The sequence below is a fragment of the Psittacula echo genome, assembly GCF_963264785.1.
Source record: "Psittacula echo genome assembly, chromosome: 12".
NCBI classification, from domain to species: Eukaryota; Metazoa; Chordata; class Aves; order Psittaciformes; family Psittacidae; genus Psittacula; species Psittacula echo.
The window spans coordinates 5,939,500-6,008,917 of NC_137747.1; the positions used below are offsets into that span (position 1 = coordinate 5,939,500).

The 69,418-nt window shown below is 53.3% G+C and overlaps 2 protein-coding genes across 3 annotated transcripts; both read left to right on the plus strand.

Annotated features, from left to right (window-relative positions):
- Positions 1-12,059: 12,059 nt before the first annotated feature.
- EPB41L1 (erythrocyte membrane protein band 4.1 like 1) lies at positions 12,060-39,434 on the plus strand (the record flags this gene model as incomplete). Its single annotated transcript, XM_080628133.1, has 24 exons — positions 12,060-12,218; positions 12,962-13,126; positions 15,268-15,372; positions 15,451-15,493; positions 16,118-16,193; positions 16,478-16,696; positions 16,780-16,867; positions 17,180-17,332; positions 18,092-18,189; positions 18,299-18,474; positions 18,836-18,984; positions 21,584-21,775; positions 27,925-27,993; positions 28,555-28,662; positions 29,813-30,211; positions 31,529-31,639; positions 32,063-32,128; positions 32,300-32,362; positions 33,063-33,158; positions 33,834-33,914; positions 34,588-34,704; positions 37,735-37,839; positions 38,887-39,138; positions 39,279-39,434. The coding sequence occupies 24 exons, from the start codon at positions 12,060-12,062 to the stop codon at positions 39,432-39,434; spliced, it is 3,246 nt and encodes a 1,081-aa protein (XP_080484259.1).
- Positions 39,309-44,600, plus strand: AAR2 (AAR2 splicing factor). Of its 2 annotated transcripts, none has more exons than XM_080628064.1 (3): positions 39,309-40,208; positions 41,601-41,830; positions 43,746-44,600. In XM_080628064.1, the coding sequence occupies exons 1-3, from the start codon at positions 39,455-39,457 to the stop codon at positions 43,773-43,775; spliced, it is 1,014 nt and encodes a 337-aa protein (XP_080484190.1). In that variant the 5' UTR covers positions 39,309-39,454; the 3' UTR covers positions 43,776-44,600. The 2 variants fall into 2 exon arrangements, with proteins under 2 accessions (XP_080484190.1, XP_080484189.1); XM_080628063.1 differs by having other exon boundaries at positions 39,312-40,208; positions 43,524-44,600.
- The last annotated feature ends 24,818 nt before the right edge of the window (positions 44,601-69,418 follow it).

Consider the following 69,418-nt stretch of genomic DNA (forward strand, 5'->3'; position numbering starts at 1 on the left):
AGGCTGCAGTCTGCACCAGCTCTTTCATCTCACTGATGGGTGCTGTCTGGGCTGTACTTTCATCTGGAGAAGCACAGGGTGTTTTTGCAAGGGCTGAATCACCGCTCTCCTGACCCCGCTGGTTGAGAGGAGATCACCATTTGCACATTAATGCCATTCTGGGGAAGGTGTTTCTTGGCTTCCCAAGCTGTTTGCTGTGAGGGGTCACAGCAATTTACTCCTGAACTTATTTATTTATCTGGGAGGTGTCACTCAAAAGGGTGGCAGTGAAGCCCTGTTTAAAATGGCCCGAAATTGCTCAGGCCTTGCATAACAACCGTGTGTGTGGTGGGAGCAGGGAGGAGAATGTGCTGCTTCTGCATCCTGGAGGACGAGGCACCTTGGCCCCATTCCCACTGGGTTTGCAGCAGAGGTCATGCTCCTCTTCCCTGGGTTTTCTTAGTGCCAAAATGACTGGGGCCAAAGCATGGATGGAGCAAGCAGAAGGAGGGTTTGGTCTCTGGAGACAGACTCTGACCTGGCTGCTCTCAATGCTGGCAGCTAAGCTGGAGGGGGTGGTGACTTGCCATTGCTGCCTAACTCAAAGCTGACTTAGCGGACAGCCCTGCCCTCTCCCAGTGAACTCGGTGGCTTCTTAACTTTGCTTTGTTTTGTTTTCTCCCTAACTTTCTCATGATTCATTTTTGATGTATAACATGATGCCGCAGGGGAGCTGAGCCCGCCTTACAGAGCGCGGTTTGCTGAAGTACTCAGGCTGCTTTATTAACCCTGGAGTAGGGGGATGCCGCCCCAGGCAGCAGGTCACTGCCCATCTCCCGAAGGTGATACCAGCAGAGGACAGTGAGGTTTGTGGCAGAGGAGGCCCTTTCCTGCCTGTCATTTGTGTTTGCACAAGGCCAGCATCCTGCTCCGGGATCAGATGCCTCTGCGCTGCCTGGCTCGCACATGATGAGTGAGCAGATGTCTGGGCTCTTGGCAACTGCTGACATAATATAAATGCATAATTGCCCAAACACAGATTCAACATGTGTCAATTAGGGCTGCGCTTGCTGCAGAAGAGCAGCTTTGCCAGCCCCAGTCAGAGAGGTGGGAGAGCCCCATGCTCTTTCTGTGTGGTGGATCCCAAAGCTTGTGGAGGTGTTGCACAGGATCACTGCCCTCCCATGAGCTTGTTGCCATGGGATTATCTCATCCTTGCTGTCCTTACTCTAATAGTTTCCCTCACTCAGTTCATTGCTTGGCAGCTCCAGCCTGGCCATTGGGCACCCTGTTGATGAAGAGCCACCATCCACTTCTCATCATGGTGCTGGGTGGCTGCTTCAGCCCTGGGTTTGACTTCTTTTCCCCAGCTCACTGTCCCTCAGGAGCTCCAGGTCAGATCAGTGGTTACAGAGCATGCCAGCTCAACTGCCCAAACTTGCCAGGCTGGCTTGGGGCTGGAAAGTAACCACCTCTCCTGACAAAGGTGTCTGTAGTGGCCATCAAAGCTCTACACTGGTTTTAGGGGCATTGATAGAGCAGGCTTGGGCCTGTCTTCAGGAAGGGACTGGTCCAGACAGCCTTGATGAGCCCTTCCTGCCCTCGGTGGCCAGGCAGGCTCTGAGGTAGATCTGTCCTCTCTGCTGGAAGAGCTGACGTGTCCCTGCAGTTTCACTGGAGCAGCCTCCTGTGGTTACTTGGTGGTGATCTTCATCACCAGGTGAAACCTCTTTGCCCTTCCCTACCTGAATCATAGAATCCTGAAGGCAGGAGCTGTGGCATGGCTGGGTCCTCCTGATGATGTGCTGTTGTGTGGTGGGTCAGCCTTGGTCTGGTTAACAGGACAAGGCAGCAGAGCTCAGCTGGACCAGTGTGAAGTCTGCTCACGGTCCAGAGAGAGGCATCTGAGGTGAAGAGGGAATGCTCATGCTATCCTTCATGTTCTGGTTTGACCTGCATGAACTCATAGCATCCTGCCAGGCAGGAGAACATTGTGCTATGTTGGTCTGACATCTTCCTTCTAAATGCTCCTGGCTATTGGGTGGGAGGGAGGCTTGGAGGTGATGGGAAAAGGGTGCTTGATGGGCGGTGTGGCTGTGAGACCACAAGTGATTGCAGTGATTTGGATGGGTGCATGGTGCAGCGCTTGTGGGTGGATGGAGGGACGATGCCTGAAAGCACCTCATGGCTGCGGGGAAGGATGGATGAAGGGGATGGTAGTGGCAGGAGATGGAGGAGCAATAAAACTTCCCCCAGCACCCCAGTGTCCTGCTGCTTCTGCAGTAATTGAGTCCGGCCATGCAGGGTGCCTGTGGGATGCGGTGCCCGTGCTCTTGTGCTTTTGTCCTGCCTTTGTGTGCATATTGAAGTGCTGGCTGGGCAGAGGAGCCAGGTCATTGGGAATTAGAGGACACCTTTGGTGTGAGGCAGAGGTGGAACTACTTTACTGTAAATGGAGAACATCAGAAGAGATGTGATTGTCTGGAAAAGGACTTGGATGCTAAAACATCCATCTGTGTGACTGATCTGAGGGACAGAGAGAAAATAATGGCACATGAAGAGGGAACATAGAGACAGGGCTTGACACAAGTGAGTGGGCATGAGGAGTCCTTGAGAGCTGTGGTTACACACCAGACTGCTAATCTCAGTGCTGTGATTGCAAAGCTTTGCTGTCCTGGCTAATGGGGATCTGCAGGAGCAGAGGTGAGAAGTGAACTCCAAGGTCCATCCAGCTACAGACAGCAAAGGCATGTGGACCCTTATGGCACAGCCAAGATGGCAGGAGGAGAAACCAAATGCTTTCAGTTTGGACACAGCAGTGCTCGGTGCCAACCCACCCGTGCCTCTGCTGGCTCTTTCCTAAGGATAGAGCAGAGGGGAGCTCCAGGGGCTGGTGCTGCAGGGACCTCCCTGGGCTGTCTTTGCCTTGGCTCAGTGGCTCTGTAGACCTGCTGCCCTCTGAGGGTCTACAGAACCTCTGGGAAGGATCAAGGCTGGAACCTTGTGGAGCTGAGAAGGTGCTTTCCCAGGTCCTACTGATTCAATGGTGGCTGCAGAAGGATGCTGTCCCTGCCTGAGTGAGCTACCATGGGTGTTGCCTTCTTCTGTGCAGGGCTGGGCTGATGTCGGCACCAGCTCTGTGTGAGGCTGCTCCCATGAAGGGGTCACAGTGGCCTGGGGATGGTGGCAAGCTGCGCAGCTTGAAACAGTGGAAAGGCAGGAGCTGTGCCCTGGCTCATTGGGACAGTGACAACCACAGCCTTAGAACTACAGAGAAGGAGGTTGGATGGAATGACAGAGAATACATCTCTAATGTGCGCAGGATAAAGCCCTGGTGCAGATGTGGTGCAGGGAGAGGAGTTTCCACCACTGGAGACTGTTAAAGGCTCATAAGGGTCAGTCTGGATGGAGCTGCTCCCTGCGTTGAGCCGAGTGGGATTAAATGACTTCCTGAAGCATCATCTCCCTGCTGCGGTGGAGGCTGCTGCAGCCTCCCTGGGGCTTGCAGAGGCGGGCTGGGGGCCTGGAGGAGAGGGTTGTTGGGAGCGAGCACGCAGGAGGCTGCGGGGACCGGGGCTCCCGCGTCAGCCGCATCCGGAGCCTCACCTCTGAGTCAGCGTTTCGCTGGCGATGAATCACAGCGGTGCTGCAAGACACGGCTGCTGCAGGGCTGGAATTAATTGTCTGGAAGGAGGGCAGCGCCACAGGAGGGAGAGAAGTTGTTTTCCCTCATCTTATCAGCGTTTCCTAAGCCTGGCTGGGAGGTTCACCGCTGGAGAGGGATGTGCTCTGCCTGCAAAGGGAGCTCTACCTTTTGGTCCCCTCCCTGGCAGTGCCTGGGGCACAGGGTTTGGTGAGCTGATAGCATCCAACCATGCTTGTCCTGACCCTCTGCCTGGCTGGAGCTGCTTTGATCACAGGCAGCCTCTCTGCCCTCCGTGGCCCAGCAGGGAGGATGTGATGACCTCCCTTCTCCCCATGTGTGAGTAGGGAAGTATCTCTGGGTCCTGCAAACCACACTGCAGGGCTCCTTGAATCCATAATTCAGCTTGAAAGTGGGGGTCGCCTGCTTCCCTTTTCCTGGTGGGGAGCAGGTGACCCCCAGCACATGTGGCACAACTGTGAATCCATTGAGTTATTCTGAGCCAGCTCGAGGATGAGGGACAAGCTCCATTGTCACATTTCAAAAACGTTATGAATGTCCTTTCTGGACTCGGATACCCTCAACCTCAGATGTGAATTGTCAGAACTGCCCGCAGGTGTAATCCTCCTCTTCAGAGGCTTGGCCCTGTCCTTGATGCTTTTGCTCACAGCTGGGTCGGAGGCTGAGTACTGCATCCTCAGTGCACACATGTCCAGGTCGGTGCTTTCCAGCCTCTGCTTTTCCTTGTGAAGGATTTTTGCAGACCAGGCACCCTGCAGCAAGCTGAGAGCCTGATGATGGGTTTATTTTAGTTCCATTTTCCAAGTCATAGAGGAGTTTTCTGTTTGTCCCTGCTCTGTGTGTCCGGAGCGTCCGGGCACTCAGATACCAAAGGACGGATTCTCCCCAGCTCTGCAGGGAGACAAATGCTGCTGCTGCAGATATGTCTTGAAGTGAGACTAGTGAAGTATTTTCTTAGCGAGGCAGGTAACAAAGGTTGTTCAAGGCCATGAACCTCTTGCCATCTGTCTCCACCAAGCAACCGTTGGAAGGCTGTTTTCTGTGATGAGCAGCCTGATGGGGTCCTTCCCAGCACGTGTAACCCAGGCTCCTTGTTGCTATTTCTAGCTCCTGCTCAGCCCTGTGACTTGTTCAGGCTCCTTTGACACCTCCTTGGTCCTTTTGCATATCTGTAAAATGCCTCAGAGCATGGAAATTTCCAGGTTATGGTTTTCCCTATGGCAGCTGGGATCCAGCTATGCTGCACTTATGGTTTAGGGACTCGGGTGCAGGAGCAGGCACTGCAGTGCTGGTTGCTCTGGGCACAGCTGGGGACCAGCAGCACGGTGACTTTGGGGCTTGGACCTTCTGAAGTAATGGTGCATGGTGTGTTTGCACAGTGAAGATGCTGCATTAATGTGTATAATACGTGCATTATATATGAATGCTGAATGTAAAGCAGGCAGGGGAAGCAGCCTGGGCAGAGCTAACTGCTCCTGAATGACAAGCAATGCAGGGATAAAGGATGTAAGGCAGGAGGGCATCGGAGTAAATCTGTTCCTGAGAACTGGTTGTCTGGTGCGTGGGGTGAAGCTGGGGCAGCGCTGGAGGGAGATGGCATCCCAGCTCCTGGGGGATGTGATGGGGAGCTGATGGCAGAGGAGAGGGGGCCCAGGAGCATGTGGAGCTGATCAAGGTGGACATAGAGCAGCGTAGGGGCTCGGTCAGCTCTGCTTCTGCTCCTTCAGGCTTGGTAGCATGGCTTGACCCTTCCCTGTCCCCTCCATGGGGCGTGGGGAGGGCTGGGGGTCCCTTTCCTCCTTGCCCTAGAGGCTTACCCTATGCAACCGAGTCCTGGTCTGGTGAAGTGGGGTGCTTCCCGCAGTGGGTGCCTGCCAGAGCCCTGGAGGTGCAGTGTGCCCAGTGCTCTGGGGTGGCAGGACCCTGGTGCAGGCAGCGCTAGTGGGGGTCCTGGGGCAGGACTGAGGTGCCTTCTCCTCGGCACTATTTCTCCCCGCAGTAGCCCCAGATCTGCCCGCGTGGCCTCAAGTTCCTGCTGTGTCTCACAGTGTCCCATGGTGTCCTCTACATGGAAGGTCAGTGCTGGTAAGGGAAATGAGGGAAGCCCGTGTGCTGCGTCCTGCCCCACTGCGCCTAGACTTGCCTTTTCTTCTCCCACCCTCTTATGCCTCTTCTGTCCCTTTCAGCCTTTAACACATTTATCTTTGATAATTGCCTGTGAGCCTTGAACATCTCCAAGGCCTCAGAGTGCCCTTGCCCTGGAAGATGCTGAAAAGCTCTTTTCTCCTGTTCCTGGGCACCCGCAGGGGGTGTGTGTCCTATTCTGCAGGAGCCTGGAAGCTGCTGCATTGTGGGGTCCAGGGGTGGATATTCCTGTGCATTGGAGAGGGTTCCTTCTCTTCTGCTCTCCTGCTCCTTGTTGGAGCTGTGGGTCTTCACTGTCAGACAGGCTGCTCCCAGGTGTGCTCCTGCCCCTGCTGTCTCAGCAGAACTGGCTTCATCACTAGGATGTTGACCCCGAGATGGGCAGGTATGGGCTGCATGTGCTGTTGTTATTTAGTCCGATTCAGTGATGCTCTGGGGTTTCTTGGGGTCCTGATCCTGCTTCAGTCTGTTGTCACTGGTGGGAATGTGATTCATGGCTGCACAGCCACAGGGGTGCCGTTGCTCCCCATTCCCGGATATACATTCCTTGTGGTTGGAGGTGCCGTGGTGTCCTTGATGGGGTGCCATGCAAGCACTAATACCACAGGGACCAGCAGGACCCCATTTGAAACCTATTGCTGTTCAGGTCTCCCCACTGCATCACATCTCACCAGTGGCAGTTTTTGGAGGCAGGAAGAAGAGCGTTTCCACAGGCTCCTGCTGCCTCCCTCCTGCTTTGGGCAGTGCTCCTCAGGGTCAGGGAGCTTGGCTGAGGCACAGGGGCTGTGCACAAGGTGATGAATGAGGTTTTTCCCGTCGCACGTCAGGTCCAACCTGAGGCACGGCTGGGGTCTTGGGGTCTTTGTCTGCCACAATCTCTTTTCCGCCCTCCTTTTCCTGTCTGTTTTGTCTCCTCTCTCAGCTCTGGGCTGACTCTTCTCTCTGCTTGCTGACACTTCCCTCCTCCTCCTTATTCATACAGCTGCTCCAGACAAGGAGGTTTTGCAGTTGTGGGTGCTCGCAGATGGGTGATACCAGCCCTGACTACAGTGGGTGAGGTGCAAAGCAGCAGAGAACTGGTGGCCCCCAACCCCACACCTCCCGGGATGAGGAGGGGGTTCAAGCTGAGGATGCCATTGAGAATGCTGAGGCTGCCCAGGCTGAGACCCCCCTGCCAGTGGGGTTTTCTCCCTCTGAATCCAGCACAGTCAGGCTCAGTGTGGCTGGACCATGCAGTGGGTACCTCCTGATGGCAGGAGCCTGCCAGGAGTCTGCCAGCAATCACCAGACTTTGCCTGGCTTGTGACTCTTCTCCTGGGGCTCCCGATGGCTTGATGTGCTCTGGAGCATGTGTCCAAGCCAGTGGGTGCTCCCTGCTACAAGGCACCTCTGCGGTGTGTTACTTAGCCGCGGTGTGTTACTTAGCCCCAGTGTTGTCCCTCCCAAGGGACAAGGAGCATCGTGCCCTGGAGGTAGGGATGTGCTGGGTGTCACGCTCTGCACTTTGCTGTGGACAAGGGTGATGAAAGAGCTTCTGTTCAGCTCTTGCTGCTGGTACATCTCCATGCTGAGGAGTGCAAGTGGGGTGCTTGGAGATGTGTTTTGGAGGCAATGTAGTGTTTGTTGTCCTTGAACCCCATGTCAGAGATGGGGCCAGGGGGTGATGCAAGAAAGTGCCAGATTAACTTGGGATGAAGATGTACAGTGGGTCCAGCTCCTTGCTGAGCAGCCAGTGCAGAACCTGAGCCCTCGCTTCCTTGACAGTCATGCAAAGGGAAGGATCCTGGCAGGATCACAGCCTGTGATGGCTCTTTGGTGCCTTGCCCTTAATGAGTCGGCTGTTTGCGGGCAAGGGGTGCAAATGGGGCAGGCACCAGCATCCATGTGGGACCTTCCTGCCATGCCACGGGGCTGCGCTGCGGGCACGGAGCTCTTGGCGAGGGGGGAGCCCGGCAGTGGGATGGGAAAGGAGCCTGGTTCCCAGCTCTGCTGTGGCTGCGGTGCACATCAATCACTGCACGGGGGTGTTGGGGCTGGGAAGAGGCGGCTCTGCAGAAGGCGCTGCCTCGGACGCGGCGGCAGCCTGGCCGCGATGAGCTCTGCTGGAGCCATGGGGAGCTGGCACCAAGGTAGGGCTGGCCCCTCGCAGCGGCGGCGGCTCCGCGGGATGCTCTGGATTCAGCGGGCAGCGGGGCCCAGTGCAGGGAGCACCAGCCTGGGTGGGATGCAGGTCCTGGAGCCTGGGTGGGGGCCGGGGCTCTGTTCCAGCTGGGAACAGTTTGGGGCAGTGCAGATCTCTGCTGGCCTGTCCTGCATGAGGAGGAGCGCTGTGCAGGCGCCGGGAGCTGCGGACGCGCTGCGTTTCTCTTCTCTCCCCGTCACCACAAAGAGGGTGGCTCATAGGGATTTTGGCCCTGCTGCAGAGCAGCACAGGAGAGCTCTCCGGGCTGCCTGATGCACTGCAGAGCAGTCTGGGGACTTGCATGTCCCCCAGTGCCAGGTACTGTGTGACAGAGGGGCTCAGGGGGCTGCATGGTGCCGGGGCTTTGGGGACTGTTTTCCTTGTTCACTTTTTATATGTCCTTGGGGGATGCCCAGGTTTCTCCACTGGGACTCCTCTCGTGGTTCCAGGATGGCTGCAAGCTGCTGCCTGTGCTCTCGTCCTACCTGTCCCCTGCTATGCTTGCTCAGCCTCTGCCCCACAGCACGGGTGCTGGGTGCCAGCATGGGGCTTTGCACAGAGGCTTATGCCTGCCTCTGTCTGTGATGCTTCATAAGTGAAGTGTCGTGGATGGGCAGCATCTTTGACAGGGAGCAAGGGAGGGAAAGCAGAGCCTAGGAGCAAAGGGCTCAGCCCATCAACAGGGAGTGAATGGGGAAGGGGAGAGCAGGCACAGGCAAAACCCTGTTTGGAGGTGGAAAGGAGGAAAAGGCTCTGTGGGGGGAGTGCTGCGGAGGCTGGAGCCAGGATATGCTGGGGAAGTGTGGAGGCAGAGCGTCTGGGAAAGCCGTGAATCCACACTCTAGCTTGAAGGGAGGAAAGAGGAAAACACCAAGGGAAGGAGGAGCAGGCAGAGAGATGATGGGAGGAGATTATAGGCATGACAAGCAGGTCTACTTCTGATCCTGCTAAGGCTTTCTTTGCAGTCAACCATTCCCATGTGCCTGTTTCGCTAACCCGGAACCCCAAATGGCTCCGGCCATTTCTTGCCCTAAACCTCCCTCATTTTGGACCCATTTTGGGTCCAGCTGTAGCAGAAGCGAGCTGGCCCTTGCCAGCTCCAGGGCTGTGATTGTGGAGGAGTCCTTCCGCCAGCACCCGGCACAGAGGAAGGGTCTGGGGGATGGTTCCTGCTGCCTGGACAGATGGAGCTGCTCCGGCCCTGGCTGCAGTTCCAAGGGAGCAAGCATGAGCAAGGCTAAGGGTTGGGATGCCCGGCCAGGCTGCCAGGATTGGGTGCTGCTCCTGCCATGGGTGATATTTAGAAGCAAAAGATTTGGGACAGCGTTTCCACTGGTCTCAATCAGGGTTGCTGCAGCTGTGCTCAAAAACTCTTCTAAAGGTTTGCGATGGCGAATCCGTCAGTTGAGATGTCCCTTTGGCAGCATGCTGGGACCCATGTCCTTTCTCAGCCCATGGTCCCCCACACTGGGGTCTCCTGGGGGGGCTGCACTGCAGGATGGGCCAGCAGGAGCAGACACAAGCAGTGCTGGGGTCAGTGGCAGTGCTGCAGGCAGCTCCATGCTCCCGTCCTCTCTGCTCAGCTCCACCGTGGGCAGAGGACCGCAGGCAGCAGCGCTGCTCACATGGACCTGGCACCAGCTCCTGAATGCAGCCGTTGTGGCTGTGACCGGCAGTGCCAGTGTGACCCCCCCTGCCTGTACTGGGACCGTGCGCATCTGCAGGGCTCAGCTGCAGCTGTGCTGTGCCCCTGAGGTCGCTGGTTTCCCTGCCATCCCCGTCTTCCTCGGGACACTTCCTGGACCCTTCTACCCCAGCAATGAGTTTGCAGCCCCATGCAGGGGAGAGTCAGGGGCTTCCTGCTCTCCCTTGAGCCCATCCTGCCCTGGGAGCATGGGGGGGCTCATTCCTCCCTCCTCCCATGTTCCACACTGCTGGGGCAGGAGCAGTGCCATAGGGCTGGGTTCAATGGGAGCCACTGCTGCACTCATCGATGCTTAGATTTCCTCTGAGCCTGGTCTCCCTTCCAAGGTGCAGGAATGGGGTCCCCATTGGGCTGAGTTGTGCTGGAACCTGGGAAAGGTGTCAGTGGTCGGGATCCCAAAGAACAGTGGCAGGAGAAGCCAGTCCATGATGGGAGCAGGAGATGGTACCCAGGGGCTTGCTAGACAGACCTCTTTGATGGGGCTCCTTCACCCTGGCACCCTGTGTGGTGCGCTCATTTGGTCCCTGGATCAGGTTCCTTGCCTGTTGTCAGAAGGGTTGAGCTGGAACTTCATAGGCAAAGGGTAGGAATGGCTGGGAGAGATGGGATAAATTCCCAGTTTGCCACCCTTAAACATCCCCCATCATTTCCCCAGGGATCAGTGCTTCCCAGTGCAGGCACAGACCAATCTGGAAGAAAGTTTAGAAACCTCCAGTGTGAAAGCTTTTGGCCCAAAGTGCTGGTTGGCATTTTAAAGATGAAAAACTTCACATGCCGGGATCCAAATGGAAGCAGTTAGGAATGATCCGCACAGGAACTGGAGCTGGGAGCACGCAACTGCTTCAGTTCACAGCAGCCCTGTTTCCTCTGTGGCAAAAATAAACCACTGGTGACCTTTGGAATCTTCTCGTGCCCTCAGCCGAGCCCTGGGCTCTGTAGGAGAAGCGGAGCTGATGTTTCTCAGGGGCCGGTGGCAGCTTGTCCTGTCAGCGTGGGTGAGGTCCTGGCTCTTGGTGTGAACCAGGTCCCTCTGCGGTGTCACTGCCGATGGGCTGTGGGGCAAGGCTGCTTCTGGGCAGGGTGCCTTGCTCCTTCCCTTCCCTTGCCTCCTGTCTGAGCCAGTTTTAGCAGCTTTTCCGGGTAAGGTCTCACATCTCCCCATTGTGCTGAGGACGCAGAGGTGGGACAGGAGCTGCGGTGTGAGGTGTACAGGAAAGCCAGCAGCTTTGTGAAGGACACCGAGCTGAGTGGTGCAGCTGATGCAGTACAGGGATGGGATGTCACCCAGAGGGACCTTGGCAGGCTGGAGACGTGGCCCCGGGTGAACATCCTAAGGTTCAACCAGGCCAAGTGCAAGGTCATGCACACGGATCAGGGCAATCCCCAGCAGCAGCACAGACTCAGGCTGGGTAGGAGGAAAGCAGCCTTGAGGAGAAGGACTTAGGGATGCTGGTGGGTGACCGGCTGGCTGGGGCCTGGGCAGCTCGAAGAGCAGATGGGTGACAGTCACAAAGGGTGCTCGATGTCCTGTGCGTGTGTGGATCGTCCCAGGAGCGCTTGCCAGCCCCGTGCTGTATTTTCATAAAGGTTTAAAAACCATAAAGGTTGCGACACCCCGTTACTGAGCACCCAGCCTGGGAAGTGCTTCCACCGCTCCTGTTCCTGGCCCGGGGTTTGGTTTTGCATCTTGCATGGGACAGGCAAGTCTTGTCCCACCGCTGTGCAGGGTCTGGCCATGCCAGTCGTGGGAACCCAGCATGCTGTTGCTGCTGGGAGCTCCAGAGGGGGAAAACAACAGCCATCCCGGATGCAGCGTATGGAGATGTCCATGTTTGCCATTTCCTGTGTGAGTGCAGCCTTTAACCTGACTCAGCTTGGTTTTTCCTCCCAGAATAAACCCTTCTGCTCATAAAGCATACCAGTGAAGGCTCTGAAGGCCCCAGGGCTGCGGGGAGCAGGGGGTTATGGCCAGCCCCACTCCCATCTGTGACTGAGGCATGGGGCATGAGCCCTGTGCCCTGACCACGGTGGATGTCCATCCCCACACTGCTGGCTCATCTCTTCCAGCTCGTTCATGAATGATCATGGATCATTCCCAACCGCTTCCATTTGGTTCTCAGGATGCTGGATTCACAGTGAGTCCTGTGAAATCCTGCTGCCACCACCCTTTGCAGAGCCACCTCCTGGCAGGGACTGGGAGCTGGGTGTCCGGCAGCAGATCTGTGCGTGCAGACAGTGGGGCAGAGACAGGCAGGTCCCATTACATGTGAGGTATCCCAAGCTGCTGGCTGCCCGGCAGCATCCTCCATCCCCATGCACCCAGGTGACATCTCCTGTCTTCCATTGTGGTTGGTGGCAGTGGCAGAGCAGGGTGACCATCGGCCATGACGACGGAGACGGGTCCTGGTTCGGATGTGAGGAACGCACAGGAGGAGGCTCCGCAGCAGCAGCTGGAAGCAGCCGCAGCAACCAACCCCACCGGCCGGGACAGCGAGGTCAATGAGAAGCCTGGAGCACAGTCTGATGCCCGAAGTACAGAGCTGGTGAGTGAATGAATGGGTGCTGTTGGATGCAGCAGAGAGGAAGGCACAGCAGAGGAGTGGACTCTTCATCAGGGACTGTAGCGATAGGACAAGGGGTGATGGGTTAAAACTTACACAGGGGAAGTTCAGGTTAGATATAAGGAAGAAGTTCTTTACTGTGAGGGTGGTGAGGTGCTGGAACAGGTTACCCAAAAAAGTTGTGAGTGCTCCATCCCTGGCAGTGCTCATGGCCAGGTTGGACAGAGCCCTGGTGACATGGTTTAGTGTGAGGTGTCCCTGCCCATGGCAGGGGTTGGAACTGGATGATCTTAAGGTCCTTTCCAACCCAGACCATTCTATGCCTATGCCACCACTCTCTGCTACCCATCACCGTGTCCTTGCTGCAGTGCAGGGGCTGCGGGGAGCCCAGTGAGGTGGGCACCTGCCCTGTACTGCTGGTCCCAGGGGGACATTCTGGAGGGGCTCAGGGCAATGGATGGGCTCTGCCTGCACAGGTCCTCGTGAATAGGCAGAAGGAGCAGTGCGGCAGCACAGAGTGCTGACTGTGCTGGAAGTGGCCAGCGCAGGAAGGGAGAAAGTGGGTGTCCCTTGTCCCAGGACTGAGCTGCCCCTGATGGCAGCCTCGGATCCCCCAGGGAGCTGTGCTGTTCCTCTGCTGCCTGCTGTTAGAGGGCTTTCCCCATCTGTCTGTCTGTCCATCCTGGCCGCGGTGCCAAGTAACCCTGTGTATCTCCCCGCTCCAGGGCACAGACATGGAGGAGAAGGACTACAGCGAGACGGATGGTCTCTCTGACAAAACAACCCCCAGCAAGACCCAGAAGTCACCCCAGAAAACCAGCAAGAAAGTGAAGAGTGCCCTCTGCAGAGTGACCCTGCTTGATGCCTCCGAGTATGAGTGTGAGGTGGAGGTGAGTCCCAGCTTCAGGTGCTGCACTGGCACTAAGGGGAGGACACACCTCATCCCAGACAAGCGAGACCCCTGTGTCAGGCCTCTTCCAAGGACAGCTCTGTAGCACGTGTCTCCTAGAGAAAAAGATCCACAGAAATAGCCATTTAAGTTGAAATGTTGAAATAAGTGAAAAATCTGGAAAGGCAGACCCTAGCAGGGAATTTCAGCCCAGTGAATCTGAATTTGGCAGCTACTCACAATAGAAAACAGTGTCTAAAAAGCAGAAGCTTAATAGATAGGGGATAGAGCTCCGCCTGGCAATATGTGCACGACACATCCATGTGCCAGCCTGTCTGCTGACACCCCGAGCGCACGGCGCGTTGGCTGTCCCATGAGCTGAGGCAAAGGATGTGTGTGCACGTGTTCATGCGAAGAGGCTGACAGGCATGGGCCCTCCTGGCTGTGTGCATCAGGTGGGTTTGTGTCCGTGCTCTGTGGTCATCTTCTCATCCCTCCACATAAAGCCAGCAGGACAGGGGTTGTGTATGGAGGTGCTATGTGTGTGTGTTTATGTATGTAAGGGTGATAGACGTGCACATCCTTGTAGCTGCATCCTTGTGTGTGCAGGCAGGGTCCAGCACCCTGCTCCAGCCACCCACTATGTGTGCAGTGTCACAAGTGTGTGGCGTGGGCTTGCACAAGTGCACATGGGTGCACATTTCCCTGGTAGTGGCTGTCACTACAGGAGAAGAAGAGGAGCTGCCTTGGCACTGAAGGATGCTGCAGGGCTGCTTCACCTGCTGCCAGCACAGGGACCTCTCCCTTCCAGGACAGACTGAGGACACTGAGGGTTAAATCAGGAGTTGAGGCTGGGTTTTGTGGAAGGGTCCTATCCTGCAGGGCTAAAGGCAGCTGGGAGGAGCAGTACTTACCAGGAGTGCATCTTTCTGTCCCCAGCACTCGCTGCTGTCTCCTGCCATGGGTTGGGGAAGGTGGCGCTGGTCTGATTTGTGGCATCGTCCTGGTGGGACGGGCATCTTTAGGGACTGGTAACTTTGCTTAAGAATGTAAAAACTGAGTTGTTGAGGAGCAGAGCTGCTGGTGCCTTTGCCAGGAAGAGCTTTGCATTTGCTGCTGGCGAGCGGGCAGACGGGTGTTTGTTGGCAGCAGCTCGGAGCTGACTGCACAGAGTGGACCAGCATCTGTATGTGGGTCCTGCCTCCCCCAGGTCTTGGCTGCACAGGATTGATGAATGCGAGGAGCGTGGCTGCTGGGACAGCCAGTGATGGGGGGGTCTGGCCCCCTGCCTGTGGCACAGGCAGCAGAGCCTTTGATCTCAGCAGCACTGACTGTCCTTTAGCAGTAAAATTTGTCACAAAGCTGTGGAAAGATGGGTTGTCACAGAGATGAAAGCCCTCCTGAAGAAGAAAAGGAGTGGAGAGCACCCCAAGGACTGCAGGAGGCTCATGGGGCACATGAGCAGCTGCTGTGAATCGTCCATCCCCTGGCTCTCATGTAGCACTGGCCAAACCAAACAGGCATGCAAGCACAAACCTGGTTCCAGGCTCACTGGCAGCTTCATGAGCAGAGCAATACCCCACACTAGGCATGGGCAAGGATGAGCTCGCTGCTGCTGTAGTGCAGAGGATGGGGTCAACTTTGAGAGCTGCTGCTTTCTAAAGAAGCCACCTGGGGTATAGAGAGAGGGTTTAGTGTAGAAAGGCTGGTGCTGCTTTTCTTCTTCCTTTCTTGCAGGCCGCATGGGAATAGCTGTGCCTTGCCTGCATGCTTAATGGAGGCTTAATTCAGTTAAAAGTCGAAAAAGGGAGTCCAACTTCAGTGTGGCACCCTCTCTAGTTTGGCATCACTGAATCCTGGTGTGATGGGGGATGAGCTGTGTAGGCACTGGGTCTTCCTGGCCAGTGGGGCCTGCTTCCTCTATACCACCCTGCATGGGCTTGAGCATGCCCTGGGACCACCTGAGTGTCCCCGGAGCGGTGCTGCTGGGTGAGAGGCAGCTCTCAAAGGCAGCCCAGCACCTTCTGGTGGTCACCCGGAGGGGCTGCCCTGTCCCTCCCCAGTGCTCCCTGCCTGCATACACCGAGTCTCCAGGAGCACAAGGGAGCTGGTTCACCATCAGCCTCTCTGTGTCTCCAACAGAAGCATGCCCGAGGCCAGATCCTCTTTGACATGGTGTGTGAGCACCTCAACCTCCTGGAGAAGGACTACTTTGGCCTCACCTTCTGCGACTCGGACAGCCAGAAGGTGAGGATGGGGGAACCCCCTATGGCTGCCCTCTCTGTGGGTGGAGGACACCCCTGACCTGCTGTCTCCTCCTTGCAGAACTGGCTGGACCCTTCCAAGGAGATCAAGAAGCAGATCCGCAGTAAGTGCTCAGTGTCCATCCTCCCCAGCCCTGGAGCATCCCGAGGGGGTCCCAGATGTCCTCTGCCCAGTCCCCTTCCCACCTCTGTCCTGGGTGGGACCTTTGGCAGCTGGCCTGGGGACAGCGATCCTGTTGCTGCCTGTTACCTACCTCTCTTGTTACTCATGACAGGCATGGGGGTCAAAGGACCCTGTCGATGCCACTGGAGAGCTGGCTGAGACCTGGTCCCTCTCTGGGTGCCATTCCCACCTGCCCTGAGCAGTGAGGACAGGGATGGGGGCCTTGTTTGGCACAGGTCATGGGGTGCCTTTGCCCATGATGTTGTTGCCTTGGTGGGGCAGCAGAAGGGCTGTTGCCCAAGGTGTCACCTTCTGGGACATGTGAGGCTTTTGCTGTGACATTGGTAGTCATGCTCAGCTGATGGCTCCTGAAGTTGTGATGCCTTTCTCTCCCCAGCCCTTTGGGGACGATTAACCAAGTCGTGCTGGTGTCCCAAGGGCTGTTCTGGCAGCTTCTGGAGCCCCCTTGTGCCTGCCCAGTGCCAGGCTTGGGGAAAGCAGTGGGACCAAGAGTGGATGCTTGGATGCTCCTGTCCTTACTGCTCTCTCCCCTCCTCTCCCCTAGGCGGGCCCTGGAACTTTGCCTTCACTGTGAAGTTTTACCCTCCAGACCCTGCCCAGCTCACAGAGGACATCACAAGGTGAGGAGCATCCCTCCATGGGCACAGCTGCCAGGGCTGGGACCGGCTGGGAGTGCATGGAAAGGAAGGGCTTAGGCAGGATGTGGACAACCAGAGGATGTCTGGGGGTTTGTTGCCCATGTAGCATGTCTGAATCAGGCAGAACAGGACCAGGAAGGTGGCCATGGGAGGTAGCAGTCCCCGTGGAGAGCAGAGCAGTGCACAGTGGGGTGCATTAGGGAACCCCAGCCTGCTCCGGAGGGCAAGTGCCTCTGCCCTGCTCTCACCCTCTGCCCCTCCTGCAGATACTACCTGTGCCTGCAGCTCCGTGCAGACATCATCACGGGGCGCCTGCCCTGCTCCTTTGTCACACACGCTCTGCTGGGCTCCTACGCCGTGCAGGCTGAGCTGGGCGACTACGATGCTGAGGAGCACGTGGGCAATTATGTCAGTGAGCTCCGCTTTGCCCCCAACCAGACGCGGGAGCTGGAGGAGCGCATCATGGAGCTGCACAAGACCTACCGGTGAGCCCCGGCAGAGGACAGGCTGGTGGCCTCATGCCTGGTGGGGCACCCGAACACGTGTCCCCCTCTCTGTCTCCCTGCAGGGGAATGACCCCCGGGGAAGCGGAGATCCACTTCCTGGAGAACGCCAAGAAGCTCTCCATGTACGGGGTGGATCTACACCACGCCAAGGTACAGGGCTGTGGGGCTGCCAGAGCAATGGCCAGTGCCACCCCATCCTGCCCTGCTGTTTGCACACCCCTCCCTGCCCAAGCTCTCTTCACACAATGAAGGTTCAACAAGGACATGGCTCTGGGTGGCTCTGTGTTGGAGCAGAGGAGCTACAGAGATCCAACCTCAACCATTCTATGTGATGCAGTGACCTCTCTGTCAGCCGGTCCCCCGTAGCAGAGCACCAAGCAGGAGGGAGTGTGGCACTGCTGGCTGGACTGGTTCTTACTGGGCAGCTGAGTAGTCCCCTCCTGTCCCTTTTGCTTCCTGCAGGACTCCGAAGGCATCGATATCATGCTGGGTGTCTGTGCCAACGGCCTCCTCATCTACAGGGACCGACTGAGGATCAACCGCTTCGCCTGGCCCAAGATCCTCAAGATTTCCTACAAGAGGAGCAACTTCTACATCAAGATCCGCCCGGGTGAGGTGGGTGCCATGTGCCGGTGCAGCCCCGGGCACGGCAGGGTGCCTGCTGTGCTGGCCTGTGGCTGCCTGGTGGGGACGCCTCGCCTGGCTTCAGCCTCTGCCCCAAGGGTCCCACGCTGATGTTCAGCTGGCCAGGAGAGCACATCTCCTGGGGTGGATGGAGGCTTTCAGCGAGCGCTTTCTTATTCGTGCTCTTGTTTTCTCACTGGCAAAGTGACTTCAGCAGGCTGAGGGCACCCCAGGCTCCTCCCCCCACCAGGCATGTGCTGTGAGGCCAATGGTGTAGGGAGGTCACCCAGCAAGGGAGGCTGAGGCCTATTTTTGATGAGTCTTCCACGTTTCACATGCTTTTTAGTTTGTTTTCTGACTTTATTTTCACTCTTTTCCCTTTGATGTGCACTGATGGGAGAGTGCATTTCCACCCACCTTCTCCAGCAGGCAGGAGGGCAAGGAGAGTGCATCTAAAATGGAGAGTAATGCCTTCTCACCAAGTTGAGCTGTTAAAAAGGTTTTGTCTCTTGAGGGAATTTGTCTTGTGCTAGAAGCCATTTACAGTTGAGGGAAGTGCTTAGGCCAGAAGTGTTGGGATGTAATCTCACCACCGAGTGGAGCTGGGCATGGACCTTCCCAGCACTGCTTTGAAGAAGACTAATTTTGCATGGTCATGGCTCCTGCCAGGGGAACCTGAGTGCCTTGGCATCCCATCATGTGCTTTAGGGCAGGATCTGCCTATAACAGCATGTCTCTGTCTCCCCCAAGTACGAACAGTTTGAGAGCACCATTGGCTTCAAGCTGCCCAACCACCGCTCTGCCAAGCGTCTCTGGAAGGTCTGCATAGAGCATCACACCTTCTTCAGGTGAGGAAGGCCTTCTCCAGGCCTCCCTTCTTGGAGGCAGACACGCAGTGGGTACATGTGGGGGGCACGGCTGGGGTTGCTGATGCCATTCCCCCTCTGTCACACTTAGGCTGGTGTCCCCGGAGCCGCCTCCCAAGGGATTCCTGGTGATGGGCTCCAAGTTTCGGTACAGCGGGCGCACGCAGGCGCAGACCCGGCAGGCCAGCGCCCTCATCGACCGCCCAGCTCCCTTCTTTGAGCGCTCCTCCAGCAAACGGTACACCATGTCTCGCAGCCTTGACGGAGGTATGCCCCAAATTGGGGAGGGGGAGGGAGATTGGTTGCTAGCGGGAGTGAGGGGGATGCTGTCCGCTTCATCTGGCAGGGTTATAGCATCCAGCGGGCTTCCTTCTGGAGGCTGTCCCCAGCCGCATCCCCATGGCACCCCAACTGATAGCTTAGGTTACCCTCACAGGGGGACGGGGATGGGCAGCTTAGGGATGGGCCCCCCGCAAGCTCCCTGTGCCCTGGGACCCCCTGCTGTGGGGCATTGAAGGCTCCTGAGCCTCCAGGTGTGAGCTGGCAGGGCTGGGGACAGGGGCTGTGGGGCTGGGGAGGGTTTGGGGCTGGCAGGGCTGGGGTGAGCTGGGCTCTCCTCCACGGGCAGAGTTCTCGCGCCCGGCTTCCGTCAGCGAGAACCACGATGCCGGGGCGGAGGGCGAGAAGCGGGACGAGGACGGTGAGTTTGGCAGCAGGAGACGGTCCGAGACAGAGGACGAGGAGGTGACCACCCCGACGAAGATCAAGGAGCTGAAGGTACAGATGGGACGGGCAGAGGGGGGTGGATGGAGGGAGCAGGCTGGCTCACATCTGGAGAGGGCTGGTGGGATTCTTGGGACATGGCACTTGGCCTCAGCAGTGGAAATGGGGCTGTCACACGTGCTCGGCTCAACTCTGATTCCCCACGTGTCCAGGAAGTCTCAAGGTTCATCCCGAGGCAGGGCTGGATCTGGGAGCAGCCCCACTCTGGGACAGGGGTAGGGATGGGGACAGGCCAAGCACACCAGGCACCCACTCCCCGCCCCGTCCCCCAGGCTGGCCCAGGGACACCCCAGCCTGTTTTAGCTCCATGCTGCAATGGGAGGGGGGATCTGGTCCTTCTGCACCCCACCAGCCCATCGACTTAACTGTGATGTTTGTGACAAGTTCCCTCGACTGACCCTGCTGGTTACTTTTAACCCTCTCTTTGCTGCCAGCCGGAGCACGAAACAACCCCCAGGCACAAGCAGGAGGTATTCTCTCTCTGGAGTATCTTAGTCCTCATTGGTGCATCGTATTGTCCATCCTTCCAAAGCAACACTGTGTGTCACCCTATTTACTGGAATACAAGATGCACTGGGGCAGGGGGTTGGATGCCAGAGGAGCCCGATGAGCAGGCAGCTGGGGGTCTGCCCCAGCGCACACACGGCATCTTCTATCCCACTAAGTAAGGTAGTCCTAATCGTACGTGTGAGCAAGAGCCCTCCCAAGGTGCAACGGCGCCGAGTCCTTGGCCTGTTGGGAAGACCTGGCTTCTGCTCCTGTTCCTGACTGCGCCATGTCCTCGCCTCGTGTCTCCTCTCCGCCCAGCCCTACAGCCATAGCTCCTCGTGCAGGCTGGTCCCATCGCTCCCACTGACACCCTGACCCGTGCTCTGCTTTTGCCTGACCCAAACCACCACCGTCACCCACCCTGCACTCCTGCAGCCTGGCTCTGCTCTGCAGGGAGCCAGCTGGAGCTCCTCAGGGCACTGCGGCTGCCAGCCCACCCCTCCGGGGGCAAGCGAACGGCCTCAAGCTGCACCAGGGGAGGTTTAGATGGAGCTGAGGAGCAATTCCTTCCTCAAAGGGTGCTCAGGCATTGGAACAGGCTGCCCAGGGCAGGGCTGGAGTCACCGTCCCTGCAAGTGTTCACACACTGTGTAGGTGAGGCCCTCAGTGCCATGGGTTAGGGCTGGTCTTGGCAGTGCTGGGGATGGTTGGACTTAAAGGTCTTTCCAACCTGATTGATTCTGTGAGCCTCTGAGCTGCCTTCAGCACCAGCAGCAGCGCCCATCCCCATGCGAGAGGGCAGCTGCCTGGCTCTGCCTGGCCGGAGTGCCGGCTGTCGCAGGGAAGAAGGATGCTGTGCCCTCCCCTGCACAAAGTCCTATGTCCGTGATGGGCCCCCGTCAGGAATGATTCATCCCAGCCTAGGATCCACAGCTGCTCCCGGGGGGTTCCCTCTCCACTCACAGTGGAACATGGATTTTCACTGGGCATATCCATAGGGGCAAACACAGCCGGGTGATGGGGTTTGCGCCACACAGCCCTCAGCATCCCGCTCGGCACCGCAGGCAGACCCTGCCGGGGTAGTGGGCACCGGTCCCAGTCCCTCCCCTGGCCACCTCATTGCTTCCCCCGCTGCATGTGCATGTGCTGCTCCCCCAGCGCGCCCCGAGCCCAGAGGTGGGCAAACCATGAAGTGCTTCTCTGCGGCTCCATGGGCAAGTCTTTTCCATGAGTTGTGCTGAGCCTTCAGGGTCTGTGAAATTTGGTAGGGCTTTTCATGGGCTCTCTTGGGTCTCCGGCCTGTTGCCGAGGAGAAATACTGGGGAAGTATTTCAGGTGACTCCATTCGAACCTCAGAAGAGGTTTGAGTTTGAAGCAGAAGCCAGGGTCCTTGCTCTTGCTGGTTCTTGCTCTGAGCCGGTTTGCCCACCTCTGCGGCAGGACCAAGGGAGCCACCCTGGTGCCTGTGCCGTCACCAAACGATGCTCTGATGCCTAAACCCCACCTCGCACTCGAGCGCTCTGAGCTGTCCTCTCTCCACAGCAGCCTTAACCCCGCCTCAGGCTGCTGTTGGGCCCAGGCTGATCCATGGTGATCCAGGCTTGGATCCATGCTGGACATCTCTGACCTCCTGCCCTTCAGGAGAAGCCCAATTCAAATGAGCTCCATTGGAAATGCTGATTTCCTGCCCTGCCGGGACAAAGGCTCGGGCTTCCTTTGTGCCTGGCACAACAGAGCAGCAGAGGAGGCTGCTGGTATTGCCAATAGGGCCCGATCCCTTGCTGATCCCAAGGGAGAGCCAGCTCTTCCTCCAAGTGGCTTAGCTTGCTCTCAGCAGGCCGTGCTGGAGATGCCACAGGGGCATGCTGTGGCTGTCACGGAGGGGAGCCTGCCATGCACATTCGGCCACGTGCTGCCTTTGCTGCTCCCTGCAATGGTCTTAGTGAGAGCTGCAGACCAGGGTGCTCTGACGCGCTGTTCATTTGGCTCTCGAGACCCTAAATTCAAGCCGAACGTGAAGCAAACCCTCCCAGTGCCCTTGTTTATCTCTTTTGCCTTGGCTGGTGCTTTAATCATCGTTTATCTTCCTCTCTGCTCCCCCAAGTTTTTAGACAAGCCAGAAGATGTTTTGCTGAAGCATCAGGCCAGCATCAATGAGCTGAAACGGACCCTGAAGGAGCCCAACAGCAAGCTGGTTCACAGGGACCGGGACAGGAGGCTGCCTTCCTCCCCAGCCTCTTCCTCACCCAAGCACGAGGATGAAACACCAAAGGGAACCCCAGAAAAGGCCAGCGAGGTTTGTTCCACTGCTTCTCTCATGGAGGGGATGAGGCTGTCTGCAGGGAGGTGTTCCTTAGCTGTTGGCCTCCTGTGCTATGCTGGTGGTGGAGATTATATGACGGGGACACGGGGTGGAGGGAGGGGGTCTCTGTCCAGGCTGTTGTCTCCAGGTTTTGTAAGGATTTAATCATTTTCACACTGCTGGTAGCGATCTCCCCCTGTGCCCAGGCACTTCAGGGTGTTGAGCTTCTCATCCTTCCCCTGTTTTGGGGTGCCTGAGAGTTGGGCTGTGGCTTTGTTACCCCATGAGACGGGGCTTTCCTCACCCCTCCTACCAGCAGGGCTACCTCGGGGCTGTTCTCAGCAGAGCAGGACCCGGCGCTGCACAGAGGTGCCCATGGTGCTCCCACCAGCTGGGACCTGGTGGAGGGGTGGGTGGTGTCACACCAACATCCTGCACACACATCCTCCCTGCTGGCTTTGTGGTGGGACCACGAGTGTGAAAGGAAGAGAGCTGGAATTGGGGGTGCTGGGACACACAGCGCCCCCAGTTCTGTGTGAGGCGTGTGGATGGGGCACAGATGGATGCTCTGTGGTGCTGGGTTCCTGGTTGCCTTGGGACAGGCATTGTGTGGCAAGGCCATCCCCCCTGGCAGCCTGGGTGCCCTCTCCCTGCTTGCTCTCCACTCTGTGGTGTTCTCTCCCCCAGGGTGGCTCTGGAGCCAGTCCTGTTCCCGCTCCACTGGGGATGGCTCCAGGCAGGGGGGATCCACACACAGGAACCCCTCTTGAGGGCGTGGGGCTGGGCTGCAAGGAGGGTGTGGGGTGGCTGGGTAGGGGCTGTCTGCAGGGGATTCGTGGTGTGCGCGTGTACCTGCTGGTCCCCAGCACTGACCGGGGACCCAGGCAGAGGTGAGCTCGTGGCCCTTCATCAAAGCACTGAGCTGGGAAGAAGGACTTCGCCCCACATCTCTTTTACAAGCAAATATATAAAGCGCAGGGATGTAAATGGAGCATCTCGAGCTGGTATAGCTCTGACCTCTGTTCATCCATCTATCTATCCATCCATGCATCCATCCCCCCATTTATTCCTTCATTCCTTCTCATACTCTCTCTCTGTCTCTCTCTGTCTCTCTCTTTCTCTCTCTTTTTCTCTGTGGGTGCTGGGGTTTCCATGCTGGCACAGACGATAGAAGAGGACACCCTAGACGATTTTGCATCTGACCACGGAGCTTCCCTAAGCATGGAGTCTTTCACGCAGAAAAGCCTTGTCTCTTCTCCTGAGGTTGTCACCATCCTTTCACTCTCCCCCTGCCCTGCCCTCACAGTTTTACCCCTCCATGGGGCCCTCCAGCCTGCCTAGGTGGCTCCTTGCCCTCTAAGCAGGACTCGAGCCATTTGCTGCCCTCCCTGGGTGGGTCCCCTCCAGCAGTGGGCAGGAGCCCTCACCAGGTGAAATCTCTTCCCCTGACTCTTTATTCTGGGCTGTGAGACAGGGTCCTGAGGAGAGACCTTTCAGGGGATCCCTGGTGTCACCCCCAGGCTGGCTGTGCTCTGGGTGCAGGGGCCATGGTGGAGACCTGGGATTCCCGAGGCAGTGCTGACCCAATGGCACAGGCAGGTGTTTGCTCCATGTGTAAGCAGGCAGCTACAAGCCACCTTTAGCAGCCCCTTGTGCTTTCCTCTCACTTTGGCTTCAGTTACACTTCCCCAGGCCCCCTGAAGTAGCGTATGTCTGAAGGCACCAAAACTGTTGGACTTAAGTCATGCTGCCTTCGCTGCCTTCAGTGTCACCCGGGAGCCCAGGGGTGAGGAATGTGGGCTCTCAGCCCTGCTTGCAGGCAAGGTTTATCTCATGCAACGGTGGTTGCTTCCCAGGATAGACAAGAGAAGAAGAAAACTGGTCTTTGAGACTTGGTTCTAGACCAGCCTGGGCTTCCCAGCAGGCCCAACACAGCAGCCAAGTTAGTGATAACGTTGCTCTCATGGGTAAAACCCATCTGTGAAAGACCTCGGTGCACCCAGTGCTCCTGGCAGTCACTTGGCTGCCCCTGTCGTGATTTCCAGGGATTAGGAAGCACGAAAACCTGCATTGGAGGCAGGTGTGGAGGAAGGGACCTAGAAAGCAGGCAGTGATTTGTATCAAAGAGCCATGTGCAAGCGATGCTGCAGAGAGCAAGGTCCAAACCAGCCTGTGATTCTGTGATTCTTTGACTATTTCCGATTCCTTTCCTTGTGGAAGCCCTTCCACTAGTAATTGGTTTTCCTCCTTTCTCACTCTCCTCTAATCTCATCTTCCTTTCCCTTCCCTCTTGTTCTGCTTCCCTCTGCCCCCCCTCTTTCCCCTTATTCAATATCAGTTATTAGGTTTCCAGTTTGGGTGTGACTGCTCCAAACACTCACCCTGCACCCCTGTGTGGGCCATCACTCCCTTTTTAATGGATTCCTTATCCCAGTTAGAGCAGGCAGCCAGCCCCCCCTCGCTGGGGCTGGAGAGCATCCTGGTGCCACAGCCTGCAGAAGTGATGATTCCATCATGGGCAGAGCCAGCCCCACGGTGAACGCTGCAGAACCATGTCCCAGCATTGCCCTTTGTGGGTGTGCTGCCCAGGGTAGGGTGGCTGGGGAGGCGCTGGGCTTCTGCATGGATGCGAATCTGCCTTCTCATGGATTGTTTTCTGTCTTCTGCCCCAGAAGGGGTTGAATTTTAGCAGTGCTTTGTTCTTGCTCTTGTGAAGTCTTTAGCTGTCCTTCGGGACAAATGCAAACGTACAAAGTGTACAGTACTCTGGTTTCCTCCCCTGCGAAGCAGCACACATGCACTGTGTGGTATAGCACATACCCACTGTGTCCTTGCTGCAGGATGCTCCACAACCTTTGCTTGGTCCTTGCCTGGTCCATGGCTGTCTCAGCTGCCAAGCTTGTGGTCGTCTTTTACATTTCACAAGTAACCTTTTACAGGTTACATTTTCTGAACCATTTGGTTTCAGCATTGCCTGAAACCTCAGCTAAATAGTTGCCTTTGATGAGATTTCCCTGGAGAGCTGGAAAGGAAGGATGGACTTTGGAGTCAATCTGAGCTGCAGCATCTGGTAGGAAAGGGAAAGGGCCTTTCTGATGCTTAAAAGTGGTGTTTTCTCTTGCTGATGCTTTTGGCAGCTGGAATAGTTTTAGGGCACGTGGGTGAAGCTGAGAGTGAAGCTACTCGAAACACAGACCTTTGCTTACAGTGAAATCTCACCCTTTGCTCATGGAGATTGCCAGAGCCAGCTGAAAACAGGAGTCAGATGGGGAGTCCCAGTTGGGAGATGCCCTGGTGGCTGTTAATGTGCCTGCAGGAGCATTGCTCCCACTCCTGTGTTTCCAGCAAAGCTGCAGATATGTCAGTGAGCCACCCCCCAGAGCAAAACATGGTCCCTGGAGAGAATAGAGGGGCTCAGTCCCTGTCACAGCATCAGCCCCTTTATTTTCAGTCCCTTCTCTCCATCAACAAGTTGCCAAGCTCTTTGTATAGACCCTGCCTCAACTCTTGCATGAACAGTAATACTTTAGTCATCCCTGTCTGAGGCAGATCAGCTTCCTGTTACTCATGACAGCAGTCACCAGCAGTTAGGTAAAGTATGTTTGATGCTAACTCTTCTTGCTCCAATTGCAATGCAGGGCTCGGAGCATTGGGTATTTATAGAGAGAGAAACTCCTAGAGTGGAAGCAGTAGCTCTAAGGAAAGCTCTGGGAGTCAAGAAAGAAGCACGTGCAGGTACCTCAGAGGTGAAAATGAGCACAAGCGTATCCAAGGTGGAGATGGCAGTAGGGAAAGCCAAGGAAGTGGCAGGCCAGGAAGAGCCAGCAGATGCAGCCCTGGATACCCGGACGAGAGCAAAGATGATCGCTAGTCCTGAGGATTTTGAGTCTGTCTGGGAGGATGAGGTCTATGGGAAGGAAACCAGGGAGGAGCCCAGCCTGAAGGCAGAGAGCCTGCCAGCTGAGAGCAAAGAGGAGCCCCGAGAGCAGGGCAAGGAAGTAACCACCGGTGAGCCAGGTCTGCCCAAGCCACATCAGCAGCCTGAAGAGAAGCAAAGAGCCAAGACTGGGGGGCCAGAGCTTCCCCAGGGGGAAAGCGAGCTGTTCTCCAAGGAACGTGCCTCTGCAGCCTGCAGGAAGCAGGAGGCCAGAGTGCCGGCCACAGAGCTCATTAAAATCAAAGTGAAGGCTAATGACGAGAGCTCGGAGAGCTCCGCAACCCAGAGGATCATCTACTTGGGAGATCCAGAGGAAGAGGAGAAGGACAGTAAAAACCTGTTCTCGGAGACTGGAGCATGGCTTGGCTTGGAGGAAAGAGCAGAAGCTGCTGCGAATGCACCCAGGGAGGGATCTGGGCACATGGTATCTGCAGAAGATGGGTTCCTACCCCTGTCCTCAGCAAGTCAGCAACACAGGGCAGTGTCTGGAAAACCTGCTGAAGCACTGGAGCAGCCCTGGGCAGGCTGGGATGGGACTGGGCAGGAGGAAGGGCTGCCCTTACAGCAAGGGAAAGCGTCTGCTGTGCTGACAGGCTGCAGAGCACCCGAGAGAGGGGAAGCCCTACTGAGTTCCCAACAGGTGGGACCAGAGGATAAGGATCAAAGTCCGGTGGGAGGCTCGAAGCCGTGTGCCCTGGCAGGGGATGGCCATGGGGTTGAGGAGCACAAAGGGAGCCCAGTACAGAGCCCGGATATCTGCATGGCAGTGGAGGGGCTCTCAGGAACAATTGTTGACAAGGAAGAAAGTGCCAGGGTGATTCTTCAGATGGAAGAGATAGAGACCCAGTCACCTCCGTCAGCTGTGCCTGAGCAGGACCACCCTCACACCACTGCAGGGTCAGAGGGGGATAAACCCAGCTCTCCTGCCCCTATGTCCTGTCCTCATCAGTCCACCCCTGTCCCTGCAGAGCCAGCCCCAGGCACTGAGACTGAGGCCAGAGCTGTGTCCCAGGGCACCAGCCCTGTGAGAGGTGTGGGCATAGCCAAGGATGTGAACCCCGTGGCAGAGGTGGCATGCAAAGAAGCAAGCCCTGTGGTAGGCAGAGGAGCACCCAAGGATGTGAGCCCTGTATCAGAGGTGGCAATACCCTGGGGCACCAATCCTGAATCTGAAGAACAACCCCAAGACGTTGCATGGAAACCATGCCAAGATGCAAGTCCTGTAGCAAGAGGACTACCCCAAAGCACAGATGCTGCAGCAGAGCCCATCCAGGTCAGAGACCCAGCCACAGGGGAAGTGGCCCAGGACATTGATCCTGTCACAGCAAGGGCAACCCAGAGCAAAGTCCCTGCCACAGAAGAGCCTCTCCAGGAGGAGAAGCCCATGATAAAAGAGCTCTCATCAGGGAAGTTGACCAGAGATGAAGGCTGTGGGATGGAAGAATTGTCCCATGACAAAAGCCCTTGCATAGAAGAGCTGCCTCCCAAGGCAGAAAAACCAGAACAACAGACCATAATAAGAGACCTGCCTCAAGAGGGTCCCATGGCTGAAGGGCTGCTCTACACTGCAGATCCCAAAGTGCAGGAGCCACCCTGGGACTTGGAGTTTAATGTAGGACAAGATCTGCAGTGCAAGAGCCCTACAGGAGGAGAAACTGCCAGGGACAGTGACCTTACCTTGGGGCAGCCAACACAGGATAAGTCCTCTCCCAAAGAAGATGCTGATGTCCTGCACTCCAACGCCCCTGTAGCAGGATTGTGTCAAGGAAGCAAGACGTACCGGCTCTCTACCTTGACCTTTGAAGGCGGGGAAGAGCTGCAAGTGAGCACTGGGACACATCCCATAGAGTCTGGGTCGCTGATGTGCGTGGCTGGCAGGACAGGAGCTGTGTCCCAGGAGCATGGAGATGTGGCCTCAGGTAGCTGCCAGGACAGCGAGAGCTACAGGAAAACCTCCGTGGCCTCTAGGATTAAGATGTTTGAGCAAAGCGAAGAGGAGCGAAGGGCAGCCCAGGAGGACCAAGGGTCTATGCCTGAAGCTGAGAGAGCAGCAGAAGCACTGGGGAAGATGGGTCTGGCGATGCCTGTGGCTCCGGTGGGACCTGCATCCAGTGTGGGCTCCTCGGCCCTCGGGCAAGGCGCTGGTTCAGGAGACACCTCCCAGGCTCTGTCTCTGAAGGAAGATGTTTCTGTTGGCGTGGAGCATGAGGGAGAAGACAGTGCTGACCTGGCCTCCCCCGACTCTGGCTGTGAACTCACACTGGCGGAAGCCGTGGTAACTCTTCCAATGAACTGTCCGGACGGAAAGTTCATGCGCATGTTGTGTGGCTCTTTATGATCATGTCCAGTGCCTCCCCACACATCCATTGACTGACAGCAGTTGCTTTGCATCCCCTGTCCTATGTATGTGTGTGTGGTCAGGCTTCTTTGCTGAACGCAGACCCGCTGGCCAGCTGGCTCATCAGCTTTTGTTTTGTGACACCCCCCTCCCAACATCTTGGCTCCCTGGAGAATGCCCCTCGCTAAACCCAAGAGCGGGCACCTGAGCTTCATGTCCAGGAGCAAGAAAGGGAGACGGGGGGTGGCTGGAGGAGCTGTGACTGCCCCAGACATGCGCACACACACACAGAGCAGCAGCGTGCCCATGCTTCCAGCTTCACCCTCGCATTTCTTACGTTGATATCCCTTCTTGCTTAGCTCGCCGGCCTCACCCACCCTCCCCTGTCTTGGGCAAGCTGGTGGCTGGATGATGAAGTAGCTTTCTTCGTCCTTGTAAGCGCTAGATCAGCTCCTGTAGAGTTCGTTTCCTTACCACTAACCCTTTTCTCTAATCCAGAGCAAATCTCAGGAACCAAGTGGGGAAGAAAAGGATTTATCTGACCCGTCAATAAAATCCAGCCTGAAAGAAGACAATTTAAAGACTGCTGTTCCAGTGGTCTTCCAGGTCTCAGTGCTGTTTTACTAACTGCTTCTTACTGTAGTATGAAAGCTCACCTTAACCAGCTGAGGGCTGTGTGCTTCCAGCTCCTCTCCCCTTTGCAGAGCTGTTATGTATATATTTATACATACACACACACACACACACACACATGTATGCAGGTGTGTTCCTCTTGAGTTTGTTTGACACCCTGTTTCTCATACCTCTCAACCTCCAGCAGTACCAAGGAAAGGTTGTGCCAGCACAGCCTGGCTCATTGGGGGGCGGCTCTGGTTGCAAACACTTGGCCCAGAGTCCAGGCCATGGGTTTCCTGTGGCATCAGTGTCCTCAGAGCTGTTCCTAAGGGAGAACTGCCTAGAACAAGATGCAAAGTCCAGCAATGGATTTCTCATGGCAAAGTGTGGCGAGGGCAGATGGACCCTCTGATGGCGGAGTTGAGAGGTATGTCCATGTCTGGAGAAGAGCTGATGGAGGGAGGTCATCCCTTGGCTCTGAGCGTGCTGTCAATTACACTGACCAAACCCTCACCCAGGTCATCCCTAAGGCTCACCCCAGCTGTGTGATGCCTCTGGAGCCGTTGTGTTGGTGGGGTTGGTCCTTCTCCTTGGGGTGATGCTCCATGGGTCCACGCACCTGCTCAGTGGAATTGGCACACTCCTTTGCTTCTCCTCCACCGTGCGTGGCTGACGGGGCCCTTTCCTTCCAAACTCTTCTCTCTTTCTTTCCCTTTGTTTGTTTCTGAGTGCCCAACCTGACTGATGTACAATAGCACTGGCGTCTGAGCTGTTTCTGAATGTCTCTTAAGCAGACCTGTTGTTTTGCATACATCTGCTTCCACCGGGTGCACTGACATGCCTCCGAGCTGGCCAAGCTTTTCTGTGTGACTGACCCTTTCTTGAGATGATTAATTACCAATGACTATTGGCAAAGTCAGATTGAATAACCCTTCTGTCCCCACCCCGCCCCTGCCAAGTCGCTGCTGTCAGAAAGGTTTCAGTCTCCATGCTTGAGTTGTGTTTGACTCTACTCTGTGATGTTTGCTGCAGCCTTCTTTCTCCTCCTCCTCCTCCCCTCTTCGCTGTCGGCACTGCCAGCGCTGCCACGCCGCGCGGTGCTCACTGTCTCCGTCTGTCTCCACCATTGTGTCTCATTCAGAGAGCGGGCTTGAGGGAGGGCACAGAGGAGAGAGCTAAGCCACCGCGGCACAGGGCTCCCGAGAGCGACACCGGCGATGAGGAGCAGGACCAGGAGAAGGACTCGGTCTTTCTGAAGGACAACCACTTGGCCATCGAGCGCAAGTGCTCCAGCATCACGGTCAGTTCAACCTCCAGCCTGGAAGCAGAGGTGGACTTCACAGTGATCGGTGACTTCCACGGCACAGCCTTTGAGGACATCTCCCGGAGCCTGCCCGAGCTGGACAAAGACAAGAGTGAAACGGAAGATGAAGGCCTGGCTTCCTTCCGGGACATTGACAAAGTAGTTCCAGGACTAGAAGAGGATGTCAAAGGCGGGGAGAAGGTCTCCCAGCCCAGGCCAGATGCCTCGCAGCTAGAGGTACACAGGGATGCCGTTGAACCAAGACTGTCTCAGTGCCATCGTGCCTCCATGTTCCTTGTCCTCGTGCCTGGTATTGCCTTGCTGGCATGCACTCCATGCTGGTTTGGAAGAGCATGCTAGCTTTCAGACATCCTCAGGTTCCTGTTTTCCACTGGTGCACGCCTTCATCTGTGTTGCATGGCTCTGTCGTTGTGTTTTGTGCATCTGCTAAGCAAGAGAAGTCATCATCGTCTCCTAATCCCCTGTGTTTGGCTGCCTACCCTGACCCTCACACCACTACAGCATGTCAGCAGCTGCGATGGGCACGTGTCACTAACCAACGGCTCTGTCCTTGTGTTTTGCATGAAGTTAGTGACCAGTCTGTGTAGTGAAGAGCACTGTGCTGCCAACTAACCCCTCTGGTCGTGCCGGGGCTGGGAGGGATTTATGGAGTAGCTTGTAGGAGCTGCTCCATAGCTCCTGGAGGGTCGCTCCAATGCCAGGAGTGATTATGAGAGGGCTCAGATGCATGCAGTGTGCATATGGAACTTGAGTGTGTGCCACAGGGAGAGGACAGTATCACACTGAAAACCTGTCCTTGTCAGGACAGCGCCTGGGCAGTGCTCCAGTCCTGGCAGGTAAGTCCCGAAAGCTGCCTGGAGCTGCCAGGGTGAGTCCAGACCTGGAGCCAGGAAGAAGCTGCAGAATTAGAGGGAGTTTGAATTAGACCCAGCCTGGAAACTCTTATGCGGAGCATCTGACACCGTGGGCTCCAGGGTCACAGTGGGTGCATGGGTATGGGTGATCAGCTCCATGGTGCTGGACCATGCACCAGGCAGGGAAAGCTGCTGGTTCGGGAATGCTGAGCATTCCCTGCACAGGAGCCCTTGGCAGGTCCAGCTTCCTGTAGCAGGGGAGTGCTGGAAACCTGTCTGCATTCCCCTAGAGTTCTGACACCCCAGGAGCTGCTAGGACCTGATCCAGAACATAACCTGCTACAGGGCATGAGTGAAATGGATTTGGTGGGTCTCCCCCACCTTTTGAAGACCAGTTTGACCTAACCCATGGTGTCTATCCAAAAACTCCCTGAAAACCCCAGAGACAGAGCATCAGGTCTGATTTGGGCTACATCAGTCATGCTGGGCACTGTTTGGTGTTTGCCCAGGGCTGTCTGCTCTTTGCCCAGGTAGGGCTCGGTGTGGTGCTTGCAGGACATCATACATGTGTGGCACTTAGCGGAGTGGAGCAGGGATGCTCTGCTCATGGGGGCACAAGGAGTGCTCAGGGCTGTTGGCATCATGCCCCAGTGTCTGACTTGTTTTGTTTCTTCTGCAGTCATCAGCCCCGAAAACTGATGCTGTGACCATCGGCCAGGGGCTGGGCGTGAAGAAGCCTGAAGCAGACGGCTCTGCTCCCCACCAGGTTGGCACCACAGAGGCAGCCCAGGTGATGTGGCTGTGTTCTCCTGTAGCCCTGCTCTCAAAGGCTCTGCCAAGCCTCAGTCCAGCAAAACCTGTCCTCAGGCAGCAGCACTGGGAGGGCAGGGGCTGAATGGGGCAGTCAGGGGCCTCCGTTCACCCTTGTCTTGCTGGAGTCATAGAATCATAGAATGGTGAGGGTTGGAAAGGACATTAAGATCATCTAGTTCCTCACAACATCAAATCAAAGTCCACCCAGGGAGATTCTGTGTGTATCCCTGGTCCCATCTGCCTTGCTGCCAGGCAGCGCTGGCACATGGGGACATCTCCAGAGGGTGACAGCCACCACACATGTCCGTGGCCTCACATCCCTCTGACAGCAAGGACAGCCACGGTGTCCCTGTGTCACCTTGTCCCTGGCACCTTCAGGCTCACCAGGTTTCCTCTGCAGGTGGAAGGAGGCACCGCAGGCAGCAGGGACGCCACAGCCACTGCTCACGCTGGCACCGCAGAGGCAGTAAGTGGGGCTGGCCCCTTGATACATGGGGAGACCCTGCAGTCCCTCTGCTCCAGTGAGGGCAACTGGGACCAGTTGTGCTGGGAGGGACCCTGCCCCACTGGGGATGTGATCTGCTGTGTTTGCCCCATGTTGCATCTCAGCCAATGTGCCCATCTGCTCTTCTTTCAGGATCACAGCACCAAGGCTGGGAAAGGGGCTGTTCCCATGACAGACCTTCGCTCCCTCTCACCGGTGAGGGGGGGACATGGCCAGCCAGGCCAAGTGGTGGGGAGGGAGGGAAGCAGCCCTGCGGGGCTGGGGTTGGTCCCACAGGGCCCCCTCTGTTGCTGGCACTGGCACCCTCTGTTGTTCCTGGGAAGAGCAAAATGATGCTCAGAAGGTTGGGGTGCAAGATGGAGGGGACTTGCTGCCCGTGGCCATTCTCCTGTGCTAGATACACACCTTGAGCATCTGCAGGAGGAGGATAATTTCTAACAAATAGCCCAGTCCCTGGAGAAGTCTACAGTGGCTGAGTTTTCCTACTTTATTGCCTCATTTTGATGGCATCAAGCCCTGCCAAACGCCCCAGGCCTGTGCAGGGAGAACATACCGAGAGGACAAAGCTAAAGGTAGCCTTAGAGCTCTGTAGTTAAGGTGGCCCTGAGGATGGATGGGGAAGAGCAAAACTTAGCCATGAAATCATCTCCCTACTGCAGAAGCCCTTTCCTGCAGCTCTGGGCTTGGGGTAGCTGCAGGAACCTCTCCCTCGTCCCCCCAAAACCCAGGTCCGGTTGGAAGCAGGGTGCAGTGGTTTTTCCCTTTACCACTCTTCTCCCCTCCTGTGCTCGGCTCAGTAGTTGCATCCCTTTAGGAAGGTCGCAGCTCTCTGGGAGCAAGCACTGGGGCCTCCCCCATGGCAGCCCCACTGATGCTGCTGCTCTCTGTCCTGCAGATCACCAGCGGCTCTGCTGGGAAGGACGTGCTCACCAGCATATTCAGTGCCACTGCGGAAACCCTCTCGACTTCCACCACTACCCATGTTACCAAGGTAAGAGCAGCTCCAAAGGGCTGATGCAAGTCGCTGGGATTTGAGGGTGGGGGGATTTATATTGTGGTTGGTACAGCAGAAAACACCCCTCTCCTTACAAGCTGAAAAAGGATATGCTGTCCCATGGGGGATGGCGAGCCAGCACAGCACCCCAATACCTGCTCCGAGTGCCCCGTACCCCAGCCAGGCATGAGCATGCGGGACTGCAGGCAAGGGCAGCCGAGTATTGGGTGTTCATCACCTGTGTACCAGCCTGTGAACACAGGCTGTGCCCGCCTCTACCTGCTGGTGGGTTGGGAGGGCAGGGAGTGGAAGGGACTCTGAGCTGGTTGCCAGCAGCATGCGTGCAGATCCCTGCCTGGGCAACTGGGGTGGATGTTTCCAGATGCGCCTAGAGCCAGACCCCAGGACACCTGGCCCAAGAAACCCACAGCACCAGTGCTGGAGTATCTCACCTTGTGTCAGCTATGGGAGCTGTGTTAGTGTGGGGTGTATTGGGTTTATTAGAGCTGAAGTGGTTCAGGCAAGGGGGAGTATGGTAGGAAAGGAAGGAGATGAGGCCGCATCAGAGGACCTCAGCCATGGCCATTTCTGTCCTCAATGAATTGCACATGAATGAAAGCAGGAGCTCTGTGGGGACAGCTGTGGGTGAGTGCTTTCCTCCTTCTTGTGCAGACTGTGAAAGGAGGGTTTTCTGAGACCCGAATAGAGAAGCGCATCATTATCACAGGAGATGAAGACGTGGACCAGGACCAGGTAGGAGCAGGACACCCTGGCTTTGCCCGGCTCTGGCTGCCCCCAGCTGCAGCACCACATGCTTCTGGTTCTGCCTTGTACCCCTTTATACTCCTTCTCTCCACAGACTGACCCCTGAGGCCCCAAACCTACCAGCTCTGTTTGGCAGTGCAGGTCCTCATGGGGTGCAGTGGCACCATGTGAAGTTCCCGCCCAGCTCCCATTAGTGCCTGCTGCAGCAGTGAAGCAGCCATAAAGGTCTCAGCACAAAGCCCAGTGATGGGACACCTTTATATTTCCTTAAAACACATTTCCAGTTGCTCTTTCTCTGCTGAAATACTCCCAAGTGACCCAGGTGCTTCCTCTCTTTCCAGCAGTCTCACTACAGGTAGACTCACTCCAAGTGATAGTATTCTGCATCTGCACCCATGATAGAGGAACAGAAAGTGGCAAACTTTCATGATAAAATAACAAAGATCAACACACATCTCTAGGGCCACAGGGTCATTTTCCTGGTGGACTCTGGCTTCTTCTGTCAGCTACAATGGGTTCAGCTTTGAACCTCTGCATCAGTGTCCTCCTGGAATCCCACTCCGCTCCAGCTGCTTTCTCTCTGCTGGTTCTGCCTGGCTGAGAGCAGTGGACCAGAGTTCAGGGAAGGGAAGATAAATGATTTCATCCTTCTGGTTTCTAGGCACTGGCTTTAGCAATCAAAGAGGCAAAACTACAGCATCCTGACATGCTGGTAACCAAAGCTGTGGTATACAGAGAAACAGAACCTTCTCCAGAGGAACGGGACAAGAAACCTCAGGTAGGTGGAAAAGTTACCAGGTAGGACTTAGATCTGCTGTAGGGGGTGGATGTAACTGGGCAGATGCCTCTGGTCCCCACCAGCTGCAGGGGCTGGCAGGAGTTGCTGCTCCTTGGCTCTAAGGGTGGCAGTTCTCAGCCAGCAGTTCCAGTGTGACAGTGGCTCTGGGCATGATCACCTGGTTGTGGTTAGAAAGCTGGTGCCCTGCCACCAAAAGCAATTCTGTAGGTGTCACTTTGCTGACATGCTCAGCACAGGGGCCACAGTCATTTGTATGTAATGAAGAAAGGAGCTGCTTGTCCCCTGGGGCAGGGAGGGAAAGAGGTGATACCAGTTTTGTGGATGGGCTGAGAAACTTGGCTACAGGTTCTTGAAAAGCCAGTCCAAAGTATCCAACCAGTGTTTGCAAAAAGGAAGGTTTCCTCAGTCCCATTCAAATCCCCAGGCTGTCTGTTTATACACACGCAGGTACAGGCAGCAGCACACAAGGTTTGCACTTCCCCAAAGCAATCAGCCCCAGACGTTTTTCCCCAGGGCAAAGCTTGAGGAGTCCTGCCCACTCCTAAACCCCTTCTCTGACCATGTTGCTCCTCCATCAGCTGGGTTGCCACAGCTCTTTGGTGGTGGCACAACCCAACAGTGCTCTGTGTCGGAGCAGCTGGGGAGCAGAGGAGCATGGTGGAGAGATGGGGAGCTTCTGAAGGAAGCTTCACTGCTCTGTCACCAGCGACGCTGCAGGTGCATTTCGAGAGGCCTCTTTGGAATTGTGGGTTTGTGTTTCTTGATCATCTGAGGATTTTGATTGGCAGCTTTTAAGCTTGGAAAAGTGACCAGCTCCATTGCAGCCTGGAAGGTCAGAAGAGGCTCTTGCATCTGCCTAATCTTACCTCCTATCCCATACTACAAACAAGCCCAGACACTTCTGCAGCACTTGGGGAGATGCCCAGTTTTAACTGAATGGCTTAAAGTAAGGGAGCAGTGACTCACCTTTATCTCCGCAACACACCAACATCTACACCAACACCAGCCCAGTGAATTAACTGTTCCTCCTAATTTCCAGAGCTCCTGGTAATGAAATGCAAAGTGTGGCCCCAAGCATTTGCAAATTTACTCTCTCCAGTGTTCTGATACAAAGGGGAGCCCTTTTATAGCTGCAGAAATGAGCACCCTGTGAGTGGTCATTTCCATCTGCCTTGTACAGGAATCTTGACCAACATGTTCATGGAAGTCAGCATCTGTGTTCAAACCTGGAGAACAGCGGAGAAGGAGCCTTCATGCTGGATTTGTCAGCAAGACGTAGACATCCTGGCTGCAATGTTCATGGCGAGAGACAAAAATTTTTAACAAAGGAATAGCAAATATATTATATATATATATATACATACATACATATATATATATATAAAACCAGGAAACAAAATGCATCCTTGCACTGCTGCTATATGCTGGAAATAATAGCAAACAACACCACCAACAAACAAAGCCAACCCTCTGCAGATAAATTGAAGAATTTACTGGATTGGTGATAAAATAAGATTTTAAAAAAAAGAAATTAAATCATAATAATAACAAGAATATTGTTAACAATAAGCCACCATCTTGCATGTTACATTAAAGGATACACAATCATGAGTTCATTTGTTGCACACTGAATGGAAAGGAAAACTGCTTTGCAACAAAGCAAGAAATAAGCAAACTTGAAATAACAAAACCACAAGCAGAAGCAAAACCATTCCCCACCTCTGGAAAGAAGAGAGAAAAACATTGAATTTATTACCTTAGAGTTATTTTCTGATTCACAAGTGTCGTTTTGCCCTTCTCTTTCCATGCTGGTTCTTTTGCATCCTTTGGGGTTCTGTCAACTCTTTCCCTTCCCTTCCTTATCTTCTCCTCTGTGCACTTGTCCAACCTCTTGTTCTCTGAAGGTATTTAAGAATGGGTTTCATTTCAAACAAAACAAATGATATGTATATGGTTTCTCATTTATAAAGAAGCAGGCTGTAGGGGTTTCATATGGATGTGCATTTAAGTTATGTATATTATTATATATAACGAGGGGGGAGGGAGGGAACAATACTGAAATAATTCAACAGTGCTGGTAAATATGATGACATTTTTAAATTATTAACTCTTTGATGGACCGTGGTTGGTGTATTTTGAGACTCTCGGATCACACGTGGGACTCCCAGTCCTGCAAGAAGAGAATGGGGAAGGTTTCAGCCACTGCTGGATTTGGGGAGGAAGGGAAGAGGGTGAGAGATGGGAGATGTCCCGCCGACTGATCTGCAGTGTGTGGTGGTTGGATGTGGAGGGTCAGTGGTGACTTGGATGGGCAGGGAAGGAGGTTGAGGCTGTGGCTCCAGCAGCTGTAGGCAGGATCGTCTCCCTGGCCCTCACCCAGAGCTATGAGAATCAGCTGAGAGCAAGGTGGCAGCCGCAGAACTGCGTTCATCGCTCCCCTCCAGCCATGCTGGTGGTTGGGGTGGTTTTGCTTTGTTTCTGGATCCCAGTAATGAAGTCACTTGAGCTTTGTAGTAGGGTTGAAGGCAGAGGGGTTGTTTCTGCTTTGCCTCCCCTGCTGCCCAGGGTGTGATGGCAAGGGCTGCCCGGGTCACTGTGGCTGGTGACAGTGGTGGCAGGGTGGTGGCGGTCCTTCCCAGACCTGCGAAGGGATGGGCAATGGAAAGACTGAGCTGTCTTCATCCCCTCAGAGTGTCCGCAGCATCCCAGGCTGGACAAGAGAGCCCTGGCCCTCTGTGTAAGAAGGTGTGTATGGAGGAGATGTCAGTGGAGATGCCTTCCCCCAACTCATCCCAGCTTCGGCCCTTGGCCACATGCTTCCCCTATGGCTGCCTTTGGAAGAGGATCATGGGCCAAGCCCAGGGCCTTGTACACTGTGAACCAGGCAGTTAGGGTAGACTTGGAACCAAAATGAGAAACTAAAGGAAATAAACGGGTTTCCTTCTTGGAATCGTCTCTAGCTCCTGCGGAAACAGAAGGGCCCATGACTCTGCACCATTTTGCCTTTAGTCTCCCACCCCTCACACAGACTGTGCCCAGAAACAGGTGCATTTTGCCAGGTCCTGCAGTGGCTCGGAGGATGACAGAGAGTGGGAGAGCCTGTGCCACGAGGATGTGGGCAGCCCCTGCTCACTGCCTCTGCTGTCCTAGGAGAGAGCCTGCTCCCTGGCAGCCGCTGTTCACCACCACGTCCCTGTAAAGTCTGTTCTCCTTCTGGCAGAGAGGTTTCTCCTGCAGGCGTGAAAGGCATGAGCACAGGCTGCTGGGGAAGAGAACAGAGCTGCTGGCTGGTGCCAGTGCTGCCAGGTTGTGAGGGTCTCCCCTGCTTCCATCCAAGCGCCTTTAGTTAGAGACCAGACCCCAACCAAAAGAGTGAAAGCAGTTGTGAAGAGGCTGCTTTTCTCTTTTCCCAATACACCCAAACCAGTTGTAATCAGCAGTGGCACTTTTGGAGAGAGGCGGGGAGGTGGAGGACTTGTGGTCTGTACAACGGTGCTGGTGTTCAGCACGCTGCGTGTTCCATGCTCTGAGGAGCCCACCTGGCTTGGACACCTTTAGGACCCAACCAGAGGCTACTGTGAAGCTAGATACTTGCTTTTGACATCTTGTAGCTGTAAAACTGAAGGTTCCTGTTCCAGTGATTGGCCTTACAGAGTTAGACTTGATGTGCGCTTGGACTGAAGTGAGTTACGTTTGGAGTGAGCAGTCCCTGGCTTCGCAGTGTGTTCAGTGGGTGACAGTGTTTAGAGACTATATAAAAAGAGAAAAAAACCAGGGAAAAAGGATAGGAAAAAGCTCCCAGCTTGTTCAGCGGGTGAGGTGTGGGGTTCCTGCTGCTCAGCACCACCTGAGGCCCCCGTGGGCTCCGCTCCCCTGCCCATCCCCTTGCTCTGTTTCAGATAGCTGATCACTGCTTGCTTTCTTCCCGGGACCTTTCTGTTGAAAGGGGTGGGAGACACGAGTGCCTGTTTTTACCTGATCCCACAGACTCATTCCAAACCTGGCCTGCGATTGCATGAGTAATAATAACAGTAACAGTAATAATATTTATTTTTATTTGAGAAGCACCTTACCAACCAACCGCAACGCTCTGTTGTTCCTTCACTAACTCTCCTTTTCCCTTGTTCTCCCTCTCCCCCCTTTGGTCATACTCCTTTTCAGTGCTTGGTGGTGTATGCGTGTGTGCTCACTGTTCTTGTATTCAATAAAAGTGAAATAAATGTGTTTGATGCTAAATCAGCTTGGGGCCTCAGTGGACTCTTTCCTACCAAGAGAATGGAGAAGGGGGAGCTGCAGTCACGATCTCTGCACATGGAAATGCTGGACTCTGCTCTGCATGGTTCTGTCATCCTGGGAGGGAGGACGTGGTGCTCTGAGGGCGTCTGTCCTGCTGCGGGGTCTCTGTCTCACTGCGTATGGCCATGGCAGGACGCTTGTCCTTCTGCCCAGCCACGGGGGTCGCTGGCTCACAGTGGAGCAGCCGGCAGCCATGGAGGGGCTCGGGAAGGCAGAGGGGCACAGTTAGCTGTCGGCTTTGGGGTTTTGGGGGGCAGCGAAGGGCCGGGGCGCCCACGGCGGGTGCCGGGGCGGGCCGGAACGACTGTACCCGGAACCGCCGCACGCGGAACGGCTGTGCCGTCCGGGCGCTTTTTAAGGAGGACCGGCGGGGCTCGGCAGTAGCGGGCAGGAGGTACCGGTTGTGCCGGTAGCGGCCTCCCCTGTCCGGGCCATGGCGGGCCTGCGGCTGGAGCCCGACCTAGCCCGGCAGCTCTTCTTGGAGGGCGCCGCGGTCGTAATGCTGGGGGTGCCCGAGGGCACCGAGTTCGGCATCGACTACAGCACCTGGACCGTGGGCCCCAAGTTCCGCGGCGTCAAGATGATCCCGCCGGGCGTCCACTTCCTGCACTGCAGCGCGGCGCGGGCGGGCGGCCGGGAGACGGGGCCTCGCACCGGCTTCTTCCTGAGCCTACAGCGCCGGGACCTGCGGGTGCTGCGCTGGGACGCCAGCAGCGAGGCCGTGGAGCTGGCGCCGGCGGGCACGGAGGAGGCCGCGGCCTTCAGGGAGAACCTGCGGGAGCTGGACCCGTTCCTCGGGCCGTACCCCTACGAGACCCTCAAGAAGTGGGTCTCCCTCACCAGCTTCATCAGCGAGGCGGCGATGAAGAAGCTGCAGCCGGAGAGCGGGCAGATCTGCGCCTTCTCCGAGGTGCTGCCGGTCGCGGCCGGGAGGCTCTCCAGGGACCGGGCCGAGCAGCGCCTTCCGCCCGTCGATGCCGAGTGCCGGAGCTACGCCGAGGGCTTGGCGCGGCTGCCCCAGATGAAGCCGAGAGCCGGCACCGAGATCAGATTCACGGAGCTGCCGAAGCAGATGTACCCCGATGGTGCTACTCCGGAGGAGATCACCAGGCACAGCATGGACCTCAGCTACGCGCTGGAGAAGGTGATCAGCCAGCGGTACGCCAGCCAGCCTCGGGATCTGCTCGGTGAGTGCCGCGCGTTGCACGGTTAGTGCTGCCGTGCTTTGGGAGAATAGAGTCATTTCTCTGTAAAACCATGATGAAACCTGCTCCTGTGCTGGGGGCCCCGTTCCCCGGTGCCCTAAGGTCTGTGAATTGCAATTTGTGGAGTTTTCAGCAGGTTTAGGGCTGGTTTCCGTTGTGCTGGTGACGGCATGGTGCTCGGTGTCTAAAGCTGCCTCTCTTGCTTCTGGGCACTGTGTAAGGAGCCCAGATTGTCTCAAATTAAGTCAAACGCAGCAATCCCATCTTGTGCAAAGGGGCCCTGTTGCCTGGCACCAGCTAAGTGAACCTCTTGAGTGCCGGGAGCACTGAATGGGGCTGAAAGTCACCGTTTTCAGATCTTTGGTCTCGTTTCGGGGTGGTACCTGCCTCCCAGCACTGCCCGGCCCCTGCCTGGCTGGAGCGGTGGCAGCTCTGCTCTGTGCTGCTGGCGACTCTATGTGGCAGCGTCAGGGCTTTGCCAGCCTTGCTGCAGGGAGGCATCCCCAGCGGGGGCTACAGCTCCCGGTTGCAGGGTCCCCATTACTTGCCTGGCGTTTTTTTCAACTTGTGATATGCATAAATATCAAATCCGTGGAGGTCCTGGAGGGGGGGGTTGGTTTGTGGCAGGATGGAGGGAGGGCTTGGGAACACAGCCAAGCTGCAGCATTGGTTCTGCTGAGGTTTGCAATAACGCTTTGGTTTTCCCTTTCTCCAGTTTTTCTATATTAACATTATATAACTTATTCTTTATCAAAATTATCAAAGACAGCTCTAGGCTATGCAAAGGATAAATTACCTTAGGAAATGGTGATGCCATCAGTCTGGCAAAATAGCTGATGCTAAGGTATCCAGCAAGCAGAACCCTGGCTCTTAATTCAACAAAGGAAAGCTTCTGTTAATGTACTACTCACCTCCCCCCGTGTTCCCACAGCCCTTCTGATCTAGGGCCAGTAGCATTTTCACTCCTGTGTGGCTCTGGACACCTGGGTACAGGCAGACTCCGTGCTTGCAGAGCAGCAGCAATGTCTGACTTCCTATTTGGGTATCATTTTGAGAGCACAGATGACAGTGGAAGTCCTTAGTTTGCTGTTTATTCTGCCTGTAAAATCAGTCTTTGAAGGTGATAATTACAATTACAGGTGGATGTGCCCAATTATGCCTTGCTTTTCCTCCAGCTGAGGAGCAGAGAGTTAGGGCATAGTCTGTGTTTGGAGGATTGATTGCTAATAGCAGAATCTGGAAGGGCAGAATACACGTGTGAAAGGCAAACCCAGAGATCTATGCTATAACTTGCAATGTTTTTGAAAGGACACATACCCTGGATATGTTTTCATTCTAATGTGTGTTTTGTTTTTCTTTTCTGAATATGCACAGCTGAGTTGCAGTTTGCTTTCATCTGCTTCTTGATTGGAAACGTATATGATGCATTTGAACACTGGAAAAGACTCTTAAACATCCTGTGCCGATCTGAAGATGCCATAAGGAAGTATCAAGACCTTTACATCAATCTGATTTCTGTGCTGTATCACCAGCTTAGTGAAATCCCAGCAGATTTTTTTGTGGACATTGTCTCCCAGGACAACTTTTTAACCAGCACCTTACAGGTATGTTTGTTGCTGCCTCTTGAAAGATGGCAGTGGGAGGAGAGGGCATTGGAGAAGCTGCAAAAGCAATTAAGCTACTGTGTTGAGCTGCGTGGGAGCTAATGAGCCTATCTAAGCACACACATGTTTGCTTTTACTTTTTCCTTATGTTATTTCCAAAGAGATGCCATTTGCTTGTCATCTCAGAGTTTGATCTGCTCAAGCTGTGCCTAGAAGAGGCTAATGCAGTGTAAAATTGAGTTAGTCTGCATGCGGAGAAGCCAGCAAAGTCAGACAACGAGAGGAACAGCTAATGAAGATGGCCACAGCAGAGGCTGGGGACTGTGTCTTTTATGTTATGTTTTCCTTTCAAATAGTGCCTGTTTGTTTGTTTTTTCTCAAATGCCATTCATTCTTTAACACAAAAAGCAAAACTTTGCCATAAAAGACTGATGATGCTGGTTTCTGGTCAGCTTGGATGGTCTGCTTAGTATGCAGAGAAGTTGCAGTGAAACCTTATTATGCTCAGGGCATTGATAGGATTTAAGAAGTCTGTTAGCCTTAGTGCGTGGAGAGTTTATCTGTGCTAGCTTTTGCTCAGCTTTGAACACAGCAACTTTATTTTTGGAGTTTGATCCAAGGTAAGAAGAGTACAATATAACCTCCACTGTGTATGCAGCCTAACAATGTTTAAAGGGGGGGGAGGGGAAAGAAATAACTAATTTAGTAATATAACTATATAACTATTTAATAATATAACTATATTTAATAATAACTGATTGCAGTTATGGAGGTGAAGTGGGAAGTATAGTATATTTTAGTTAGATTTTGTAATAACAGCCTTGCTGTGTAACACGGCTCTGTTAAAAAGAGGCGGTTTCATGGTAGAATGAACAAGGAAAAGACAAATGATCATAAACAAAGCAACGAACTTTGCTGCTCTTGTCAGTGTTTTATTCAGCTGTCAGTAGGTCTCTCCCAAGTAAGAGCCTCCTTTTTCCCCAGAGGGTTTTCCCCTCACTTCCATTGTGTAATGATTTTTTTTTGGCTTTGAAGTAGAAGTTTCTTCCTATGGAAATGAATTCTGGCTCAGAAGAGGAGCAGGGGCAGGCTGGTGAGAGATGGGCTCTGAGGCTAAAATGCCCAGTTTAAACAGGTGCTTTAACTCTCAAAGTGCTCACAGAAGCTGTGACTTTGAAAAGTTCATAGATTTGTATGTGTTTGGATGATGGAGGGGAGCCACGTTTAGAGTCCAGATTTCAGTGCCCTGTGCACAAGGAAGTGGCTGGGAGGGTATAACTGGACTCTTCGCAGCCATCTCCCATGAAAACTGATAGTCTGCTTTTTTTCCTTTTTGTTTTCCTGCTCAGAGTTTTTTCTTTGCTCACACTTAAGCATATTTCATAATTCCTTAGTACATATTTAATTACAAAGATACCCCTGCTTCAAACAAAGTTATTGCCTTAATGCAACTATTCCTAATGCTGACTCGGTGGAGAGAAGGCAGGATGTCTGTCTTAGCTCTGGGATGAGAGGAGAAGTGTGGGCTTTGTTTAGGCAGCCCCAAAGCTGGAGTGGTTCCTAAGGTGGGAGATCCCTTACAAGTGGCCTAACCTAAAACTTCTCCTGGTGCATCTTCTTGATGATGTCTTTGTAGGAAAGAGATGTCCAGCTTGTGCCATGGCTGAGTTCTTACTGACCTCTGCTCTTTTAGGTGTTCTTTTCCTGCACTTGCAGCACTGCTGTTGATGGGACCCTAAGGAAAAAGGCTGAAAAATTCAAGGCTCACCTAACGAAGAAGTTTAAGTGGGACTTTGAGGCAGAGCCTGATGACTGCGCTCCTGTCGTGGTAGAACTTCCTGAGGGTGTGCAGGTGGACTAAGAAAAACACAAATAAACTGCTTCTTAAAATAACTCCTCTCCATGTTTTCTCCAGCCTAGCCAGCTTCCTGAAGTCTGTTCCTGAAGCTGACTCCTCTTTCTGCTGTAGAAGCAGATGTGGAAAACTCAGAAGGATTCCAGGAGATGGAATTATTGGAAGAGTTTGAATATCGTCATATGGCTGCTTTGAGCACCTTGGTTTTTATCCCTAGCTCTTTGTACCATCTCATTCTGTACTTAGCTGACCTCTAGATCCCGTGTCCTTCTGGTCCTGACCTGGAGGGAGCACCCTGTCTAGAGCATCTGTGGTTTACACTTGAAGCCCTTGTTCTGATTTAGTGCCTCCTGAGCAAGGAGTCGAAACCCACATGACTGATCACAGCAGCTTTTGACAGCCCCAACCCTGGCAGTGAACTAAGAGGTTCTGTCTTCATAGGCTGGGATTACAGGAGTGTTTCCACAACAGTTTCAAAACTCTGTTGGATGCTTATGTTTCCTACTGTGATTTATTGCAATGATCAATAAATCATTTGATTTGAGTCCTCCTCAAAACCACAATAAAGTGCTTCCCATTACATACCCTGAATACTGAGGTATCTTATTCTTCCCATTCTGTTAAAGCATTTTGTAGTTACTGCTGACACTGTTTAGCCTGATGTAAAAGAAAATTAACAGTTTAGTAACAAGAAATAGAGTTATTGGACTGTAGTCACCCAGTCTTGAAGAGCCAGCATGAGTTAAAAGGTCAGATTTCCACATGAACTGGATGCTCTGTTTTGTTACAATTGGAAATCTTGTATATTTTCACTGGTGACGGTTTGCTCCCCACAGGGATGATGTAAGAAACTTGTGCTTACTGAGAGCTGCAGAGGGATTTAGCCCTACCACTCACTTCTTTCTCAGCTGTTGGACTGCCTCAGGAACTTGTCTGTATGCATGTCTAACAAGATAACACTGTTTGTTAGCCTTTTGTAGTTCAAAATAAATCTCAAGAGACCCTTTCCAACAGAAAATATCTGTACAAATGGGTTGTTCTGTTACTTAGCCAAAGCTTATGGTACAGTGACACTGCCCTTTCTTTCTCATTGGGATGTCCAGTGTCCCCAGAAGTAATATCACAATGGTAAGTGTGACATCCAAGGACAGCTCATAGAACAGCACATGGCAGAAAGCACAGCGTGTTCTGGGAAGAAGGTATGTGATGAGGTGTTTCCAGATAATTGGGAACTTACCACAGGAATCAGCAGTCAGGAGCCTCAGTCACTGCTCTGTGCTGTTTCTTCCCTCTCCTCCCTTTCCTCTGCACTCCATTATTCTGGGTGTCTTGGTTTGTCCTAATCATTTAGAATAATGATCTCCATTTTGACCACAGGCCCTTAGGGGAGGTTACTCTGATTTGACAAGGGTGGTGCTTTTAAATCTTTATTTCCATGTTTCCTTGTCTGTACCACCCCTGAGAACTTTTGTATGGTAGTTTGACTGTGCTTCCCTCATGTCTTCTGCCTCTTTCTTTGTATCCACAGGCAGTGCTGTCTTTCCAGTGTCAAACTGGACAAATCCTTTGTAATGGATGGTCCCAGCTTTGAGGAAGGCTCTTTGCACCAAGCTGATGACTGGTTCTGTTGCTTTGAAGCAGAACACCAGTCACTGACGTGAGTAGTAAGCAGCGAAGGAGCATGGAGCCTGGGACCTGCCTGGCTGGAAGGGAGAGAGGAGCTGTGGCTGCAGACCAGGCAGTACAAGTGCTTTGCAGGCTGTCCTGGCACTTGTTTGAGGGATAGGTTAATTTGAGTGTTTCTTTGTTAAATCTCAATAACAGTAACTGAAAACTAACTTCCAAAGTGTGTAATCATTGGGTTCCCATAATGAACTACACTTCTAGCAATTGAGAGAGGGAATATAATTGTACTTCTGTTTTGCTTTTTTCCTGTTGTAAAGTTTTAGTAGGGAGAGGTGGTATCTGTCATTAAACCCACAAAATAGGTGCCTTTGGGGACACAGTCCCTTGGTTAGATAAGAAATAAGCAGTGAACTTGCAGCTAAGTACTGATTGAGGTGATCAGAATTCAGCTCCATTATATGACTCAATTGCACACTTTGAGGGAAAAGGGAAGCTGGCACATGTGAAACAATCTGTGTTGGATGTTTGTAAGGGAGGGTATAAACCTGGGATGGAAAAGAGTGCCATTATTCCTGTTGAAGTCCTCAAGAAGGAGAGTATAAAACGAAAGTGGTAACATGTAGAAAAAATGCTTTCTTGCCCTAACATAGCCCCAGGCCAGCTATGGTTATGATGACACTACCCCTTCTTCCAGCTAAGAAGTGATCTGAAAGCAAAAGATATTGTGTGTGTGTAAATACACATTACTGAAAGCTAATGAACTGTAATATGTGATGTGTTTGCAACACTGATTCAGCAATGAATTTGGGTCAGGACAAGCAGCTTTTGGTGCGTTGTGAAGTGGCACTGAAGCATGAGATACATTGGCCTCGTGCTTATGTGGAGAGTTGTCCAGCTGTCACGGTTGTGCAAGTGAGGCAAACTCACATCATTCCTGTCCTGTGACTTGCTTTCACTGCAAACTGTGCTGGAGCATGGGCCCTGCTTAGCCCTAGCTGAGGTTAATCATGTGTGAATGAGCAGTGGCATGAACTGACCACTGGACACCCCCAGAGATGCACTGCATACTACATTTACAATGCAAAGCCTAGTGTAAGTATATTCAACCCTGAGAGCTGCTACTCCATCTTTTCACTTCCCACATAGGCTCAGTAACATCAGCCAAGCCAGAGGTTTGAGACTGATCTGTATCCTTTGTGGGGTCCCTTCGTTTTCCTGCACTACACCAAAGAGAGTTGCTTCTTGTTTTGTTGAGCCTGCAAGTTCATAGATGTGGAATGTGCCACTTGAGGCTGTACAAAGCTTCCTTCCTGTCCCAGTATTGGGGTACAACCTTTCTTTATTGGGAAGAGAAATGGCACATCTTGCTCTGCCTATCCATGCAGCGTTGTGTGTGATTTCCACCACCTCCTCCGCAGCAGCCAAACAAGCAGGCAGATCCCTTCTGTTTTCTTCCAGGTGGATTGCTGCTGGTGACTTCATCTCATCACTGATGAACATGCACAGTGTTGCTTTGCAGTTCAAATTGGTTTTGTGTGGCAGCTGCCTCAGCAATGCTCCCATGACATCAGTGCTTGCAGACCTTGAATATCACCAAGGTTGTCTAACATTAGATGTTACCCAGAGGTGGTGTTCACTTGTCCCACTGCTCTGGTCCTTTAAATGCAAACTAAAGATGAAAGGGAGCAGTTGGGGAAGCTGTGGAAAGCAGTCAGTGTCTCTCTGTAGCTTGATGGTGCTGTGGTTTTAAATCTGAAGTGAGCTCAGGGTTAATTATTGAACCAGCAGCTCTTCCTTGCTGCTGTCACTTCTACTGCTTAACAGTTAAGTTGAATTTTTGCTTATTTGCTTGTGGTAACCCCAGTCTTTTTGTGTGCATCTTCAGTTCTTTTTTTATTAAGCTTTTCTACTGTTTGTTGGTATCACACCCTGATTTTTGTGATCCAGAAATAACAAATGATTGATATCCGTTTGGCATTTGTGTGTCCAACAACTACCAGGAGTGATTTTTCAGGGTTTCTTAGAGGTGCACCACTTTGGTTTGGAGCAGCGTTTACTTCTGCTGCTGCTTTGACAGCTGGACATGGGCTGCGCCAGCTGCTGCAGATGGAGTGGCTGGCACCGAGCTCCTGGAATATGGAAAAAGATGAAATGGAACATCTTCATTCCTTTCCCTGAAAAAGGAAATCATTGGCCTCTGATACTGCTGCTCATTGTCAAACGAAGCTACGACAGTGGTTTTTTCTGCAGCCCTGCTACTATAAAAGGGTTATGTTGTGAATGGTCATTCCTTCCCAATGTGCTCAGCTATTCCAGAGCTGTTTATGCTCCCCCTCCAAGAATGTGCACCTTTTGTTCTGCTGCGGGGCTGAGCAGCCCAGGGCTGGGATTTGGCAGTGTTGGAGCCTATCCCAAGGAGGCAAGTGTTGTACAAACCACAGTGTGGAGCTGGAGCATGGGTGGGAGGATGCTCCATAAAGCATGGACTGTGCTGGAGCCTGTAATTAATGCGCAGGAGGCATTGCCTCTGCGGGGGCCTCATTAAGAGAACATAAATGAGCTGCAAGGCAGCCTTAATACAAATAAACAACTCCAAATGGGTTAATCAATAGGAGGAAAAATCCATACAGGCAGCCTGCCGGAGCGGCTGCCTCGGTGGGTTTCAGCTTTGTGTTCTCATGAGGAATGAGCTGCCATCGGGGTGCTGCACAAATGGGTTGTGCAGCTGCAGCCTGGCCAGGTCTGCCCCGTGGCCACTGAGCTCTGGCCCCAGTGTCTCTTTTCCCCTCAGCTTAAGGGGCTCCACAGGCTGAAACCAAAAAGGCTGTGCTCGTGTTTGTTGTAGCATGGTTGCAAGATGAGACAGCCCCTGCTGGGTCTCACATTTGGGCAGGCAAGAAGTGAGGGGGAGAAGGAAATGACAAAAGTTACCTGTGGGGCTCTTCCTTTACTGCGAAAGTTGCTCATAACGTCACTGAAGTAAGAGGCTTGTGAGGGCAAAGTTCCAGGAGCAGTGTGGTTATAATGGGAGCTCTCACAGCTTCCCCCCCGAAAAATATCTTTTTTGGGGTAGGAAGGGGACACTTGCTCTGCCTTTACTGTGAATAACTCGTGTTTAGTGGGGCCCCTAAATCCCACAGACTTATAACATAGTTTTCTTTCTACAACTTAAGCTAGAAAGTACTTTATATTTTCCAGGCACTAGTGTTACTTATATCAAGCCCCCTGTATCAGGAAGAGGACACTTGCTCTGCCTTTACTGTGGAGATTCCTGCAAGGAGAAAGAGCATCACTGGCAGGAGCACTGGCTTCTTCCTGTGGGATTTGCGTGGAGAAAGTTTCTACTTCGCAGAGAATGGGTTTTCAGTGCAGGAGAAGGACCTCTGGGTGGCTCCACCTTCACGGGTCTGGCACTGGATGTTGTCCTTCCTGCAAGTGCTGCAGGAACAGCTTTATTTTCCTGAGCCATCCTTCTGGTTTAAGTACTCGGCAGCAGTGGGTATTCATGCCTGCCTAATGCAGCTAGCCGGAGACAGTCTTATTCCAGGCAGGAACTGCTTATAGAGGCGGTTATCCAGGGGAGGACTGCCTCATCACTGGGCACTGGTGATGTATCCTGAGTCTGTATTGGACATCCCAGCTAGAAGTGATGCTTCACATGTGTGCTGAGGCCCTGCAGTCACAAATTGGTCTAGAAATGGACTGTCTGCTCCAGCACCCAGTATTGTCCACTCCACTGAGCAATAAGGCAGGCTTTGCACCATGTAGTTCTGCAATAACCTGCGTTTTGGGGATGGCTGTTCCCAGTAATGTGAATTGTTCTTTTAATAAGGTTTGCTGGAGGATTTTATGGAGCTACATTCACAAGTGTTCCCTCAGTGCTGCTTGTCCCTTCTCTGTGTAAGTTCTTGTCCCATTCAGACTGCTGTGAGCTGCTCAAACATGTTAAATGGCAGCAATCAAACCCATGGATGCATCGAAGGGATCCTGAGCCTGGCCACAGGCAGATGGGGATGGTTCTCTCCAGGGATACCTGTGGTAAGAAGGTGCAGAACAGTGAGATGGGCACAGCCCAGCTCACACCATGCACACCTGAATGCACCTGTGAGAGTCACAAATGCTGCTGAAGTGACTTCTGGGCAGGAGCTGATGGAGCAGGGATGAGCTGGGAAACTTCACAGCAACTGGGAAGAGGAGACAATTCGGGCAGGAGAAGCGCTGGATGGTCCCTTGGGCGCAGTTCTTCCATTTGTGCTAAGCACGGCCTCTTGTCTGCTGGTATTTTTGTGTTGTTTTTCAAACAGCCACTTCAGGATTTAAAAAGCATCACTTGAGAGTCTGCTGATGGCTGCTGTGAGCTTTACAGGCTTCTGAGAGACCTTCCATGTGCAATCTGGCAGGGACCTGTTAAGCACATCACCCAGCTGCGGTGCGTGGTCACTCATGGTCCTCTAATGGCTTTATTTCATTAGCAAGAGCTCACTGGGGAGGGCTGTGCATGTCCATCGTTGCTGGAAGTTCATGCTAGCTAAGTGTGTTCATTTAATGGACTGGTTTTCTTAACAAGACCAATAACCAGTGTGATCTAATGTTCCTTCTGGGGCTCTCATTCACTTTATTCCCCAGCAGAAGCAGGCAGGTCAAGAGCTCTCTTGCATTAGCAAGAAGATGTTCCACCTTCCTTATTATCTACTGTTCCCTGTGAAGATTCTTTTAAACTCCCAAATAAAACGTTACCTTTGATTTACCTTTCTCCCCCCCCCCCCCCTTGCTTCTTCAGACAAAACATTTATTGTTACTTCAAAAGACCAGACAACTTAAGGTGTCAGGCATCCTGATCCAGTCTAACGTGTCTGAACTCCATCACTCATCCCATGCTTCAGAACTGAAAGGAAATGGAAGGGGTTTGTCTTGTGCCAGCAGTAAACCACTCAGTAATAGCGTCTTTTGGCTGGTTTCACCAGTGCCAGCAGGCAGGGTCCCTCAGAGCTGGCTGACCAGCGTGTGTACAGGCATGTGGATGCACAGAGAGCTGAGCTACCACCGTTTGCACCACACAGCTGAAGTTACTGAGCAGCTGGGTGGGTTTGGGCCCTGGTTACTGCAATGCCTCTCAAAACCTTCTCTTTCCCTTTTGTACTAAAAGTACTATTCGTCTGTAGCTGGCAGAGTTGTACTTGGATTTCACCTGGGGAAACTGCGTGGTGTGATCTCGGATTGCACAGCAAGAGTGTGACAGAGCCAGGAGGAAGCCCAAGGCTTCTTCAAGCATCCTCTCAGCTTCTGCTCCTCTGCATCTGGCTGCTGAGGCAACACTGGTACCCGGCTGTCTGCCACAGGTTGATGGTGCTGAGATGGCAGCACAGGCATGGTCAGAGCACCCATGTGCACTCAGGACTGCGACGGCACTGGGGCTGTAGATGAGAGGCACCTTGTGGCTAAGGGGTGAGCCCTGACCCCTCAGTGTCACATCAGTCCCAAGAGGAGCTCCCAGCCCTGGCTGCGTGTTGTGCTGTTGTCCCTGCCTGCCTGGCGCAGCGGAAGGATGGGTGAGTGTCCCCTTCCCACATGTAGCAGCCCTGGTGCGGAGGAGTTGAGGAGCAGCTAATTGCTGTGCTCCAGAAGAAGGAATGAATAAAAAGGACTTCTGCAAAGAATAGAGTCTCCTGGGGAAGAAATTACTGCTCTGCTCCACCCACACCATGCATGAGTGGCCTTCAGGGATTGACTCATCCCTTCCTTTCCTGCAGGCAGGGCTGCCTGAGCTCGGGGTGCTCCACTCGCCTTTCCGCTGTGGGGCAGGACCAGGGCTCCCTGCCCTTCTTACCCTTGTGCAGGGCTGCCAGGGCTCAAAACCTGCAGCAAACCCATGTCTGTGGCTTGGGAGTGAAGACTGGAAGTGGCCGATCCAGACACCCATCCGCACACGTGCGTGGTGCTGTGCTGATGCTGGCGAGCACGTGGCAGATGGCAGGTAAGAGTCAGTGTTGCTTTGCTCATTGCAACACAATTTGTCTGGCTTGTACCCAATGAAGCGTTGAGCTGCAGGGAGCTGCATCCTGATGAGGACACAGTGTACCAGAAAATCAGGTGCATGGCTTGATAGCGATATGATGATACAATCTGGGCTCATACCAGCAGTAGATCTCGAGAGACAAGAGCAGAATTCAAGGAGCCAAGCACCTCATGAGGAAACTAGAGAGACATGTGGGAAGGAGATGGTGAAGACTAGATCTAGGCTGTGATGGGATTGTTGCCTCTAGCTCAGGGTTATGGATCCATCCCTCCTGGGGCGAGGACTGTGGTCAGAAGGTGGCTCTTCACCCTCCACTTGGGAGTGTGGGGTTGGCTGCTCCATCACAGGCGCAGGAAGGTGATGGTGCTGGTTTGCCCCTCTTGTTTGAAATCTGCTCTCCCTTGGCAGGACAGGCTCAGCTCCCCATGCCAGGAGGGTTTCGTCTGTGCTTTGAGTTTCATTTTCTTAATAGAATAAAGCAGTTTGAGATGCAGCCACCAATCCCATGAGCAGGCTGCTGGTGCTCAGGGGAAGGCTGGCTAACAATGCAGGAAGCATCACTGGGGGATGCCTCATGCAAGTGCATAATATGTATAATTTACCAGACATGAATATTAACGATCAGCCCAACCTAACCCCTTGTAAAAACAACCAGCAACAAAACCGCTCCTGCAGCTGTGGGGAGGTCTCGTTTTCCATCATCAGCAGCGGGGCTTTCTTCCTGCCTCCATTCAATGCCTTGCTCTGGTTCCCAGCTCCTCCCTCGGTGCTGGGTGAGGCGATGAAAGGCAGCTTTTAACAGCTCCTTGTTGCTCTTCAGGGCCACACAGGAGCTTGGCCTGGACCTCTGAGGCTCAGTGCAGGCTCAGGACTCCCTGCCCCACCTTCCCTGCCTTGCACAGGGTAGGGTTTCATAGAAGTGCCTTTGTGGCCAAGGTGTTTCTGTTTGGTTTGGGGTTTTTAATCCATCTTGGGCCCATCTTATCCTGACACCTCTTTTCCCACCCTGCTGCTGTATATTACTTTATAGTGACTGTACAGATTGTGTCAGCTGGCACAACACAGTGTATGAGTAAATGCTGTGGCACTAAGAGTAGGTTGATGTCCCCTGTAATGTAATGTAATGAACCTCCATTCCCCATGATCAGCTCCATGTAGACCTTCATGGGTGGCTGCCTTCAGTCCACCCCAAAGGAGCTGGTTCCAAGGAAGTGGAGCCCGGGTCTGACCCCAGAGGCAATGGCTCTGCTGCTGTCCTGGTTTGGGCTGTGGTATAGAAAGTATAAAAACTGGGGGAGTTGGCTGGGATCCACCCTTCACTGCTCAGGAATGGGCTGGCATCAGTCAGGAGATGGTGAGCAATTGTATTGTGCATCACTTGTGTTCTATTCTTCTTATTATTATTCTTATTCTTATTATTAATTATTATATTTTACTTTATTCCAATGATTAAGCCGTGCTTATCTTGACCTGTGAGTTTTCCCTTCTTACAATCCTCATCCTCCTCATCCCTCCAGGGCATGAAGAGTGAGCAAGCAAGTGGCTGAGTGGTACTCAGTTGATAGCTGGGGTTAAACCACGACAGTTGCCAAATTGCTTCATATTGCAGCCACTTCTGGAGGCAAAAGCATCTGAGAACTCCTCTGAGCATCCCCAGGGAGCCTGGTCCACTGAACAGCCACAGCCCCGTGGGCTGACCTCTCTGGTGAGCAGCAACCCTGGTGTTTTGGAAGCATTCCCACAGTTCTTGCTCATGATAAACGCTAAATGGATGCATTTATTGTGCCCAATGACGTGGGTTCCCAGCAGCTCGGGAGAAGACATTCCAGGCCGTGGCACCATCAAAGTTTAGGAGAGGTCGGCAGTGTGGGAGGAGATGTGTGAGAGGGATTCGGTGCAGGATAATGCACCAGCTCCTTTCCAGCCTGCCCTCACACCAGCAAGGCAGGAGGCCAGCCCAGATTGATGCCTCTTGCAATGTATTTATGTCCCTGCACATAAGCCGGTAGGAGGGCATGGAGAGGGCTCTGCAGTGCAGGAGGCTGGGAGTTAGCAGGTCCCTGTGTGCAGAGCAATGTTTTGCCTCTTCAGAGGGATTAATGGTGAAGCAGTCATGTGCCCTCAGCTCTCCTGCTCTGACCTTCCCTGTCCTTTCCTTTCCTCTCTGCAGACACCTTGGCCTTTAGTTCTAGAACATGTTGAATTGTTTAAACCTGAGTGAGAGTTCCAGGTTTGGGGTTGGGATACAGGAACTGCTGCCTTCCTGAATGGCTGCACTCGAGCACTCCTTCCTCCCAGAAAATGGGAGCCTGAATGGAGAGCATCAACCCGTAATGCAGCCTTCCTTTCTTCTGCTAATGCTCAGTCACCAGTGAGGAGGGAAGCTCTCAGCTCCTGCCAACCAAGTGATGCACTATTATTAAAGCTCTGAAGCAACAAAATGCTTAATATCTTTGAAGTGCTTTCCAGAGCCTGGAGTGAAATCTCGCAGCTGCAGTGCAAGACTGAGCCCCACCAGATGCTTGTAGGAGCTCTCCATTCCCAGCTCTGTGCCAGCAGATGGGACAGTGGGATGCTTCTGCAGGCCCTCGACAGCCACAGTCCAAGTCCATCCCCTTCTGTGGGCTCACACTGCTCACAGGGACAAGATGGGTCCCTGGAGGACCCTTGGGAAGCGAGGTTTGTGTTTCCCTGGCAAAGCTGACCATGCACGTGGGTTTCTTCATTTATCTCCCAAAGTTTTGGACTAGGATGGGGGACACGTTTGGACGGTGATGGTGATGGTCCAACTTGGTGATTGGTGGAGAATTCTTACCTTTCACTGAGGAAATCAGGACTGCCACATGCAGGGTGTGAGTGGGGTGTGCTCAGGTCCTGGCTCTTTCTGGTGGTGTCAGAGACACAGCACAGGGCTGGCACAAGACAGGGAATGCAGGACCTCCTGTCCTGCTTTGCCCCTTTGGGCACATCCCTGATCCCTGCACCCCACAGCTTCCATTCCCCACACATTCCTCGCTGTCACAGGGCAGGACAGGAGGGCAGCAGAGATGTCAGTAGGAACCCCCCTTTCTAACCACCCCCTGTGCCAGGTATGGGAGAGCGCTGCTGAGCACAGAGGCATTGCCACGGCCTCTTGGTCGCAGTGCATCATCTCATCATTGCTCGTCTCTCCTCCTCCCTGCTGCTGCCCTCATTTGGCTGCTTTTTGTAGATGAAGAGTGGCCTTTGAAATGTAGGACAAGGTCACCCTTCCCTCCCCATGCAGCGCTGTGCCGTGGTGCTTGGCTACAGCAGCTTTGCAGAGGCACTGCCTGCGGGTGTTGAGGGCTGCCCCACGGGGACACGTGTGGCCCTTGCATGGGCTGGTGGCTGGAGCTGGCGTCCACCAGTGGCACTGCTGCTCTGTACCAGGCTTCCCGTGTCTCCTACACACTCTCCTTTGGGTGGGCTGTCCCTTCATGTCCTGCTGAAGCCTTGCTGCTCACCTCACAGGAGAGATGCTCAAGTCCTGCCCAAGTGTCTCCAGGGTAATGGGACTCAGTGGTTGAGGTTGCAGTGACTCCTGGTCCAGTGTGAGCCACTGTGGGTAGAAGCTTGTTTCCACATGAGCAGGAAACATTCCTCTTGTTCCTCACCAGGCTTATTTGCTCCTCCAGTGTCAGGTCCATTTTATTGCACCTTTCTGCTCCTTTCATTGCTGCCAGACATTGTTGTGTGCATGCCGAAGCCCTCTGTGGTCCTGGCTGTCGCCATTCCAGCCCGATAGAGCCAAGGCAAAGTGTGCAGATGAACTTCCTTGGGAGCAGTCCAAGCCTGAAAGTCCTCTGCCCTCCTTCCAAGCATAAAGATATTGAATATAAACAGCCTTGTTATTTCAAGAGGAAACAAGGGTCTAAGGCAAAGCCTCCCAGAAGCAAATGCTCAGCAGCAATAACACTTCTTGATGAGAAGTTTCCTTGTGCCTGACCCTGGTTGCTCTCCAGGTGGATGCCAGCACTCCCATAGTGCTTTTAGTTAATGGAGAAAGATAATCCTGATGTCCTGGCCAGCACCGTGCCTGTGCAGTGCCCAGGGCTGTCCAAGATGCTGCTGACTGTTCTGTTTCTCTGTGCTGCTGTGTGCTGCCAGGATCTAGCTCTCTGGCTGCCGTTCCTGGTGTCCCTAAGCCTGGGGACCATCCTGTTCCCAGGGGTGCCGCAGTGTGCAGGGGGGCTGAGCCAGAGGTGGAGGGACAGGAGGCCAAGGGCAGCACTGGCCTGGGCATGGAGCACACTTCTCCACCAAGGTGCTGGCTGGGTGCCTTCTACCTGCAGCCCTTTCCTTGCCATCTTGGCAAAGGGATGCTGTCACTGGAGAGAGGAGGCAGGTGGTCAACCCAAAACAACCAGATGGTGCTGTGCCTCTGAATGTAGGACAAGGTGGACCTGGAGGTCCCAGTGGTCTTGAAGAGTGTCTGAAGGTCTCCTTTCAGTCTCTGGATACAAATGCAAGGCTCAGACTGATGCTGTCGGCTCCTGCCTCAAGCAAGGATCCAAAGGACCACAAGAGCCAGCTGGGACCACAGTCTAGGATGTATAGCTGGTTCTTTGCCTTGTGTATTTCTCAAGGATGCCTTTTGGCCCTGTGGCCCAGAGGCACTCACTGTTCATATCTTTTGGAGCCAAGAACTCTGGCTTCAAGATTTATAACTATTAGGAGATTATGTTTATTCCGTTAATTTATTATACTGAGGTGTGACAGGCATCCTTCCACCTTTCCTCTCAGGAGACAAGCCCACTAGGAAACGTGCCCGTGGTTAACTCGTACCCTGTTCTCCCTGTGCACAAAGCTGACTCCTGTTCATTTGCATCCCGATGGGTACTGACAAATGAAGCAGTGGTCCTGGGTTTGTCCCCCAGCTTGAGCTGGGATTCCAGCTGTGGAAGGGGAATTATTGCCTTGGCTCTTCCCCACTCTCCTGCTGTCTGGCTTGATCCATGTGAATTAAAAAATAGCCAGCTCGGTGTCATACCAGAGCACTGGCGTTTGTTATCCCAGCAGCTTCCAACCTCCTGAATATGCAGGGTCTGAGGTTCCGTTTGGCTCCCAGATCTCAAACTTGTGGTGCCCAGAAAGGCTTGATCTCCTTCGAGCCATTCAAACTGGGAGTCTTCCATGCATCAGTCAGAAAAACAACCCAGCCCTTCAGTCCTAAGGGTGCTGAACACATCTCTAAAGGAGGTGCAATTCTGTGGTCTTCCAGGCATGCTCTGACAGAGGCTGTTGCAGGATAACACTGGGCCATGTCCTGTGCAGTTATATTGGCCTGACCCACGTCTGCTTGGACCAGCCACCCCCAGATGTCTTGTCTGAGCGATGGTAAGAGCATTTTGCTGGCTGAACTCCCTAACCCAGACTGTCTTGGTTCAGAACAAAACCCAATGGGATTTAGTTTTAATACCAATAAAGTATATTTTGACCATGCTGACTCATCTACACGAACTGTCCACAACTGCATGTTTTCCCCGCTGCCTCATAAACACAAATGCCACGTTGTTTCTTGTTGCTTACAACAGCTTGTTCTCCGTGAGGACAAGTCAAATGAGGAAGACCCAGTGGAGATGGGCTCAGTCAGTGCAAGAGCTCTGCTGTGAAGTTCAGGCACCCTCGGCTTTTATTAACCAGCATTAAACTTGTCCCAGCAGACCGGCAACATGAAAATTTTATGTGGCTTTTAGTAAGGCTGGGTGGAGCTTTTTAAACATCTACATCTTGAGACAGATGCGGGAAGAAATCTGTGCCAGGCCAAGCAGCCAGGAAGGAGTACATAGAAACCATAGCAGTCTGACTTCAGATGGTGAGGTGACCTGTGCTGGACTCGTTGTGAGTTGACTCTGTCAAAACCACACTGACTTTTACCTGGCTTTTCCCAATGGAATGCAAAGGCATTGGGAAGTTCCCAGAAGAGGGAGCCAGCTCAGGTGTGAGTTTTGCCAAGTGACAGACCTGGAGGTTGAGCTGCAAGCCAGCAATCGTTAATGTAGCACTTATTTTAATGACTGCCACTAATTGCAAAGCAGGCAGCTCAGCACCTGCGTGTCACTGCAGCCCTGCAGGTTCTAATTCTCTCTGGTCCTGCTCTTCAGATGCCACAGGAAAGTCGTTCCACCCTGGAGGGCAGTTGCATTTGTAGAGGGCATCCCTGGGGGCAATCTCTCCAAGCACATCTTGGATGCTGGAGAGGGATTCTTCATCAGGGACTGTAGTGATAGGACAAGGGGTGATGGGTTCAGACTGAAACAGGGGAAGTTCAGGTTAGATATAAGGAAGAAGTTCTTTACTGTGAGGGTGCTGAGGTGCTGGCACAGGGTGCTCAACAAAGTAGTAAATGCTCCATCCCTGGCACTGTTCAAGGCCAGGTTGGACAGAGCCTTGGGTGGCATGGTTTAGTGTGAGGTGTCCCTGCCCATGGCAGGGGGGTTGGAACTGAATGATCTTAAGGTCCTTTCCAACCCAAACCATTCTGCGATCTGATGTCTGGACCCCATGAACTTGCACTCTCCCTTACCCATAGCCAGTCTCTGGCCCTGCCACTGTATTAAATGTCCCAGCTCACTGGGCTTCTCCCCAATGCTCTCATGTGAGAGGCCTCTGAGCGAGATTTAGCATTTCAAGTGCAGAGACAAGCTCTCTTTTAGGGCATGAGAACCATGAGAGACCTGCTGAGCACAGTGTGATCGCTAAAGCCTCACTGCAGCTGGCATGGAGGTGGCCATCTCCTTTTGGAAGTCCCTGTCTCAAATCCTGGCTGGAATGTGCAGGCCTTTATGTTCACTGCTGCCCTTCCCTGGGGTCTCTCCTGGTGCGGCTCAGGCTGGCTCCAGCACTGATGGCTTTTGCATAGCATAGAATCATAGAATCAGCTCGGTTGGAAAAGACCTTTAAAATCAAGTGCAACCGTTACCCCAGGACTGACAAGTCCACCGCTAAACCATGTCACAGGGCAGCGATGCTGTAATAAAACCCTCTGGGGTGGATGTGAGGAGAGGACAGAGGGAATTGAGCCCCATGTCAACAAGCTCCTCAGCCGAGCACAGTGGGAGAGGAAAGCCATTGCCACAGCCTATCTGCCACTGCTGGTCCTGGTCCAAACCCCAGTGCCATGGATGAGGCTTCTGTTCCCCCCCTTCATCTGAGATCACCTCCTCTGCTGCTGATGCTGCGATGGTGGATGCAGGTTGCTCCTCCAAGCCCTGTCTGCCTGCCATCCCATGCGGAACCCATTGTCCCGTTGTTCTCTCAGCCCCAGGGATGGGCACCGGGTTCCTGACGCCACCAGAGACTTGCACAAGTACGGCTGGGGATTTATTTATAATCTCCCCAGTTTCACCTGCCTGCTCAGTCAGAACAGTCCCAGACACGCTGCCTTTCCTCCCCCGGTTTCCATATGCTAATGCTTCCCTCTCACCTGCCAGGGGCTGCTAATAGACTTGTTCATGTCAGCCTGATAGACAGCCCTTGCATTTTCTCCTCCTGCAAACTGTGTGGCTGCAGGAGAAGGAGCCACGGTGGTCCCGTGGGTTTCCCATCAGCTGGGGTCCCTGGGTGTCTGAATTCGAGACCTCGGAGGTTTGGGACATGCATCCTCTGCCTTGTGCTGCTGTGCCCAGCCTGGCCCCAGGAGCTGGTGGCAGGGAAGGCCAGGTACAGACCACAGCAAGCTCAGCAAGGGCTGCCGGTGCCAGCTCCCTGCCTCAGTTTCCCCACGGCACAGCCACATCCCTGTTTTGCCTCAGTGCCTTTGTTTCCACTTACCTCTAAGCCAAAGCAAGTGTGCTGTTCCTGGCTTTGCTTTAGGGGCCTGCAGTAATCGGGATCTTTCCAAACCCAGGACCAGATGTGGCACAAGCTCCGTTCCTCACCTCAGTCTCCCGTCAGCTCTCCAGTTCTGTGCCCCCATGGCAAACCCAAACGCTCTCCTCCTTCTCACCCTTCTCCCAGCTGCCAAAAGAGCCCTGATGCAGGACCTGCAGCAGCTGGAGAGATGCTGGGCATCAGCATCCCGCAGTGCTGGGGCCAGTGCTATGCCAGCCCTTGGCAGCCTCCCCTGGTGAGAGGCTGTTCTTCTCAATGGATATGACTCGTGGTGAGCACCTCCCTCCATTTGTGGACCTTTAGTGGATCTTTCATCTCCAAGGCATTTCCCCCCCATCCCTCCTTTTATTTTTAAATTAAAAAGGGAAAAAAAGAGATGTTTCCATAGGAACTTGGTGAGGGGCTGATCCCGACCTCATTATTTGCTCAGTGAAAGGAACTTTATTTTCGTCTGTTTGTGTACGTTGACAGATTTTGGCTAAACCTACTTTCCTGACTTTGTACAGTGCGTTCTTTTAATCTTCATTTCAAATGCATTCATCCCGTGGCTTAATTTATCCCGTATTGTGATCAAATTTAGCTGAAAGCAATCTGCTTTTGCCAATTCTGAATATTCATCAGCTGCCTCATTCATTCACTGGAGCAAACCCTGCTCAGAGCGCTGGGTGCTGCTGGCCGTGTGTCTTGCTCAGGGTGCTGCCTTTCTGCTTGTCCTTACCTGCTGCACTGGTGCTGCCTGGAGCGAGGGAGCGATGGGTGTTTGGTGGGTATGGCCTTCCCAGCACCGTCCTCTTTGGACCTGTCTGAAGATAGAGGTAAGGAGGCTGGGAGAACCATAAAGAGTTGAGAAGAGGAGGGATGGATGCCCTTGCCATCTTCATCAGGGGGCTCTGCAGTTGGTAGAGGATATCTCCACTTCCCTGCCCTCCGTACCTGTTTAGTCAAGGACTTTTCTGATCTCTTCTTGTGAGCCAGTTGGCCCCTTCTTTATCCCAAACTGTCCTGTATCAGTCCCGATCCTCCTGGGAGTATGAGTGCAATGGGGGGAACAGGAGGTGAAGCACCCACAACCCAGAGCCCAGAGAAGCAATCATGGCCTGCATGAGGTGCAGTCTGTGTTTCCCGATAGTCCCCAGCTGGCACTGGAGCACAAGCTGGGAAGGTGCTGTCACCATTCCCTGCTATTCTAGGCCTGTCTTGCCCATGTTTTGCCCTTCATCTCAGCCACGTGTCACCAGCAAACGTGATCGCTGGTGGTGTGAGAAGTTACACATCCTCTTTCCTGAAAACCCAGTGACTTGCTCTTTTTAGGGAGACATTGCATCCATTTTGGCAAGTCCCATGCAGTGAGCACGGCTGTGAGAGGCAGAGCAGGGGTGAGCAAGCCCCCACTGTGCTGATGTGGAGCTTTTCAAAGGAGTTTGTGTACGGATTGAACTGAAAAGATAGCGGATGGTCCCACTCCCTGCTTCAACTTTGCCTCTGTGAATCAGCAGTGTCTTAAAGAGGTGAAAATGTTTGAAAACTGGAACGAAACAGCCCTGTTCACTAAATATTTGTGGGGAATCCCATAGGAATTGGAGAGGTGGCTTGTTTGGATGAGTGCCTCTTTCCTTTCCTGCAGTTCAGCCTTGCAGGTCCCAGGGGCTGAGGAGCAGCCAAGGGCAGGGCCATGGCACTTCACAGAGCCACATTCCTGCACTGCACCAAGTGGGCACTGCCCTGTCCCAGGTGCAATGACCCTTCCGCTGGTTTGCAGATCAAGGCATGAAGGTGTGTGGGGAAGTGATGCTCCCACGGCCCTACCGCAAAGCAGTGTTAGATTCAGGGTCTGATGGCTGGTACATGATGCTGTTCCACCAGACCATGACAGGTCCTGAATAAAATATGCTTTCAGCCTCCTTTTTTCATCCATAAGATGAAATCTAACAAGACTTGCATAATGGATCAAACTGGCCCTCTTGGTATATTCAGCTGGAAAATGTACCTCAGGTGCCCATGAGTTCTTCATAGAGAGCTGGATGGATGCTGGCCATCTCCCCAGGCAGTGCTCAGCACCTCCCTCAGTCAGAGTGCAGTGCTTGTGATGTCCTGTTCTCCTCCTGGAGAGATGAAATCAGTGCATTCATAGATAAATGAAGTTTGAGAAGTGCTTCATGAGAGAGCTCGGAAGCTGTGGCAGTGCTGTGGCTGAAGAGCCAGCTGGGTGAGGGACACAGCAGTTCAGCTTGCTTTTCAGTGTGCAAAGTTTGGGCTGTTTGCTCTATAGGCTTGGGAAGGGGGAGAGGGGATGTGTTTGCAAGGTCTCAGGGATCTGCTTCAGGGCTCTCACTGGTTCTCCATATCCCCTTGTTGTACAGATCAGGAACCCCTCTGCTGCAGAGCTGTACCCAGGCCTGTGTGTGAGCAGCCACAAGCAAACATCATGGTCAAAAGGACTCAGCATCATCTGAGTAAAAGGGACTGAGCACTTTGTGCACCACCTTTCTCTGCAGATGGGCTAATGTGAGATGCCCAGAGTGAGACAAAGCAGAAACTCGTGCATAATGCTACCTCCAAACCTGCCATTTAATCCATCCCTCTGCACAAATGTCACTTCACAGCTCTTGTGTTGTCCCTAGAGAGATTACTGGGAAGGGAGCACGCTGGTGTTTTGTCCTGGGCTCCCGCAGCACTGTGCCCGCTTACGCCAGCTGAGCATCTGCCCCCAATCTGGTTTAACTGCATACAGCTCAACAAAACCACTAAGTGGATTGGCTTAGCTCTCCTCCACTAACTCAATCTGTGAATTGGATCTGGCTGGGTTTTGCAGGGTGTACAAGTCTGTTCTGGAATCATTCAGGAGCTCTGCACAGACGGGCTGCCTCGGAGGCGCAGTGCCATTCCCAAGCTGGCTGGCTCCACTGCCAAGCTGCTGGGAGCACGCTGTGATGTGCCAGTGCGGGGCTGCTGGGCATGGTAAAACACATCTTTCCCCATCTCCTCTGTGCCCTTCGCAGACCCACATCACCTCCCATGTCCCTTCAGTTGCTGCAGCAAGGGGAGTGGAAGGATGAGTCCCTGGACTGATCCATTCCCTTCTTTGCAGCCTTGTCCAGACTGACAAAGCTTCAAAGGCAGGAGCTGGGAATGCTGCAGGGGCAGCTATTACTGTGCTCTGGCGTGCTCAGTGGGACAGGGGAAAAGGAAGGGATGAGCAGGGTCATGACCACTGAGGGTGGCTGGAGACACTGGTATGTGTAACACAGCCCATGCATCCTCCGTTTGACTTCAGCAGGACTGCTCCTGCCTCTCAAATCATTTCTGCCACTGGGCTGCTGGTGTAACACAACCACTTGTGCTCACAGCCCTGGAGCACAAACACCCAACCCTGCCAGGACCTCACGTTGCTCTCCCAGGTGGAGAAATCTGGAATGAAGGGCAGGTGGGCAAGAGCTCAATTAGAGTCATAGATCTCAGCTGAGTCTCCTCCATGAGCATCAACTGAGCACAGCAAGCTACCAGGTCACATCTACAGGGTAAAGAATGGCAGCGTGACCACAGATCAACCCTGCCATCACCTCTCCAGTGTAGGAGCAACGCTGCCCAAAGCCAAGACTGGGGAGAAGCATGTAAAAGGTAAGTACAATTCAAAGCATTCTCTCTTCCAAGGAACCTGGGGACAGAGGACAGTCTAGCCCCTGAATTTCCATCTTACCCCATCATCATTTGGTCAAGGAGCAAGAGAGTGCCTTAGTAGAAATAAGCAGATTAATTTTGTGCCTGCTGCTTGCCAAGGACAGGCTGTGTCTGTGACCAGCAGCACTGCAAGATGTGCAGTCACGCATCTGCTGGAGCACCTTACTCCAGAGACACTCTTGGCCTCCTGCAACCAGCGTTATGGCTCTCTGGCCTTTCTGATTACTGGGCTTGTTCCTATCAACCCCTGTCTGCGGCTGGTGCTGGCTTTGTGATTTCCCAAGCTGCTTGCTAGGCAAGAACAAATTGCTTGCTGGAAATCAAATGAGACTGGGCATGTGCTCTACCGGGACAGCTGCTTTCTTGGGGTGTTTTAAAGGAAAAGAAAACCTCCAAAGCTTTCAGACACAGGTTGAAGGTTGCTGAAGTCCTCAAGGCTCCAATTTAGGTCAAGATCAGCTTTTTCTTATTATGAAGGTAAAAGTCAGATGGAAAAGAATTTCTGGTCATGTCCTGAGAGCATTTCTCCTCTCAGATGTATGTCTGACACAGCTCACATCCAGACCCAGCTGTGAGTGTGGCACCTCAGCATCAGTTGTGATAACAGATGCAGGAGGGGGGAGTGTTAGCCTGGCTTTAATTTCCAGGTGTTGTGACACTAAAACACATGCAGAGAGTGGCTGCCCTGGGGGTTTGTGCTTTGAGCTGGGCATCCTCCTTGTCTGGAGACCACCCCCCCCCTGTGAAATGCTGATGATCCTCATGCCAGTGCTGCTCCATCTCTCTCCAGCAAAGCCTGAAAACGGGGCTGACAGAGCTGGGACTCACAATTCTCTTCTTTAGCAAACAAAGTATGGCAAAGGAGCACAGCTCCAAACCCCCAGGCCACTTGGGGCCTTTGCATCTCTTACAGGGTGCTGTGCTTTCCCTCTTCTCTTGCTTCCTTTGTGTAGACGCACATGCAGTGCCCTGTGCAGCGAGCTCTGCTCTCGGGCACCGTCCCAGCACGCCAGCATGCAGCACTGATAACAGCTCATCACTGGGCTGATTTGATGGTTAATGGCAGAATGAGGCAAGTGCTGTGCCTTGGCAGGACCTCACCTTCCTTCCTCAGCAGCGCTGAGAGGAGGAGGAGAAGGAGGTATGCTCCAGGCTTTGCATCATCCCTTGCTCTTCTGGGAGCAAGGAAGAGTGGAAGGGAGCTTGTGGCATCCTGGTGGTAATGCTTGGGTGTTTGATGCATCGTGGGACAACCAGTCCCACAATTCACAATAGTTAGGGAATTTTAGTGATTTTTATGACCTTGCATGAGCAAAAAGTGGGGAATGCTCCTTGCTACAGATTGGGAGGGTTTGGGATCCTCTGTGAAGACCCCATGGGCAGAGGAGGGGTGCCAAGATCAGCCTCAGCTGTGCTAGCTTGGAGTTGGTGTCAGCTCTCATGCTGTGAGCCCTCACTGTGGGTATGACCGGGGGAGCCAGTGCTAGGCAGCTGATAATGTGGACTAGAAAGAGACCCTGAAGGCAAGCACGGAGCTGCTAAAACCCCTGCACAAGGCACAGCTTCTTGGGAAGGTGGCAGGGTGCGAGAGATGGCTCAAATAGTGCTTTCCCACTTCTTTGCAAGTAGCAGATGGACTTGAGAGGGGAAGACTGTAAGAAGGCAGCTTAATTTCTTACAGCAGCCTGCTCTGAAGCACATGATGGTTTTAATACTTTCAATTAAGGCAGGCAGAGGAAGCAAACTGTCACAGGGTATTACAGAGAACTGAGGAGTTCCGCACGCTGCACAGAACCCGAGCAGCTGAGCAGTGCCTTTGAATGAAGAGCAGAAATCAGCGGCGCGCACACAGGAGCTTGTGGCCCTGTAAATCTAAAGAGGCAACATTCCCAGGGCTGATGGATCCCGGGTATGAGATGAGATCTTTTAGCAGTTCCGAGATAGGGGGGAAAAGGGCTCAGAAAGCCATCAGAAGGACACAGAATTGACTGCAAACCCATTAGGGTTCACTCACGGGATCGTGAGTTGCCCTTGACCTGATAGAGGACCTGGTTGTTACAACTGTTGTCAACTCTGAGCTAGGACACTAGCTTGGAGTTTGCGAACAGCAGCACGCGGGTCTTGAGACAAAGAGATTGACGGGAAATGGCTGTGAAGGAGGTGACTTCCCTCCTCAAGGAGTTTTTGCAAACAGGGATGAGATAAAGCCACTCTCCCGGCCACTGCTCAGGTCAAGGAGAGCTGGAAGAGTGCTGTAACTCTGCCTACAAGAAAACGTGTTCTGCTGCCTCTGCCCGCTCCCCTCGGTGCCAAATGAATCGCTGCTCTGGTTGTATCTGCAGCATCTGGGAGATGCCCTAAGGGAAAATGGGCACATGTTTTTGAGGATTCAGAGTCTCCAGCAAGAGGTGGTTTCGTTGGTGTCCGCTGACATTGTGTTCAGCTCTGAGGTACTCCAGAGAAAATGGTCCATGCAGGAGAGCATGGCAGGCTCCCTGCTGATGACCTTTTGATCTAAGAGAAACCATCAAAGTCCATGACCAGCCTGCAAGGAGTCTGGGGAAGGTCTGATGAACTAAAGCAACAAAAAGGATGTCCGTGGTAAATAACATGTCTGGGGCAGTGATGGACGCAGTGAGGTGCCAGCTTTGGCTCTGAGCAATAGCTGGAAAACACCAATTATACCAGTGTGAGGGAGATCTGGCTCCACGAGCAGCTGTGGGAAGTTGCCTGTTGCCATCCAAATCATCAGGAGCATTGTGCTGAGCAGTGGGGACTGTGCTCCTGCATTGAGCTCACACCAGGCAAGCAGCATGATGGCTTTCCACATAGGGTACCAAAGTTGTGCCAGGAGGTGTCCTGCCATTCCCTGCCCTTCTCCTCATGCTGGCAGACCCCTTCTCTCCCGGTCTGCTCCCACTTTGGCTCCGGTAAGTCTAGCCCTGGATTGAACGGAAGCTGGCTACACAAAACCCTTCTGAACTGGCTGTATGAGGGATGAAATGGCTCTGTCTTTTCCCAGCACCTAATGTATAGACAGTCAGAGCCATTTACAGATGTCTTCCTGCTGCAGTCTTGTTCTGCAACCCAATAGTGGCCAAAAAAGTGATGAATAATGAGACTGGTTTTATCCATTAACTCTGCCTCTCAGGCGTGTGCTCATATAGAGTACAACCACCTCACGTTACTTGACAGGCAAGAGGCTGCAAGAGTAGCAAATCTCCAGGGATGCTGACAAGAAGGTGAATCACGAGCTAGACGGAATCAGGCAGACAACTGCCAGGCGAGCACATGGCTGGATAAACAGAGGTACAGGAGCTGATCAGTAGGTGGAAAAGCATTAAAGATCCTTTCATGGTTCACCTGTAGCGCAATAAATAAGACTCGCACCAAGAGCAGTGAGCACATCTCTCTGTGGACGGCAGGAGGGTGAATAATGTGCCTTTGGCATAATCTATATGGAAGCACAATACGGTCCCTGATTAATACAGCCAAAGACTTTTTGTCTCCTGTGCTTCCAGAGCAGGTCACAGTGAGTTGAGATGTGCAGAAAAAGGGAGGATCTCAGCTCTGCAGAGCCCGAATTTCTGGGTTTTCGCTGTTTTTCCACTTCTGAGATTTTTGGTCTTAAAATTGAGCCTTTTCTCTGAGATGCACAAAATCGATATTTCCAGGCTGAGAACAACCTGAATCACCCTTTAAAATTTGATATGTTTTTTTCCACTTTCCCCAGTGATTAGAGAAATGGGCCATTTTTAATGAAAATATTTGCAACGTTCTGCAAGTTTGTTGTGAAAACAGAATGATGCTTGCATTCATGATGAAGAGTGAGGAGACCAGCAAAGAGCATTCCCCTGTTTCCTTGGATGCGTTAGTCACTCTTTGAGTGGAATAAAAGGGATGTATACAGATGTAAAGGCAAGCAGAGAAATAAATCCATGGTAAAAGAGCACTTTGTGAATCACAGGATGGTTTGGGTTGGAAAGACCTTAAGATCATCCAGTTCCAACCTCCTGCCATGGGCAGGGATGCCTCACACTAGACCATGTTGCCCAAGCCCTGTCCAACCTGGCCTTGAACGCTGCCAGGGATGGAGCATTTACCACTTCTTTGGGCAACCTATGCCAGCGCCTCACCACCTTCACAGTAAAGAACATCTTCCTTATATCTAACCTGACCTTCCCCTGTTTAGGTTTGAACCCATCACCCTTTGTCCTATTGCTACAGTCTGAATGGACAGAACACAGGACAAATAGGGTGGAATTTGGGCAAAGGTTTGCATCACTGTTTTTGGTATTTAGGTAGAGTGATCCAGTGTTCACATCATATCAAAAGACACATCACGGTGTGTACAACCACCACTGATACATCCTAATAGAATTATTTTGTAGTGAAATGTTTTGACACTTCGAACAAGGCAGGAAGGAAAGCACACAGCATACAAACGAGAGGACCAGCAGTTTGCAATATATGAAATAATGGTTTTAAACTAACACAAAGCTATTGTGTCAAGGTAGTTCATTAAAACACAAAGCAATACTTTGACCTAGAAAATAAGATGTTTCAATCAATGCTAAGTAAAAGCAGTTCCGAATGATGTAAAACAAACACAGTGATGGGAATAAAGTAGTGGAAGAGATGGAATCCACTGCCCCATTGCGTGCCTGGTACACAGTACTGCTGCTGACACGTCTTGAGTGGTAGAAATGTAAAGCAATGCAATTTGTATCCCTGGGGGAATGCTGAAATTAATTATTTATTTAAATTTGTGTATTTTATTGAAAACACAATTTTCACTTTCATTTTCCAACCTGTGCTTGTTCTGGAATTGCTCGGCTTACAGGACAACTTTTTTTACCCTGAGCTAGAACTAATCCTGGCTCCAAGGTGTGACGGTTTCTTATTAAATGCAGGCTCCAAGTTCCCACCACCGGTACTTGTTGCCTCCCATCCCACTGCCCCTTTTCTGGATGAGGCAGAGGGAGACCTTCCTGCCCATGGAGGTGTAACACTGTGCTCCGGGCTCTCCCTGGAGGCTAATGCTCTTTACAAGGGTGGCAGGAACATGGGGCTGGAGTAGGTGCTGCTGGCATCCCTCCCTAGGCGCCTGTTCCAAGGTTGGGAGTGCTGGGATTCTCCATAGACCAATGGCATTATTAAAGAAAACAGCATTTAAGGGGGTCACAATCACAGCTTCTGACTTTCCCTCTGGGACCTAATTCTGTTTCTCATTCACAGACACCAGGCCCAGCTCCATTGGAAGCCTGCAGATCCCAAGTGCCCCCTGAGCTCTCCAGGAGCAGAACTGAACCATGTGCTCCATCACTCCTCACACTGTTGCTGAGGACCAGTTTCCTATTCCACACACTGTGGAGGAGCAGCAGGCAGCCTGGGATGAGCTGTGTGGCATTAATTCAGTCCTGACTGCTCTGGCAGCTCATGAAGATCCAGAGAACCTCCTTCCTGAGGTGCAGCATCCCAGCATCACTGCACCTATTTCCTTCCCAGCCCCAAGCAGCAGCTCTGTTACTCTTCCCATTCAGAGCAATGCTGTGGGCACTGGTGCCTGTCCAAACCTCTGCAGCACCATCAGGATAGAAGTCTCATTGCTGCTCCCCGTGGCAGGCAGTGTGTCCTGCTGCCCAGTCTCCCTGGCCAGGAGGCAAGCCTGCTGTTTTCTGTCCCCCCGGGTTTTTCATATATATGCTAAGCAGATAACCTTGGCTGGTGAACATAACCCATTCATCTTAACAGAGCTGGGACCCATCCATTTTCTTCTGTTCTGCAGGGTTGTGCCAAAACTTGCTGGTGGTACCCAGAGTTAGAAAGTGCTAGGATGCTGCAGATCTGCCAGGGGGACAGCACCGGTGCACACAGGATTATGCACACAGGTAGGCAGCACAGTTGTACCCAGCAGACCAACCCTAAAGAGATGTCAGACCAGAGCACCCAGCTCTGCCTGGCATGAGGCAGGGAGCTCTCGAAGATCTCCCTACTTCTGGATTTCATTTATTTCCAGTTATTTATTTTCCACAGTTGTTATTGTTAAACCTTCACAAATTTCTCTTTAAGCAGTTTCTGGTCTCCGTCTACTCTGGGACACTCTTGGCATCCGTAGCATCCCGTGACAAGGAGTGCCACAGCTCCGCCTCCAGTTCAGTACTGCATTTGTATTGGTATGAACCTTGTTGCGGTCGGCTTCATTTGGAGTAAAACACTGCGAGCTTTTCCCAGGTCTAATTCCCATGTGCACTGAAGGGAACAGAGCTGCATCCTGTGTTCAAGAGGTGGGTTTCAACTTGCACAGTGACTCTGCCATCCCCTTTCTTCTCCTTGTGTTGGAGGGGCCTGGCTGCGTTGCTGGAAAGGGCACAGCTCCAGGGCAAGAGCATCCAAAGGTGCTTTGCTACACAGGATGCCGAAGTCAGAAAGGCAGCAGCGAGCTCTGTACCCAGGCGGTGTGTCATCTGAAGGAGCCTTCAGCTCCTGAGACATCACAACCTTCCCTGCATGTTACAATGGCCCTTCTATCTTATCTTCAAAACGTGCCTTGTGTGCT

Excerpts from the sequence above, each read along its gene's own strand:
- AAR2 (XM_080628063.1), top strand. The coding sequence starts at position 39,455 with ATGGCGGGCCTGCGGCTGGAGCCCGACCTAGCCCGGCAGCTCTTCTTG. Across the intron at positions 40,209-41,600 it reads CCAGCCTCGGGATCTGCTCG|CTGAGTTGCAGTTTGCTTTC; the intron begins GTGAGTGCCGCG and ends GAATATGCACAG. Across the intron at positions 41,831-43,523 it reads TTTTAACCAGCACCTTACAG|GTGTTCTTTTCCTGCACTTG; the intron begins GTATGTTTGTTG and ends CTGCTCTTTTAG.